This window comes from Wolffia australiana, chromosome 6 (genome assembly GCF_029677425.1).
Source record: "Wolffia australiana isolate 7733 chromosome 6, ASM2967742v1".
NCBI classification, from domain to species: domain Eukaryota; kingdom Viridiplantae; phylum Streptophyta; class Magnoliopsida; order Alismatales; family Araceae; genus Wolffia; species Wolffia australiana.
Window position 1 is genome coordinate 10716472 of NC_135840.1, and position 72089 is coordinate 10788560.

Genomic DNA, 72089 nt, shown 5'->3' on the forward strand with positions numbered 1-72089 from the left:
ATTAACTCTGACTATTTTTAAAGAAAGTCATGTTGATGTGGTCTCGTCAAGAAAAGTCTCTCATGCAATGTAATGTCTAAAGTAGCCATAGAACCTTTTGGGCGATATTCCTTTTATGTCTGACGTTATTTCATGGAAATGTCATGAAATCCTGCTTAGAGGGGGCCCAACCCCAAGAGACCATCACCGACACCCATTAGTCCTTTACTGAGTAGTATGCGATAATAGTCGACGTCGGTGGACTTTCTCAAAATATCACTGAGATTGCCCTGAGTTTCTTGAAAGATTAAATCCAAGCCCCATCTGACGTATTTATTGATGTATGGCATGTTATAATACATCGTCACATAAATGGACTATTTTGGGCCAAAATACAAAAAATCAGACGGGATTTTGGAAAATAAATAAAGACTCCCATTCTTGGGAAATAGAGCATCTAGTTTTGCAGTTCTAGAAAACCCGGAAACATAATTCTCAAAGGGTTACCAACATCTCATGGCGATCAATTAGATTTCAACAAATGCACGAATCCCCAGAAACCTGGACAAAACGTGCTAACATAACTCAGCCTGACCCTCCCATGCAGACATGCACGTCCAAACGGACGTCGATCAGCCACGAAGCCGCAACCTACTTGGTTCATCGAATCCGGACAATCGCATAAACGGAGGATGCGATTCTTTGTAAAGCCCTCAGGTCCATTGAATCAAGACGCATATTGCATTCTTCTGTGCGAGGGCTCCGTCCCTTAAAATCAACGGCGGCTAAGCTCCTCCGACGCCTCCTCGTCAATCCCACAGACACCTGCTCAAACCAACCTTTCAAAGAGGGCGCTGCCACTTCTCCATTTCCAAAGGTAGGAACAGAATCCACTCATATCTTACGCCCAAATTATTGAACCAAGGGTAAAACTCTTTTCGAATCAATCGCAAATCGAGCGAGTCGGAAAAAGACTACATCTTGGGTTGTAGATATTTGGGATTTTCAGTCCAGACTTCGTTTCATATCATGGAGAAAACAGGGCAACCGTCGTCTCTCGGAGAATAATTCTGTAAATGCGATTGAAGAAGCTTTTTTTTTGTCATGGTTTCCAGGGATGTGGACATCATGGGCTTATCTCGTCTTGTCTTCGCGAGTGCTATAAACGGGGAGTTCCTGCTAAAGTTAGGTCTCAGAAGATGGCGCCCATGGAGATGACGAGGAGGGCGAAGCGCGTGACGGAGCCACTGGACGATAAGGCGAAGACCCGCTTGCTCGGCGTGGAGGGCTACGTCAGCAGCGGCAGCGACCACGACGGCGGCGACCTCGCCGGGGTCGTCGACGGAATATTCTTCTCTGACGAGGAAGGCTCCGCCACCGTCGAAGATAACGGCGGCGGCGTGAATCCCTGCGAGGAGTTTCCGCCGCCGGCGGAGGCGGCGGCGGTTGTGCGGGGGATGGTGAGGGAGGCGGCGGAGGACCCGTTCGCAGCGGCGCTGGCGGCGGCGGCGGCGGCGGCGGCGGCGGAGAGAGGCGGCGTGCCTGGTCTGCAGAGAGCAGTGATGGGTCGGCTGAGAGAGGCGGGCTACAACGCTGGGCTCTGCAAGGCGAGGTGGGAGGTTCGCGGCGGCGGCTGTGGGAGCTACGAGTACGTGGACGTCTTACGGGACGACACGCGGCAGCGGTATATTGTGGACGTGGCGTTTCGAGGGCAGTTCGAGATCGCGCGGCCGACGGCGGAGTACGAGCGCGTGGCTGCGCTGCTGCCGCGAGTGTACGTGGGCCGGCCGGAGGAGCTCCGCCGGCTGCTTCGCCTCCTCGCCGACGCCGCCAAACGGTCTCTGCAGTTGAGAGAGCTCCACGTACCCCCCTGGCGCAAGAGCCAGTACATGCAGGCCAAGTGGCTCGGGCCCTACCGCCGCACCACCAATCCCGTCTCCTCCGCCGTGGCGGCGGCGGAGCCGCCGGCGGTTGCTTTCGCGCCAGGGCTGGACGTGAAATGCAGACACGTTGGGTTCGACACGGGGCCTCGTGTTAGTATTCTGCCAGCTCTTTTGAAAGCAAGATGAAGACGAAGATTGTTGAGCTCAATTCGATCTTCTTTCCGGAAGGAAGTGCTGGAAAGAGATAGAGCGAGAGAGAATGGATGGACTTCTACGAGCTGTTGCAGGGTGAACTGTGTGATGTGTGAATGAAGCTTATTGAGTTCGGACGTATTGTCCAAAGATTGATCATTTTTTTTCGAAGCGAGATGAATTCCCCAATCCAAGGTTTATCTCTGCAGAACTACTGTGCCCATCAAAGCACTTGCAGGGTCAAACGAGAATAAAGGGTCATGCAAGAGTATCTTACCCTTGGATTTGAATTGATTTTTTTGGGGGAGGAAAAACAAAGCAAAACTTGTGGAAAACTTTATTGAGTTGATTCAGGCCCATTTAGCTGGTACACCAAAGCGATTTTACGTAGAACGAGAGGCCCGAGAAAGATATTTAGACTAATTCAAAAGGTCATGCATCCTATCAGTTTTATGTTGACATTACATCGCAATTTTCCGAAGCTTTACTTATTTATCAAGTAAAATTGAGGATTGTAATAAAAAAGTCCCGAAGTTATCATTTTTATGTAATGATACATTGACTTTACAATAATCTTTATAGAATACAATTGTTACATTATCTTCTGGAATTTGATAACACCAATATTATAGATTAATGTCAAAGAATACATAAGACAGAAAAAAATAGTATAGAAGTTTCCTAAGAAGATAGACATAGGTGTGATAGATCCAACCAGGTATGCTTACAAGATGCCGATATATCAGTTATCAGCTTTTGAGTGTATGAGATAAACATTGTGGATGGGCATGATTATTCATTCACGAGTTGACACATCATAACATTTTTCTTTGTGGATTGTGTTATATTATGGGGAAAAATCAATGCCTTAAAAAAAGACCAATCAATGTGAAGCTTGTTCCTTGTGTTTGGTGATGCAGTAAAGTGCATGGATCTGAAATTAATGCCTCATCAAAGAGATTATTGTTTTTCTTTTCATTCTGAGTTGCGGGAATCGACAGTTAAAGGATAATAAATTAGGACTAATTTGTATTTTATTAAATGCAGCTATTTATTTTTCTTGATGTTTTTTTCCCGCTAGTATATAAAATTATGAACATGTTATTGTCATTTCTGCATTAGAAAAAAAGGATTTAAATGGAGAAAATTACTTTATTAATTCTAATTTGTATTTCAGTTTTGAATTTTAATGCAGTCTTATGAAAATATCTTGGGACCCTGTACAATGTTCCTAAAAACAGTAGAACGACTAGCATAAAATATAACTTAAATCATATAATCCCTTTTTAAATCATATAAATGGGTATTTAACAACTTTTGCAGGTTTTTTAAGATAGTCCACAAAATATAATTAAGAGATATCCTTAAAGATATTGTGAAGAATGGAGGAAAGATTCAAGTATGTGTGTGCTAGAAATGATGAGATGCCTTTGTTTGACATAGTTTATTTGATAATTCTGAAGCAGATAAGAGAAATGAAACACTTTTTTTTAGTCTTACTATTTGTCCTATAAGTACTCATTCATTTATTATTTAAAAGTTCTTAGATTTTCACACATAAGCAAGATCAAATCCTTTTTAAGAACAAGTAATCAGCATACAAAAATAAGGAAAAGACCATGAGAAGCCATGGAATAATCTTTCAAATAATACTAATACTCAACCCTAATAAGAGCCAATTGGAAATAATGATATTATCTGCGGTGTGAGAAATATAGTTGGCTTTGTTGAACTAAGCATTTTAACTATATTCAAATTCCGTGTGTTTACTCATTTTAGGCTTAGTAACAAGCGTATATCACTCGGAAAAGTAGATTCCATCCTTTTAGGCTTTCTGAAAAGCATATATAACTATTTTTAATCCAAAAAAAATGTTAATTTCACGCTATTAAGCTAATAATTTACATGATATAAGTAAATTATTGAAGCATTGGGTTTGGCTGACATGATCTACAATCAAACAAAAGTTTTCTAAGTCGAATAAGAAAAAAAATAAAACAAACCTGCAAAACCTAAGACTGAAGAAACATTGATCAAGTTATCATGTGGGAAATCAAACTCATTATCAGTCAAGTAATTGGAATGACCAACCATGACCATAAAATATTCACAGAATCCTCTAGAACTGTTTACATGATCATTGGAACATTAAATATCCATATCTTTTTCTTGATAAGCATAATTAGATCCAGAAATGATTGAGTTGCCTTTGCGGTGGCACTAGATAGATTAAGTCATTCAAAGAGAAAGGTTGAAGTACGAACACCCAAGAGAAACATAAATTGGTGTTTTTTGTTGGAGGCTTTATGTCCTTATAAAAACACTTATACCTTAAGTGTATAAACCTTTTTGACATCCAATCAACCTTTTGCTTGTGACCATATATGCCCCTTTACTTTTCTAGTTAACAACCCTCATGAACCAAATATAACATATTATCTACAGTAATCATATCTTATCATGGATTGATTTTATCCAATAGACAAGTCAGGTACCAAAGAGGTAAAGTGCCAAACTACACTAGAATCCTTAAAAGGTAAAAGAGAGTTCATCATTTCATTCATAAAAACTATATGCTCTTTTACTATGGAGACATAATCCATCAATTGTGTGACACTCCAAGAGTGAATTTGGGTATGGTCAATTAGCACACCCTAATAAGTCATCCTGCTTAATACTAATGCATTGTGATCTCATTAGAGAACACTCTCTCTTAAATTTATATTTTTTTACCACGAACAAATTTGCATTTTATTCCTTAAGTTGGTCTTTCTCAACATAAATGATATGATATAGTCCAATGACTTTTTTTTAGGTTCTGAAGTTGATTGAGTTATTGTAAGTTTTCAAATGGATTAGACAATACCCCATATGGAGGATAAAATTTGGGTATCACCTTACAACATGTCTCATCAAAACATAGCTCTTTGCATTTAATATCAATTATTGTTTACCCAATATTTATTATTAACAATAATAAAGTTTGTGTTTTATATTAAGTAAACTACTTAGTATGGTCATAAAATTCATCGCACAGACTGCTTACTCATATAAACCTCGTAACTTATACATACACTTAAAGAATGATTTACTATTCATTATAATCAGGTCTAGCAATGATATTCTCACTTTTTATTGGTAATATAGTTCAAATAAAAAATATTTACATATTTTCCTTAAAATGACTTTCTGATTTATTGGGTACCATTAATTCTGCCATATTGCTTATGTTTATCCTCACAAGCTCATTTTTTCAAAGGTATTTTCCCCTTAGATAGGCTTGTTATACATTTCATAACATCATAAATTACAATTAAAGTTGAAACAAGTGATATTAAAATTATGAAGAAGAGGAGTTGAATTGGAGTTCTAAGTGCACCCTAAAGAAATTCAGCACTATTTTCACTATGCATTAATGTTTTACTCTGGTTCAGGAACCAACCTACTTCATTTCTTGATCCAGCCAAAAATGTCACTAAGACTCTAAATTAAATTTAGCCAAAACTAACAGATGTTTTAAGTTACATATTAAATTTGTACCCTTCGTACTCTCATCTAACAATACATTTAAATATATCTAAAAATGAGACGTCTTGAACTCTTCACATGATTCTTCTCCACAATCACCTTTAAATGTTCCTTTCTTCCAAAGGATGGGAACATGTCTCTGAAGATTTATGTCTCTATTCCTCATCTGAGCTTATGGTGGCGACGGTGTCAACACATCGACACCAGAAGCACCACCACCGTCATCCAAAGTCAACGCCACTGCTAAGGACACGCTGCCATCGTCACCGAACCAAGTCCACATGCCGGCATCAAGCACGTCTCCACCCACGCACGCCCCTTCACGCGTCCTAACACGTCGCCAAAGGCAGATCCAGAACTTCCCCCTGACGTAACACGAAACCACGTCGCTCGTCACATCGCTCATCTTTATTTTTATTTTTATTAACTGTATTTTTTCTTTCCTCCAAGGCCTATATGTATAGGCAAATGTTCCAAGAAACAGTTAGGCAAGTCATAATTCAGGAATTGAGTTTCTTTAACTCTTCTTGGAGGACTTGCCCTAGCCTCCCCTTCTTCCTCAGGTTGCCGCCGCCGTCGCTGCCCTCGTCGCCGTCGTCGGCTACCACCTCTCTCTCTCTCTTGCCCTTCCTCTCCCTCTTCCCTTCTTCCTCTCTGCCAGCACCCATCTCTCCAGCGCAGGCCGCCCGCCCAAGGCCGCCTGCGCCAGACGCCAGCGTCGGCCGCCCGCCCATGGCTGCCCGCGCCAACGCCCAGTGCAAGCCATCCCAGCCAAGGCCACCCGCACCAGACGCCAACGCCGACTGCCCACCTAGGGCCGCCTGCGCCAACGCCCAGCATAGGCCGCCCGCGCTAGATCTCGGCCGGCCGCCAGGGCGCGCCAACACCCAGCGCAGGCCGCCCCGGCCAAGGCCGCCTGTGCCACACGCCAGTACCGGCTGCCCACCCAGGGCCGCCCGTGCCAACGCTAGCGTAGGCTGCCACGCCGGTCGCCCACGCCCAAAACGCCCTCGCCGCCACAAGTCGTCATGCATACCGTGGATCCGCGACCCCGAATCGAAGCGCCCGTCAATCGTCCCACCAAAAACGCCCCATGCCCAAGCACTCCGGCCACCGAGCAACCAGGATTAGTCCGCCCGTCCCATTGCCAAGGCCGCTCAACGCCCGGATCATCAAGCTATATCATCCAAGCGGGGCCATACAACGCCCAGATCGCCGAGCCACGTTAAAACCAGAATTTTCCACAGCCTCATCACGCACTCTAGTGCCGAGGTATGCCTGAACTCTTTTGTGTCATGTGTTCTCAGTCTAGTATTCCTCGAGAATTTGTCCACCGCCGTCGGATTTGCTTTGAATTTCTTGGAATTCTCAACAATTAGTCAATTAGGTCTCTCGTGAGTTTTCCCGCGAATGCGAATTCGAAGTATTGGATTTGGTGCTTAAGCATCGTCACGGTGGTTGAAGACAGTACTCCCGCCCTCGATGAGGAACAGGGCTGCACCACCATTATTTCATCAATTTTATGTTTTCGAAATTGATCGTGTGGATTTGTGGTCTGTTTTATCCCTCCTACCCTCAACCACTTCCTGCACCCATATCCTTGTCATCCACCCTACCTCCTTTAGTCATCTGCATCCATTCATCTAGTTGTCCTGCATCAGCTTATCCTAGGAAAAATCTCGACAACCTCCGTGCTTCAACCTGAAATGGTAGTACAATAGTCCCAGCTATCCTTGTTTTCTCAGTATTTCACAGACTCTTCCGAATATAGTTTTTTAGTTCAATTTACAATAAAGTCATCAATTATTTCTCAAATACATTTTTATTTCAATTCCGTAAAATATTTCAAATTGTCTCACCGTGTAGATACTTTAGTTTCAATCAAGAGCTAGTTTTAGTGGTTCCTCATAAAATTGAAGATTGAAATTCAGTCTCCACTAATGTGAGAAATTCCAGAAATAGAACTGATACTCATGCAATAGGTATTTATAAATTAAATATTGAAATGGTTGGAAGCTGGATTTATTTATTCAATTTCTGGTAGTTTGGATCTCTTCCCCTTGCCCATTATTGGTTACGGTTATTCCTATTTTCTTAGGAACTACATACAGCAGACTAACCCAAGGACTACCAGAAATTGAATAAATAAATCCATCTTCCAACCATTTCAATATTTAATTTATAAATACCTATTGCATGATAGGATTTAATTTCCTTTGGCACTATCTAGTAGGCTTGGCATTTTTGTTAGTAAAGATTCTATGAACACATTTATATGCACTAAATCCCTAAAAAATCAGAAATGCAACCAATAACATATTTATAATTTCTAAGCATTGTTAGAAATTTACCTTCCTGATGCAATGGCAATGATGATAATATGATAATAGGAAAGTCATTTTTCTCTCCTAGGAATGCATATTTCAATGTGGATGGCAGTGGTTTCAAGTCGGTCTTTGAATCAATAGAACAAACATTATACTTGAACATGAAGACATCTTAAGAATCATGAGATGAGGAACACACAATATCATAATAAAAACCATCATTAGAATCAACCAAGAAAATATCATCGCAAGCTTTTTCTGGATATTTCATTAACCTAGACATATTGATCTATTATCTCTTTTCTAACTTTCAATTCAACAATCCACTTACACCAACTGTGTTTATCCTAGCTGTGGCTAAAAAAGGTCAGTGTAAGATGATAGGGGCATTCCTAAGATCCTTAGTGACCCTCATATCAGCCACCATAAACGCTACCAAAAGATGACAATGTTCAATCTTATTTACAACATCTTCCAACAATCCATAGGGTTGCCTAATAGATTCATCCTGATGTAACACAATGTGCTGGGATCGATGGCTTGTGTTACACCCCAAGGAGGGGCAGCGGTTCAAGTACGAAGTGATGCAAAATGTGATGCAAGCGAAGTAAAATCAATGAAAATATATGACAAACACCGTGGATCTTGGAAGTAAGACCAGAGTAACAACATGAGGGTTCTAGGGAAGAGGCTGGCTCCCAATGATCCGAGTGCTCAGCTCGAAGGTTGACGGGGAGGGGGACAATCACTTTCCGTGAGCATCCACAACCATTACCGAGAGCGATACAAATCCAACACTAAGAATAAGATTCCCTAACACGAGCTCGATGGCTAGTCCTACAACTCAAAAATTCTGGCAGCGGAGCAGACGAGGACAACACTAATGAAGATAATAAAATTGAAAATAGAGGGGAAGAGCTGTGCGACCAGCGGGCCAAGACCCAGATGTTCGAGGCGAGCATAACCATGGATGGCGAAGAGGAACACATGATCAGTCAATGACGTCGCGATCGACTGGTTAGTGATTGTATGGGATGATGAGAATTTCCAGGCGGTAGATGAATGGCCGTTGGTGACGATGCATGCGGGATGAAGGTCGGTGGTGTCAGGTACTGTGGCAGTGTTGAAGTTTGTGTGACAACGATGGAGTGGCAGCCATATGCATGCAAGCTGTGGGTGAGGTGAGTGACAGCTACCGGCATTGGCCACAGACAGGGCCGTAGCTAGCGGCTGCTAGGGTGGCGGCTGCGCCTAGTGTCCGCAGGTGTGGCCCCTGGTGGCGGGCATTACTGCTTCAGCCGCAGGCAAGGCCACAGCTAGAGGCCACTAGGGTTGTGCCTGCAGGCATTGCCATGGCTAGCAGCCACTAGGGCAATGGCCATAGTCGTGGCCATGGCTGGTGGCCGTAAGGACTGCGGCCACGGACGTGGCTACGGTTGGCGGCCACTAAGGGTGCGGCCGCGACAAGAGCGCTAGTAGCTATGGGAGATTGGATCTGCGGTAAATGTAGTGGGGGTCTTCAGGCACACGACAACAAAAAGGTGGTCGCTGTTCTTCTGGCAGTGGCAGCTACTACGGCGGCGGTGAATCTTGCAGCATCGCGAGCGACGACATCATTGACTTCTAGTGACTAATGAAGGCACACAACGACGGTGATCGACACTTCCAGCGGCAATAATGGCTTCATGGTGGTGAACTGGCAGCGACGGGTTGTCGAACATTGTTGTTGTCGAGACTACTCTAGAAGGTAGTAAGATAAATCTCCATGACAGAGGGGGGAAACTAGAGAGAAAAACCACTCAACTTCAAATTCATCAAATGGAATTTTGAGTGTTTCTTTGGTCGAAAATAACCAAAAGAAACACAAAAAAATTTTAATATCGCAAAACTTGGGGAACCTCAATAAAATCCATAAAGAAAATAAATGTGCAGAAAATAAATGAACTCTTGGAGGCATGTTGCCAAGCTGGATACTCGAAGCTCAAGTCCTTCACATCGGCTTGGGCTCCAGGATGCGGCTCCTAATGAGCTCAGGCTTGATCTTCCAGATGGTCCTCCATCACATCCACTATTGAAGTTCTAGTAAGACTATTTCTAAATCTAAAATTTTAAATTTATCATTTAAGGCCTTAGGCGAACTGTTAACACATGCTGGTCAATCAAGCAGAGGTTTGGAGAAAACTATTCCCCTATCTTGCACTTGATCAAAGGAGCTCAGGGATACTTACCTTTTTTAGGAATGTTTTGTAGAATAGAACTCGCAGTTTCAGATAATTTAATTATTTTCTGCTTCCCACTAGGTGTACACAACATTTTTCAAACTGAAAATATTATTTCCGGCTTAGAAATTAGCGTACAAGGTAATATGTTGATGTCCTTCAATCAAAGGAATCATAATTGTAACTTGCATAAAATTTCAAGAACATGTTCATTATTAGCTCATGGTTCAGCCTTATAGATTTTGAAGGCATCGGGAAATGGAATGGTTGGCAAATAATTTTAGGGTCAGTTTCTTTCATGTTCTCGTTCATATCCTCATGAGATTCTTCTAATTTGTCTACCTTTTTTGATGAATCTCAAGGAAGAACTTTAACATTTCTCAACTTAGAAATAGCATGCATGGTTTCATGATGATTTTCAGTAGATATATGACTATCAATTGAATCTAAATTTCTAGGCTTAATTTCAGGTTAGTTGGGAATCGACGTTGTTCATGGTTGTGGGAACCATTTTCGTCCAATTTACTTTTTTTATAGTCTATCCTCACCAATTGCTCTTTTCTCATCCACTCTATCTCCTTCTTGGACTCTTCCATCATCCCCAAAATTTGAGCTTACATTTTTTCCATCCTGTCTTGTTTTTCTTGCACATTCCTATACAACTCGTTATAAGATGGGTTAGTGTTGGGCAAAAAAGAGCTCTGTAAACCCCACATGTAGAAATTATTTTGTTCTTACTGCTGAAAAAAAGAGTTAGATGGATGAGATGTCATTTTCATGTTAGGCCAAATGTATGTATTATCTCTAGAATTCCAAGAATTTTGACCCATAGGTTTATTTATTCTTGACATATCAATAGCTATAATCTGTTCTTTTAAAGGGCAATCTACCTGTACATGACATATCAATAACAACATATCCAGTTGAGATAGCCGAGGTGCCTCATGTGTGAGCATCTTATCTAATCGATTAGTTAAATTAGGAACTGTTTTAGTAAATTGATCAATGAGTATATCTAGTTCAAATGCACTTACCTGAATCATTCCACCTCGTCTAGCATTTGTGTTTCTTCAATGTCAGTTGAGGGTGACATAATAGGTCTCATTCTCTACAAGGGTTTCTAGAATCTTGATGGCTTCATCTTAGAATTTATGCATAATTGTACCTCCACTACCCGCATCGATCATATTGCAATCTTGATCTCTTAACCTTCAATAAAATGATTGTATGATTTCCCATTCTTCTATGACATGACGTGGAAAAATGGTTTATACCCAGAATGTGGAATATTCATTTAATCTTTGTATTCTATTTATCGATCCTACATTCTCATTTATCACATAATCTTCAACAGCGTAGTTCATATTTCTGTCATCCCACTGTGCAATTTCATTTCCTAAGTCATGGTGTATATTTGTGTTTCCATCACGATTTCACATAGAGTTTATCAATATTTTTAAATCTCAAAATAAATGACACATTTAGAAAAGTGTGTGTTATAGTCTGATGTAAAAGGAATTTAATGTACTAATTTTAATCTTAAAAGTGGTTAGTTAAACAAAAGATAATTACCAAACAACAGAGTAAAATCCAAATGGCAACCATTACCCGGCAATGGCACTAATTGATAAACTCAAAGTTAGAGTTAAATTTCCGTTGTTGTGAATTTGAGTTTAATCAGTATGATTTATACACCTATACACATAAAATAATTAGATTAGTTAGAGATAAGTAAGACTCATCTCCAAAGGGAATGGATATTAGGGAAAGAGCTCCCTCGATGCAGTGAGCTCGAAGAAGGGGAGAAGGAATAAGTGTAATGTAATAAAAAGTAAATGGGCGAAGATAGTAATAAAAATAGAGGTCGTAGTAATTTGAGAAGATGGGACGACTATGTTAGTAGTAATGGATCATTATCAAGTGAGTAGGACTAGAGGGTAAGAAGGTGTGAAGCGGTGATGGTGGGAGGAAATGGGACGAGGATGATAATGTAAGACGTGGTGATGGAGGTAGTGAAATGAAGTAGAGTGAGGATTGAAATAAGAGTAGATAGAACTTTAGGTTTTCTTTGATGAAGCAAGTGGGGGACCCATGACGAGATCGTGACAGTGAACCTGACACGTGAGATAGATGGTAGGTGATGACATATAGGGATGATGATGGATGAGAATGATAGACGGATGAGAGTGATAGATGGAAGTGATAGTGCAACCACCGAAATGTGTTGAAGAATAATCAAGGTAAGACAAGAGGTTAATCTTAGATCCCTATGTTTTTCCCAGATCAAGGCATCTTCTTACTAGAGATCAGACTTCCCACTTCTCTATTGACCCTCTCCAAGCACAAGAGATACATAAAATAACCTTGATGGGCCTTCAAAGCTCTCTTTCTTTCAATCAGGCTCTCTAGGAGGAATTGAGCTTAAATATATTTTTTACAAAGATTGAGAATCTCAATTCATATGTACAACAATATGAATGTATAGAGGACATAAAGATGAGCTACCCTTAAATTTCAGCTCATTTGAAGTTCTGGAGTGTCTAATATCAAGCTTGGAAGTTGGATGATTTGTAGCCTTTGATTTAATCTAAATATTTCTCTCTCCTCACCTGTGTCATTGTCGTCATGTCGTTCTGTTAGGGTTTTATCTCGTCATGGCATTTAATGTGATGATTGGCTCAGATTCTTCCTCATCATTCGTGATCAATGGCTCTTGTCGCGCCACATGCCGCCACTAGAAGAAGATAAATTTAATAGTTAGCAGTTTAATATTAAAATATATTATTGAATAAGTATGTCACATCTGATGTGGCAGGGCATTCCCTTTTAAAAGCAAATGATAGGATGAGACATGCCCACGAGGTGTAGACTTGTGCAACGTGTGTACATGTCCATGCCTCGTGTACACGTGCCGCCATGTGTCTCATGACGTGTGGCTGCAGCCAAATTTGTTCACCAGTTAGATAAAAATAAAATTGTATTCCTTCAAGTTTTTCTCCTTGGTCTCAAGCAGTATTTATTGCAAACAATGCATTCTTGTTTGTAATGAGTCACTCCATCCAGGCCTAAAAAGCTAAAAGCAAAACAGTTGGTCATTAAAAGAAAAAAGCTAGTCTTGATGCCATAAAGGTTTGCTAATAATGACTCGCTAAAGCCAATCATTGGCAATAACCGTTGAATTGTTAAATTTAATGATTGGCTGTCACCGATCATTAACAATAACCGTTGGTTGCTCGCTGTTTGACGAATCGAATGGCAACATGTGGCACAACGGAAAGAACTTAAAATAATATTTCAAAATTCATATTTAATTAAATAAAGGCCCAAATTAAATATAAATGTATATATTGACTCAAACTATCATATCTTTATGAATATCATGTCTAACAATTCTGGAAAATCATACTTCGACCATAAAATTGTTTTCTTTCACAATATGTTGTCAGAAAAATGTGTAAAGATGCAAAAAATTAGAAATGTCATTCTAAAAATACATGTTAAGCTTGATAAGGCATATTTATAATCGGTTTAAGGCAAAAAAGTGTAAATAATGTCAGATTAACCTACTAAAACATACATGTAAATAGTATCAGCTCCCCCCTAAATTCATGCTCCTCCTAAGTCCATGCCCCCTTTAAAGACAACCACCTAGAATTAGAATGAAATTCACTCGAAGATCACTAGAAACTGGAAAATCTTAGTATGTGAGATGTTTGAGAAAGTGATATGGGGTCATTAAAAAACAAAAAAGTGGTAAAGTGCTGGCGAAAAAATAATGGGCCCCACAAAGACTTAGAACCATAGGGCAGCCCAAATCTCAGTCCAATCGATTGGACTTCCCAATGTCTCAAATTATTATGATCTTTTCCAGAAATTAAGTTCATCAAGAAATGATGTGTAACTCCTGACAGATATAACTCCTGACAGCTAAATGTATAAATCACATTTCAAAAAAATGTATAAATATTCTCTTGTTTAGTAAAGAAATCTGCAATCTGTTGCTTGGTTTGCACAGATTGCACAGATATGTTGCTTGATGAAGTGGTTTTTCACTATGATCTGCTTCGTCCTTGGGTACTTGACCGGATTCATAGCCAAATTTAAGGTACTGCGGTCATCACATAGAATAGCAATATTCCTAATGAGATGATATAATCCTCTTCTAAACGAATTTCAAAAAATATTTAAGTTGAATGATGTTGTATGCTTCAGAAAATTATTCAGAGTATACTTCTATAAAATATCTGTGGAAATATAGTTAAATTTCAGATAATATTTAAGATAAATGTTTTTTAGTATTCAGAAAATGACTTTAATTTTATTTCTGTATTGTGTTTCACAAAGCTAGGCAATAATTGATATTGTTGAAGTTTGTAGGAAAAGATTTAATCACTGTCGATGCATTAGTAGATTTCTGATCAGTTTTCCATTTCAGACAACATTTTCAAATTAATTAAATCTTCAAGGGAATCCAACGTTATGGAGGGATTAAGTTTTTTTTAAATCAATCTACAAAACTAAGAGTTGTTGAATCTTGATGATTTGAATGCTGCCAACTACAAATGTTGGTTATATATTATAAGTGTCACACAGATAATAATTCTTAAGGAATTAAAATTTAAATACCGTACCCCGATGAAGATAATAAATGATGAAATTATGTAACACAGTTTAACTTTATTATTATATAAATAATAAATGATACAATATTATTTAAAAGAGTGTGAGTAAACAATCTGTGCTCAGCAGAAATTGAAGAAATCATCAGCAGGAAAGGCAGTGACTTTTTAAGAAATAACCAGCAAGAGAGACAGCAATATTTCAGGAGAACATGAATGAGAACATTGGAGAGTCAGGACGTGAAAGCTAGAAAATGAAAGAGCTTGAACGTAGAGCCAGAACATGGAAGAGTCTTATCGTGGAGTTATTGAACTTGAAGAGCCAGCGCATGATGAGCCAGGACACATGACACTTCTCTTTACAGATCAAAACAAGAAACAAAACATACAGCTCAAAAACTTAATCTCTCATTCGTTCACCAAAGTCCCATATGTCACCTTTCTGATTTTGTTTGTCTTAATGGACCTTAAAACCCGTTGGGTTATTCAGCTCAAAATAAATAATAATTCAAAATTATTTCTCATTTTATAAATAACCATTTGATTTATAAATTCAAATCATCCATTAATCATAAAAAAGTTTAAATACCTAGCACAAAATTTATTATACTCTAAGATTTTTCTTTAAAAATATACTTTGAAACCTTCCCAAAAAATACATGTAATAAAAATAATCAAGATGGTGCATTAATAAACTAATATGATATCATAAAAAACTAAAGAATATGATGTTTAATAATTAATATTATCATGATCATTTATTTAAAAGTACTTTTAATGTACCTTATAAAATAATCCTTTAATGGAACAAAGACTCAAGACTTCATTAGAAAACTAATTTTTTGTATTATTACATAATTTTGAAAAACTTGAGCTGGGTTCACTATAATGATATTGAATAAATATGATTCTAGAGATAAAAATGAAGCTGATCATGAGGCTATCTCAAGAGAAAATAAATTCACATAGTTCCTCCATGTCATGTGAAGGAATTCAATGATTTTTCTTTCAACACCTATACGGGTTCGGACTTATCATCTACACATTATACAAAGAAATCACAAATTTTAGATCTATGCTTTACAATGTCATTGAAACTTGAGTTTTGTGTTTCAGATAAGTGAATGGATAAAAAATTTCAAATAACATACATGATTTGTTTCATTTTATTTTTATGCCAATTGTGGATCCCTTAACTCCCACAATTGAAGAAGAAATGATGGGTTTTAGAAAATTTGACACTTCTACCCTTAGGAGTTGCACTTGGTAATTCAATAAATAGGGATTGGCGTAGGGCCTGACGAACACAAATACCTTCAAACCCCATGGATCAGTAAGTTTTTGCTAAAGATGTGGTTAGAGCCTTTCTTGGAACTAACTGTTGGATACATTGACTCTTTTAAACCTTATATTATTTATCAGTATGATTTATGATTTCTCCTATCCCATACAAAACCAGGGCTGACCCGCTTTCTAGTCGATGCCCCCACCTTAGTACCCTAGTTCTCCACCAAATCCCACAGTTTTCCCACAGCTTTTCATTTGAATCCCCCAATTTTCTCTCAAATCTCCAGAATTTATCTGAATCTTGTCATGTTCCCGTAAATCCCTTGGCTCTCTTTGAACCCAATGATTTCCCCTTCAACCCCCCCCCCCCCAACCCCACCCTGAATGATATTGACTATGTGCTATGTTTTAAATATTTAACTAATTATGTTCACAAAGCTTGATGGGCATAGGACCCAACCTAAATTTGAAGCTGGGACGAAGTCCGGGCTAGGGGTGGTCCCATGTTCAGGTTAGGTTTTCGGAGAAAATGGAGAGAGAACTGAGAATGCAGATCCCAAGATACCATTTCATATTAATTATAAATGGTTCTATTAGGATATCAATTTATGCATTGGGTTAATTACTTCATGAAGAAACACCAAGTCCATACTTCTACAATGACAGTGGCATGTAGTTAAATAGGCATGACTCAGTTTCATAGTAATAGAATGGTCAGTTTGTTCCACTAAACTGGTGAGATGGTCATCCACAATTTTTCCCAAGCTTATCATGTAGCATGACATAATGTGACTTAAAAATATGATATGGTTAATATTTGGATTAGTGAAGGAATCAGAGTAGTTTTCTTGTGCCAAACGGATACCCAACATTTTGCTTTGAAGCGATTTATACTACCAAGTCAATAGGATCATCGATATCCTAAAACATGTCGACAGTTTTAGATACATGAGGATATTTTCTAAAACGGTATGGTTGTCGAACAAAAAACAGTCTATGTTGTCATCCTGATAAAAGAGAGAGTACACTTCTCATCGAGAAATTGCCCTTGGAATTCACATTACGGATGGGGAGTGATTATAACTCATATTTCTCTTCACTCATTCAGCAATATTCAAGCAAAATTTTAAAGTAAGAAAGAATAAGTCGAATCGTGGCCAGACGATGATGGATGTTTAGTATTAAATTATTAAATTATTGAACAATTAGATATTACAATGTCTATATTTACCCAAAGGCAGTAACCTGAAATACATTAGGTATACATTCTTTAAGTAGTACTGACGTTTTTTATTTGTGGACCTTGAACAATAACTCAGCACTCGAAAATCTTCAAGTTTTATCAGTTCCTCCACTGGTTCTAAAATAGTTCATACGTCTACAGCCATTTACTTCTTTGAACAAAGAACTTGGTACTGTTTCGACTAGAGCTCCGAGACAAGGATGAAAGTAGGGGACCTGACAAGTCTGCTTCAATCAACGTCCTGGACTTCTAATCATGTTCAGATCTCCATAATTGGCCATCCATGTTTATCCCACCTCAGGATTTCATCTTATCCTGGTTCATCCCAGCTATCACTGTCGTACTTTAAACTTATAACTCTGCTTCTTTATTTCTTCGTCCAGCGTCAATTTCTTTTTATTCGGTCTCGTTGCCTCTCGTTTTTCATCTCAACGTTTCGATCTGTCTCGATTTCGACCTGGTTTTTCGTCGATCCGTGGGCACTCCATCTGAATAATGTGTCATTATCCGTTGCGAAAACATGTGTTGCATCTTCAACTTTGTTGTCTTCTTAATTTTCAATTTATTCGTCTTCCCCTTGAAGCTCTTCTTCTAGCATATGTTTTATCCCCTTGTTTTTCCTAACTTCTTTCGTTATCTCTTAGTAGAGTCTGAATATACTGACATGTTTTCTCTATCTCCCTCTCTCTCTCTAAATATTCCTCATCTCATTTCTCTCTGCCTCATGAATTTTCCTCTCTCTCGGTGGCTGTTCTTGTCGTCTCTCCTCTGTTTACCTCTCTCTAGTACGTAACTCCCTATGATACACCTCCCCCAGAGTCCCTCTTCTCTCATTATCCAATCTCTCTCTGGCTCTATCTTCTGTATCAGATGAGAACATTGTCACGGCACGTGTCAAAATTTCTACTAGCAACGTGTCCTGCAGCGCTGACAGCTTCAACCTGGCAACGAGAGGCTTCGTCGCATACTCTCCCACGTCAACATCTGTACAAGACAACGAAGCCGCCATTTATTCCGTCCTCCTGACGCCCAAGGCAAAGCACATTATCGCTTCCAATTTTCACCCCAGCACCACAATTCTTTCTTACCGTAGTCTCTCAATATTTATGCCAAAGAAGCGGTATATTACATAGACGGAAGGCGGGTCCCTCACCCCTTATCCTCTTCAACTACCCACTTATCTATTTTCCGCATCCCCTAACGGATTAAAACATTTTTTCTGGAAATTACGGAGAACGGATAAGTAGGCTCCTCCTGCCACGTCCGACGTAAAAATTACCTTGAACGTGATGGGCGGCATATTCCGCCGCACCAGGAAGGTTCCTTCTTTAATGCAGAATGGAGATAGCATATTCGTGGAGACTGAACCCAAAGGCCAAGCCTTTTAATACCCCCCAATCTCTCCCAAGAAGAGTTGAGATCAGAACTCTGCAGGAGATGGCTAGGACTCGGCGCGGGGCAGGCCTTCTCGCCGACGATCGCCGCGCGCGGCTCCTCGGCGGTCACGTCAGCAGCGGCAGCGACCACGGCGGCGACCTCGCCGGCGTAGTCGACGGTATATTCTTCTCCGACGAGGAGGACGGCGCTCCCCGCGAAGACGACGGCGAGACTCTCGAATTCTCGCCGCCGCCGGCGGAGGCGGCGGCGGTCGTGCGCGCGCTAGTCAGGGCGGCGGCGGCGGACCCCTTCGCGGCGGCGCTGGCGGCGGCGGCGGCGAAGGTGGCCGCGGCAGAGAGGGCCGGCGGGCCTGGGCTGCAGAGAGCAGTAATGGGTCGGCTGAGAGAGGCCGGCTACAACGCTGGGCTCTGCAAGGCGAGGTGGGAGGTCCGCGGCGGCGGCTGCGGGAGCTACGAGTACGTGGACGTCCTACGGGACGACACGCGGCAGCGGTACGTGGTGGAGCTGGACTTTCAAGGGCAGTTCGAGATCGCGCGGCCGACTGCGGAGTACGAGCGCGTGACGGCGCTGCTGCCGCGAGTGTACGTGGGCCGGCCGGAGGAGCTCCGGCGGCTGCTCCGCCTCCTCGCTGACGCCGCCAAACGATCTCTGCAGTTGAGGGAGCTCCACGTACCCCCCTGGCGCAAGAGCCACTACATGCTGGCCAAGTGGCTCGGCCCCTACCGCCGCACCACCAACCCCGTCTCCTCCGCCGTGGCGGTGGCGGAGCCGACGCCGGCGATGGTTTTCACGGCCGGCCGGGACGTGAAATGGAGACATGTGGGGTTCGACACGGGGGCCCGTCTTAGTCTTCTGCCAGCTCTCACTAAGGCGAGATGAAGACGAAGATTGCTCCTTTCCGGATGAGGATTCCTTTCCTGTGAGAGATCTAGAGAGGAAAGATAGAGCTGCTCCGAGCTGGAACTGTTTGAACAGTGTAATATGAAAAATGGACTTTTGTCTGGAGATTATTATTTTAGGACGTATTGTCCAGAGATTGATAGTCTTTTAATAGACTCACTATGAAAGTGAATCATCCTTTCAACATTTCAATGTTCTTCTCAGCAGAACAAGTGAGTCGATAGAAGCACTCAAGGGCGACAAATAGAAATAAAAGCAGACGCAAGAAAAATACAAGAGACCTCGCGGAAAGAAAGTTATGAATTGATTGATGCATTTTTAAGTGGTTCCCCAAGCTTCCTGGCATTCTTAATCCGAAGGCTCGATTCCTTGAGCAAAATGCCAATTTAATGAACTTGGGGAGGGGAAAGACATCTGGACTAATTCGACATGATATGCATCGTATCAGGTTTTATGTTGATATTGCATGGCCTTCTTCCAAAGCATTACTATGTTGCGTTGCAGAGAATTAATTTGTATACTTAGATATAACATATAAAGTAAACTAGATGCTGTGGTCTTGTATTTTATGGAATCTGGCGAAACAAGTACTCCATTATGATGTCCAAGAATACAGACAACAAATACTTTCGGTGTAGAAGTACACTATTATGGTATCCAAGGGTTTCATGCCAGATATACCTAGTTGTCACATGGTTGAATCCGGGGCTAAGAACAATGCTCAGATCGAACAAGTACCGGTTACAGACAACAAATACTTTCAGTGTAGAAGTACACTATTATGGTATCCTAAGGTTTCATGCCAGATATACCTAGTTGTCACATGGTCAAATCATGGGCTAAGAACAATGCTCGGATCGAACAAGTACCGGCCTCAACACTTGGGCAGGAACATTGAGCAGCCTTTGTTTGTGCAGCGGAAGTCCCTTTGGACAGCTTTAGATTGCATAGAGGTTGAGGAGAGAAGGCAGGGCTAGGCCCTTTGCATCAAAGAGACATTTTACTCTAATGAATATGATTACATAAGAAGCAGTAGTCATTAAATCGGGGAATACCAGCGATGATACCGAATCAATGAGACGGAGCCCAACACATGTCGTTGGGTATTGGCACTCTTGCGCCTTGAGTCTGCATTGGAGCTGCCGTGCTCGGCTCCCCAAGCCTTGTTGCTGTGTGCCGCAGCAATACCCCTAGGGGTTCTTGTCCTGCACCCTACACGTGCAGCATTTGTGGCCTGCACACACAGTCTATGAGCCCCAGGGGTCTGTGCATCCAATCTCCCCAGCCTGCGTGTGCAGGTTTTGAGTGTATGAGATAAAATAGTACATGAAATCAGCCAATAATAATCCATAAAAAATACATTTGTTGAAATAAAAAAATATCATGTGACCGTCCACATGCGCAGCTTAAAATGAAATAATAATACTTTTAATGGTTAAATTATTCTGGACTTTATGGTATAGGTTTGTCCTAATTCTCCTCAAATTTTATCTTTCCTGATCTTTTTCTCCCCGAGAATATAAAATGCACACAGACTATTTTCCCTCATGTTTTATCAAAAAAATTAATTGAAAAACTAATTCATCAATCAAAATATGACTTTCAGTTCTAAATTTCGACACAATAGAATCACAATACGGTGGGACACATATTTTCATGAGGATGGTGGTGCGTCTAGCAGCAAATGATTGAATCCATGCTGTCTAATTCATTTTCATTTAGTCTTCTAAATGTGTATTTAGTAACATTAATCTAGTTCTTAAGTGCTCCCAAATATTAGTTCTTAGAGATCCTCGAAGATATAGTGGAGAGTGGGAGGAAAGAAACAAATATGTGTGCTCTAGAAATGATGAGGTGGTTCCCCTTTTCATTCGGGGAAATTTTGTGGCATTGAAGAGCATGAACCAATTCTATTTAGTCTTATTATAAATAAATGAAGATTGAGTGGGTGTTTATTCATTTGCTATCTCAAATAAAACCCTTCAGCCATGTGAGATCAAATCCATTGTGAGTACTAAGAATCATCCTAAGACATAGTCAAAAAGACAATCCATGCGCATGGAATGATTTATTAGTCAATATTGAGCCTCAACTCTGATAACAGCCACTGGATCACAGAGGTATTATTTTCCATGTGAGAAAAATAATTAATTTAACTGAACTGAATCACATAACTACATGTACATGATGTGCCTTTAATGGGCCTAGCACCTTTTGTGAAATCCCTAAATATGAGTTACATGTGCCGCTATGGTGCTAATGTGTACCACGTGAATAGTGGCATATGATTTCTTTTTTTCGTACTAAAACAACAAAAAAAAATCATAATATGATGTTAATAATTATATTTTTATCAACTCAAGTTACATAAAAAAAAATAGGCGACATCCAGATGAAAGTTTAAATATTATCTGAAATTATGTTGAAATCCAAACTTCTTGATTCTAGTTATTTTCAGTTATATTATAATCTAAAATTCTTGATTCATTATATTCCAATAATGAGTGTGTTATAACATGATAAATGTTTTGAATTTTAAAATCATATAAGGAATAGAGAATCCAAAAAAATGACATGGATAACTTCTAGTGAAAGCAACAATAAAACTAGGATGTACAATTGTATATCTAATGTGATGTAATGTATAATAAATTTTAAAGATCTGTATTAAAGCCTTGTGTTTTGTGGAAATGATCAATGTCTGAATAAATTTAATGAAAAGAATAAATTGATAGCCAAAAAATGTGTTGATTGAGGCACCTTGTGTGTAATTGAACCCTATATCCTTTTAGTTCCTTGAATGAGTCTTCACGAGCCACAAAAATTTTCTCATATGGATGTCCACTGCACCTAAGTAAAGAGGGGGAACAAGGGCCCGAAAGAGAAACTCACATGAGTCTTTTGTTCAGGGCTTTATATCCTCTTCATACTCTATTAGAATTTTTCATTAAAACCTCTTCACTTTTAAATATATCATCCAATAGTAAAATAAACCTTGAGTGTGCGCCTCTAGGCCCATTTACAATTCAGTTTAACAAATCCATCAGCCAAAAAACTATTTACTAACACAATTGGTCTTTTATACATATCATAAGTGAAATGTTCGTAGATAAAATATTCATGGATTAATTTTACTCAATTGAAAGGTTGAGTCACCATTACATAAAGTTCCAGGTTACTCCACACACTAGAGTTATTAATGGATTCATCAACTCTTTCATGAAAGATATATGTCATCTGCTACCATGAAATATAAATCCTGGTCCATATACGACCATTCAACTAACAATTTATCTCATATGTCTACTCCCTTGATCATGCATTTCTTCGCAGCATCTTCCTTCAGTAATTATCTTATCATTTCGGGGGTAGAAAATCTCATTTTCAACACATAACCACCTTTAACGACTCGTTACTACATCTAATCCAAAACTGCTTAGAATCCTTAGACCAATGTCTAGCTGGTCATTGTCAAAACATAAAAATCAATCAACAAGATGTATTTGGTGTCATTCATCTAAGGATCACTTACCCAACATAACTTTAGCTAACTATTGGGTTCGAGAGGCCTAGGTCTGGATGAATAAATCAAAATGATATGTAGCGGAGGACTTTTGGGAATCGAACAACATCAATAAAAACATTGAAACGAGGTACCCTTGCCTGAATCTCATTTGTGATTTCTTCAATCCTGGAGCGAGACGAGTCAAGCTGCTCAAGTGTGCAGCCTCTAGATGTATGCATGCGGTCTTCGGCACATCGGATCTCCTCCTTCTCATTGACAAGCCCTATTCTTTCTCCGTCGGTGTCGTTACGTCATCTCGATCACATCAGGGATGGAGAGGGGGTGTGGGGGGAGTGGAGAAGAAGGGGAAGGTCCCTGAACAATTCTGGCGTCGGTGAATTTCGTTCAGGGCCTTCCCCTATTTATACTAAGTGGGTATTTTTCATAAAAGCCCTCAAAACTTAAGCATATCTTCCGACGTCCAAAAGATCATTTGCGTGTGACCCTCTAGGCCCATGTATCAGTCTAGTTAATGACTCCAGTGGCCCAATAACCTTTATTGGCCTTCCAAATTAATTAACTATATCATCATATAGATTAATTAATGTCGAATCGATTTAACCCAATCGATAGGTCGAGTCTCGACACGTGGTGCCAAGCTATACCTCGTGTCCTATAAGATTCAAAGGAGTGTGTATCGACTCACTCATGGAACATGTTCGTCATCAGTTACCGTGTATGTATAATCCCTCATCCACTTGACGCTCCTTGGACGACTTAGGGTATGGTCAACTGTCAAACCCTAATCGGTCATCTGAGTTAGTACTGATGCATTCAGAAATCATCGGAGAACTCTTCTCCGATATTTCATTGCCCTGGCCAATGACTTGATCGCATCATCTTCCTTGAGCTGTCACCTCTTATACGAAGGGTGGACGATCCCATTTTGACCACTCAATCGTCTTCGTGAACTTCTTGATGTACCCGAACTAAGACCATTTAGAATCCCATGATTATAGACTCATTGGCCATCGCCAAAGTACAACTGTCCATCCACAAGACGTCTTTGGTGTATCAGGTCTAAGGACCACTTACACAATCGTGACTTGAATCGACCTGATTGACAGTTCATTATAATACCATTCAGGGATTCGTACGGATTAATTTTGTGAACTCTTTCCACTAAAGAGCACCCACTATCTATCCTTACTATCTCCACACTAATGGCTAAGGGACTGGCCATACTCATTATATGAGTGAGGCTAGATAGTGCTATTCTATCCGGATACTTCAATGTCCTTCTCGTGTAACCTTCAAATAGGAATGTTTAGAACACATGCTTAAAGACTAATCTCCGTATTACGATCTCATTATAATTCACTAAGTCCGATCATGTATTTACGGACTTCATTATAAGCATCACACGTGCACTATAATGAATATGCTATATTAATAAACATGGAACGAGATGTGGAATGTGTGATTGGCTTGCTGGCCACATATATTTGTATCACTAACCTGATGGATTCTTTGGAATGAAATCTATGGAACCATACAGATCCCCTCGGCAAATGTTTTTCCTTAAGACCACTCCTTATAAATCCATAAGACCGTCATCATATGATCTGAATTAGATATGGTGATTCTTTCATGATGTTGATGTCCTTATCTATAATATCCTATGAGTAGGAATGTTTTGGATATGTGATTAAAGTTAATTCATGAGTCACTTACCATTGCACATATTTTTGGACTTCATTACATGCATAGGAATAAGGGTTGCTCTTAGGAGAGCATCACGCCCAAAGAGAGAGGGACAAGGAGGGCATCACGCATAAATTCACATGATTTTGTTTTGAGGAAATAATATCCTCTTTATACTTGATAAAATATTTTGATTAAAACCTCTTCACTAATGAATTTATCCTTCTATGTACAATAAACCTTGAATGTGTGCCTTTATGTCATGTACCACTCGTGTCAACAACTTCATAAGCTTAAGAAATAGTTAATATCAAACCTAATTAATTTACTATATGTAGTATATAGAAAAACTCTTCATGGATTGATTTTACTCTGTCAGAAAGTGGGGTCCCCACCACAAAGTGCCACATAATACTGTGTGTTCCAGGACATACAAGGGGACTTATTAAATCTTTCATGAAAGATATATTTCATCAGTTACCATGAATATGTAAATCTTCATCCATATATAACCCCTAAGATAACTCTTTATATGATATTTCTACTCCTTTTTAAAGTATTTCTATGTAGTATCTTCATTGAATCATTATCTTCTCATTCCAAGGGCAGATAATCCCATCTTCAATGCACAATCACAATCTTGGACTTTATTACTGCATCTAATATAAGACTTTTTAGGATCCTTTGACAAAAGATTTGTTGGTCATAGTTAAAATACAACATTATATCCACAGGATCTATTTGGCATCTCTGGTTTAAGGATTTCTTACACAAGCATGACATGAATCAACTTGGTTAACACTTGGGTATAAACATGGATTCATAAGATCCACTTGGTGAACGTTTACCCTAAATATCACCCATTATCTATCCTAATATTGTCCAAATGATTCTATAATAAAACATCATTATATGATAATTATTATATAATTTCATTCTATCATGATATGGTGATGTACTTCTCTTTAATATCCTTCAAGTATGTGTGTTTCAGATATGTGATTACAGTTAATTCATAGTATGGGACTTTCCTTCGCCTTCCTTGAACAATAATATATAAAAAATGACATCAGTATGAAGAAGACCCCTTTACGTATCTTACAAACTTCTTTTACAATATTAAATTCTATATGAATTTGAAACTCACCCAAATACCTTTGAGGATTTCATCTCCAAGAATACCCTTCATTCTGGAGAGCCATTGGTGTACACTTGCCTTATTATTTAGTGATACATATGAGTATGACTTTCCATTTATGAAGCTGAAGAATATCTCTAAATCCAAGCTGAATACATTAATAATATCCCATGAGAAAAATAAAGTTTCTAGGAGGAACTTCATGCAAACACAAGAAAAAAACATTACTTTTGACAAGTGCCAACATCAAAACTCAATTAAAATATATTTTATATTTCTAAAGTATTATTTTTTTATTTAATTATATTAAAGACTCCAAAAAATTATTTTTTAGTTGGAAAATTTTTGTGGAAATGACTCTTATGGACTTAAGGGATTTGGAAATTTTGGATGGCTTAAACATACATTTGAACACCATTAAGTTCAACATAAAATGTCCTATGAGGAATAGCTTGACTTTTTTCCTATTTTACATCAATATTAAAGAGGCATGTGCATATAATAGTAACTCACATTAATTTAAAAATATTATAGGTCCACTTGTTTTGTACAAACTTGAAATTTTAATAAGCCTTTATTTTTGTTATACCTGAACTCGTCGGCAACAAATATAATCTTTGGTTCTATAAATTTGACTGATTGTCTGAAATCAATGTATACATCAGACAATGATAGAAAATGAGAGATGATCAGATAACAATAATTGAATTGGATTCATGTACAAACTTGATTCATGTCTATAAATAATTGAATTGGATTCATGTATAAAAATGAGAAATGATCAGATAACATTTTTTGGAACTCATTCAAATCTCAATTTTTTCCCAGCCTCTATAAGTATCCACTCAACCTTTGTAAGATGGATCTCTTCTTGAACTTTTTTTAATCCTCCTTCAAGATCTAGTTATCTTCTCACATTCCAGTCACACTTGAGGTAGAAAGGTTTTGAGACAGGGATAAGACAGGGGGTTGCCCAGATCTGGGTGAAAACTAATTTAAGGTAAAATTAGATAAAATACCTTTGGTTTTGTTAGGTTTGGTATGGTTTGGTCTGTAACGTACAATATAGATCATGGGGGCTATCTTTTGATCTGCGAGTGGCAGTACGTATGAGAAGAAATCTGCGAGATGCAGAAGCTATCATGCTGCAGATACCACAACAGCACATGATACACTAAATCTCATGCATTACCTGATGGTTTTTGGGATTACTATATCTAGACTTGGTTATCTTGTATGACTTGGTTATCTTTTATAATCGTTGGTAGACTGAAAATTTGGAGAACTGAGTCGAAAAAGAGGTAATCAACAAGGGAAAGTCTAATTAACATCGGCGTCACTCCTCTTAAACTTTTCTGTTGGGCGTAGTGTCCAACTTTGTTATCCCACATCTTATTATTTTTAATCCACACTCTTGAGGAACCAGGACACTCTTGAGGAACAAGGAAATGTCACGATGTGTTGAAAATGTCAAACCCCCCAACCCTAAGTTTCAGGATTGTGGGGGTTGACTTGGTACATCCTAGAAAGTAGGATGACCTAGAAATCCTTGAAAATAGGATTGGGCCTACTTTCTAGGATCGTGCCTAGTTTTTAGGGGGTGTTAGGCCTTGGGTAACGCCTATAAAAGGCCCCCTATCTCCCCTATTTTCTTCATCCCCCAAAACATCCCTTGATGTATTCTCTTTTCTCCCTTTGAGTTGAGTAGAGTTTCTTGAAAGTTCTTTTGAACTAGAAGTCTCTTCCTCCTTCCCTCTCTGATGGGGGACCATCGCGACGACGCCAACGCCGACACGGGACGCACCCGACCGCTCTGAGCCGCTCGTGCCGACGTACGTGATCTCGCATTCAAGTATTCCAAGTAAGTTCTTTATTACTCGTCTGATTGTAATACCGGATCGGGTCGAGTATCGAACAGATCCCGTCTTTTATGTTTGTTTTCCGTTTGAAATGCCGTGTAAAGAGGAGGGTCACATCACGTGACGAACCCCTCCTCTAGTCTTAGTCTCTTGGCACCCTCCCCCCTCCCTCCTATATAAAGGGGAGGCATGCCCAAGGACAGAGTTAGTGAGCCTTTTGAAAAACTGATCTTTGCTGTAGTACATTTCTTTCTCGTTTATCCTTTTTTTTAGTATCAAAATTAGCAAGGGGATCGTCCCCTACCTCTCGCCAGTCATAGGACTGTTCGTCTTCCCCATCCTCTCTGTGTGAAGCAGATCGTCGGGGGAGTCTGCCGCCCGAATCGCCGCGTCTGAGCTCGCCCCTCCACCGGTCAGACAACCCCGCCGGCCCCAAGAGTGCTCCTCCCGCCGCAGCTGCCACCCGTCACCGTCCCACGTTCCTCAATCGGAACTGCTACAGCTGCCGCTGGGCGCCCGACCGCCCGCATGCGCGAGTCCCTGAGGCCAAACATCGCGGCCATCCCTCGCGTTCGTGGTCACGCGCGCGCGCGGACGCCACCGTGCGCCTCGCGCCCCGCAGAGACCGCACTCCGCGCCAGCCAACGCGCGGCCTACCACCCTGCCGTCGCACCCCCCCTGCATTTCTCCGGACGAACGATGCCCTCCCGCTCCGCCGACGCCCTCACCCCGTTGCCGCGCGCGCCTCCGCGTGCTCTGCCACCAGCCACCGTGCGCCTGTGTGGCTCGTCCGCCGCCGCGCGCCGCATCTTGTGATCTCGCGCGCCTGTGACCATTGAGGAGAGCGCCTCCTGCGCCCCACCACTCGTGACCAATCACGTTACGATCGATCGACATCGTCTAACCGACCGCGGGACATTCCGACTTCAGAGGTCTTCTCTGACGCACTGCTGGATGATTGTTCGACGTTGACGGAGCGAAACCAGGTTCCACCTCGTCCACTCCGTTTAACAGTATTATTACTCCTTAACAGTGCTGTCTTTCTCTATCGGTTTCCTCTGCCGCTTGTTATCGTTGAGAGTCCGGTTAGGTTAGCCACCGTCATCGAGTAATAGGGTTTTCTTTGAGATTGACGAACAGATTATAGTCGTCGAGGGAGAACTCAAGTGGGCAGTCAGACGCCCCTCTCGTCGTGCTCGATCGTGAGGTTCTGCTTAGGATTGGAGTCGACCCGGACCTAGTCGTCATCTTAGGATTTACTGAATCGTCGCCCCATCATCGGCCCGTCCTCTCCGCTCTTGATGATTTTAAACGCGCATTCATTGACATATTGAACATCCATCGAGCATCCGTGTGATGTGATATGACCCGTCGATCCCGGTGTTACTATATTACATCACTCTCTCTTGGAGTTGGTGCTCTCTTGATGGTGACGACGGGGGGACGTGACGAGGCTAACGACTACGCCTCGGTGTTTCTCCTTGTATCGTCTTGGGATCTTGACATCTTCTGCATTGGTTCACGTCCAAGTACGCTTCCGCGAGAGTTTGCGCCCAACACGATTGCATACAAAGCTAGGGGAAGAGAAGTTTAAAGGCAGGGAATAATGGGCTTATATGGCTTGAAATCCAGCTTTCATCCACATTTTCATGTAATGTCAAATAGGAACGCATTTCCAAATTTGAATTGAGGAGTTAGTTTGCAAAGCATGCCTCCCTTTGGCATGGTTTTTATTGAGGTTAAATTGGGATGTTCTCCTCCTCATTGAATTTTGGGCATTTTTTATGATACAGATTGAGAACCCGATTGCGTTCTTTTCCAATTTACATTTAAAAAATAAAAATTCTTGTGTCCAAGTCTTGTATTTTCAATCAAATGCAAATATTCATCCAATTGACACATAAGGGTCCAGTGGGATTAGCCGCAAAACTCATTGATAGGTTTATTAAATAAAATGAATCCGGATTTAGAGAATATTTATGATTTACCTAATTTAAGCATAATTAGTGCTCATTGTGTGTAAAACTAACCTAAGGTCTGATTCGTACAACTAGGAAATGGGGCCATGGGCCCCCAAAACTTGGAAAAATCAGAGGGCGGCCCCATTTTTAGCTTCCCCACAAAGTAAGACTGGCCCCTTTCACATCAATTTGCCCTCTCGAATTCCTAATTTCCTCCCATATCACCCAGTTTTCCCCTTCCTCCCCCGATTTTACTTTGAATCCCACAATTTCCTTCCTATCTCCTTGTCCCCAATTTTCTCATTACGCCACATTTTGTAGGGTGTTGCATTCATCTTTGATAATTTGAAAGATACATAAGAACAAAACATAAGTTTAGATGTTTTGGCGTAGACTTTAAAGGCTTTCGGTGCCCTTTCTATATTTTATGGTCTTTTAAAATTATTGGTTTCCTGACAATTCATCCCCACGGAACCAAAGACCTAGGTTTACGTTTTGATGTTGGGACCGGATCATTACTAGTGTAATGGTCATATTGTTTCCCTAAAGTGGTGTAGCGGTGATCCGGATTTTTTTCCCAAATGTATCATAAAATTCCTTTTTACTTTGGACGTCATCCATTCATTAAGTATGACTTAACTTGACTTAATAATATGATACGTCTAATAATTGGATAAGTGAAGGATTCGGAAAATTTTCATGTGCCAAAAAGATACGCAACATTTTGCATTGATAATATTTCTACTATCAAGTGAATTTGACAATTAACCTGTATATTATTGGCATGAAATTTACAGCTGTTTAGTCAACGCAAGGAAACAATTGATCGCAGCTCCCATCAAGCGACTTTCATTCAGAAAAGGCTTTATTGACGAGCATTTTACCTGGCAATCTCAAATACAAATTACAGCTCGAGATTGCTTCTGAGTGAGATAATCTTTGGTGTTCCGTGTTCAGTATTTAGTAAGAATACTGTGTCATAATCCATAGGAAAAACATACTTCTCCGGTTGGCTGGTATCATGCGTTGTATCTGTAACTTATCTTCATATTCTCCAATTTATTATTCTCTGAAACATCTTATTCTAGCATCTCTTTGTCTCCTCTTCTTCCTCTCCATGTCTAGATCTCTCTCTAGAGTATGGGTATACCTCCACCAGTTATCTCTCTCTCTCTCTATAGATCCCTCTATCCCCCCTAGATATACTTCCTCTCATTTCTGTGTACCTACTCATGGGTCACCCTCTCCTTTTCTCATTCACTATCCATCACTATCTCTTCTCCTTGTCTGTCTGTCACTTCTACAATGCACCTCCCCAAGAGTCTCCCTACTCTCATTATCCTCATCTTTCTATCTCTGCCTTCATGATGATCACTGTCACGGCAGAAGTCAGATGCTCCTATTTTTGTTCCTATTATTTTTTCTTGTGCGGCTAGAAATTTTTTAGTTATTCTTTCTTTTTTCTTCTCTCTTTAATTCTTGTTTATTTTCTTTCTCTACCTTTTATTCTCTCCTTTTCTCCTCTTCTTTTATTTCTTCTCTTCTTTTTTCTCTTCTTCTTCTTCTTTATTTTCTTCCTCCACTTTTTTCTTCTCTTCTTTTTTCTCTTCTTCTTCTTCTTTATTTTCTTCCTCCACCTTTTTCTTCTCTTCTTTTTTCCCTTCTTCTTCTTCTATTTTATTTTCTTCCTCTACCTTTTTCTTCTCTTCTTTTTTCCTTTCTTCCTCTTCTCTCTATTCCTCTTCTTCTTGTATCTTCTCTTAGGCCTATTAATTTTATTCTTCTTGTCTTCTTTATCTTCTTCATTTTCTTTTTTCTTACATTTTTTCCTCTCTCCTTCATTCTTTTTTCTGTTCCTATTATTTTTTCTTGTGCGGCTTGAAATTTTTTAGTTATTCTTTCTTTTTTGGTAATAAAATTTGTACAAAGCCACGTGTCGGGCTTATCCTGTGGATTAGAGGCCTCCTCTCCCACGTCAACCTCGGTACGATACTACGAAGTACCATCCCACAATTTATTCGGCGGCCATGACGCCGATCCCTGGCACACTATCACTTCAATTTCCACCCCAACACCGGAATTATTTTATCCCTACTTTCTCGATATTTTGCCAAATTGCCATTTTATTACTCCCAAGATAAGCGGGTCCCCCGGTCCTTATCCTCTTCAACCACTCTCTTGTCTATTTTCCGCATCCCCAAACAGATTTAAAACATCTATTTTCCGGAAATTATATGGATAGTTTTTACGTCCGACGTGCCGCCCGCCTTCATTGACATTCATCACTCCCACAGGAAATTTTTCTTTAAAAAAACTAAAAATAAGCATATTCTTCGCGGACCCGGAAGGATCCTTATTTAGGGCAGAGCAGATACAAGATATCCTTGGCGCATAAACCCAAAGACCAAGCCTTTTATACCCCCGCTCTCTCTCTCGAGAAGAGTTGAGATCAAAAGTTTGAAGGAGATGGCGAGGTCTCGGCGCGGGGCGGACCTTCTCGCGGACGATCACCGCGCGCGGCTCCTCGGCGGTCACATCAGCAGCGGCAGCGACCACGGCGGCGACCTCGCCGGCGTAGTCGACGGTATATTCTTCTCCGACGAGGACGGCGATCCCCGCGAAGACGACGACGGCGAGACTCTCGAATTCTCGCCGCCGCCGGCGGAGGCGGCGGCGGTCGTGCGCGCGCTAGTCCGGGAGGCGGCGGCGGATCCCTTCGCGGCGGCGCTGGCGGCGGCGGCGGCGAAGGCTGCGGCGGAGATGGCCAGCGGGCCTGGGCTGCAGAGAGCAGTAATGGGCCGGCTGAGAGAGGCCGGCTACAACGCTGGGCTCTGCAAGGCGAGGTGGGAGGTCCGCGGCGGCGGCGGCGGCAGCTACGAGTACGTGGACGTCTTACGGGATGACACGCGGCAGCGATACGTGGTGGAGGTAGAGTTTCGAGGGCAGTTCGAGATTGCGCGGCCGACGGCGGAGTACGAGCGCGTGGCGGCGCTGTTGCCGCGGGTGTACGTGGCGCGGCCGGAGGAGCTCCGGCGGCTGCTCCGCCTCCTCGCCGACGCCGCCAAACGGTCTCTGCAGTTGAGAGAGCTCCACGTACCCCCCTGGCGCAAGAGCCATTACATGCAAGCCAAGTGGTTCGGCCCCTACCGCCGCACCACCAACCTCGTCTCGTCCGCCGCGGCGGCGCCGCCGCCGCCGCCGCTGGTCTGCGCGGCGGGACGGGACGTGGAATGCCGGATGACGGGGTTTTACTGGGCGGCGCCGCCGCTTGCGGCCACCGCGTCGGCGAGGAGGAGATGATGATAGATAACTATTTTTTTGGATACGGCTCACCTGCTGATTACTCGCGGCGTCTTGTAATTGGGCCACGTTTGATGAGGGAAGGTTTTGTTCACGTGAGTTAAGTTGTGTTGGCGCTTTTCAATTCGACACGTCTCGTGGCGGCGTCGGGCCGTCACTTAGTAACGGCAAGTGGACTTTGAGGCCCCATTACGCGTCTCTCTCTCTCTTACGTGTCTTTCTGTGTCTCACATATAAACGCGTCTCTCAAGTATTTTTTACTCTCACATGAATATTTATCTCTCCCACAAACGCACAAACACGTCTTTCTCTTTCTCTCCCAAACAAATCATTCGCTCTCTCAGCCTCAAACGCTTATTTCTCCCTCTCTCACATTCTTGCGCATATTTTACTCTCTCAAACACACAAACACGTCGTTCTCTTTCTCTCTCAGACAAATCTTACGCTCTCTCAGCCTCAAACGCTTATTTCTCCCTCCCTCAGATTCTTGCGCATATTTTTCTCTCTCAAACTCACAAACAGGACTTTCTCTTTCTCTCTCTCAATCTCAAACTCTTATTTCTCCCTCTCTCACATTCTTGCGCATATTTTTCTCTCTCTCAAACACACAAACACGACTTTCTCTTTCTCTCTCAAACAAACCATTCGCTCTCTCAGCCTCAAACGCTTATTTCTCCCTCTCTCACATTCTTGCGAATATTTTACTCTCTCAAACACACAAACACGTCGTTCTCTTTCTCTCTCAAACAAATCTTTCTCTCTCTCAACCTCAAACGCTTATTTCTGCCTCTCTCAGATTCTTGCGCATATATTTCTCTCTCAGACACACAAACACATCTTTCTCTTTCTCTCTCAAACAAATCTCTCTCTCTCAACCTCAAACGCTTATTTCTGCCTCTCTCAGATTCTTGCGCATATTTTTCTCTCTCAAACACACAAACACGACTTTCTCTTTCTCTCTCGAACAAATCTTTCTCTCTCACCCTCAAACGCTTATTTCTCCCTCTTTCATATTCTTGTGCACATTTCTCTCTCTGTCATATTAATACGTCGCATATTTCTATTTCTCTCTCAAACATATATTTCACTCTCTCATGCTCTCACCCACTAAATATATTTCTCCCTCTCTTTCTCTCTCTTACTCTCAAACACATTACTCTCTATCTGTCTTTCCCTCTCTTTCTCATTCACTAGCGCATTTTTCTATGGCTCGCTTGCTCGCCCTCCTAAATTGGCTAATCTATACGTCAATGTCATCCTGCACATTCCCTTAATCCCTTGATTTTCATCTCAATCTCTCTCTCGCTCTCTCTCCCACCATTATGATTATACGATATGTTCGTCTCTCTCTCCGATACGGTTCCTACTTCCTACGTCTCTCTCTCTATACCTTCTGTATCCCTTATTTGAATTTTTTTTCTCTCCATGTATACATACAGGCGCAAACACACACACTCATTCTCTATCTTCCACAAAACTGATAATTGTACCAAAGATGAAGACCCATCATGGCCTATTGCCCTTCTTTAAGAGGCTCTCTGTTTTAAGACTCTCCCTCTCTCTCCTCTCTCCTCTCTCCTCTGGCACTCGCACAATAGACACTAGCATACACACTCTCACACGCGCGCATAGACAGACAGGCACAAGCCCATATATAGATAGGCACAAACACACACATACACTTACACACTCTATTTATCTATTCTCTATCTTGCACAAAATCGATAATTGTGCCAAAGAAGAAGACCTATCATGATTTTTTCAGACCAACCTTAGCTGTTGGATAAGGGCAGCCCTTATGGGCATTATCCCAATAACAAAACTGCTACGAACTTCAAGCAATTCTCTGAACGGTCAACTAAGAAGTGTCGACATTCCCTCACAAGTGAAGTTTTAAAATAACTTATTTCCATATTTCCAGATAAAAATAAAGACAATTATTCATACCCTGAAAGTGATGGAAAAATAATTTGTACCTCTCGTTCGGACACTGGAAGCGGTGACAGTAGCGTGGAAAATTCTCAAGAGCAGTGAACATATTCACCAAAATGCTAACTGGAGGTGACAACAGCATGGAATATACGTGGAATATTCTGCAAGATGCTTCTGGCGTTTACTGCCGCGAGTCACGACAAATAAAATTTATACTTATTTTCTTATACTAACTAGGAATTAAAATAATGACCCTACTTTTAAGACGCAAACCATCCAACGACAAGGATGACGCCACGTAGAAATAAATTATTATTATTTTAATTTTATATTGGCTGCCTAGAATATATCGGCACGCGGCGTAAGTTAACGTTGTCTGACGTTTCTCTGCTGACGTGGTTTGCAGTGATTTCAAAAGAATTGTATGGCTTTTGTACCCCTATTTTATTGTTCTGTAGGTATTATATATGTTATTGTTGATATATCCTGTGCAGCTCGCACGCGCGGCTCGCGTCCGCTTTCCTTGCAGCACGTGTGGCGGTTTGAGGGGAATAAACAATCAACGACGCAGATGAAGCCACGTCGTACGCTTTGTTTGTAATCTACTTGGATAAGATCTGCGACGCGGCGTAGGGCACAAGTTTGACCGTAACGGTTGAAATAATTATTACAATTTGTTCATACTTTTGTTGCAGATGTACCGTCGTTTTTAACTTTTGTCGCTTCTGCCATACTTAATTGTTTATATTCTGATGCCATCTCGATGCACAAGTGGGCGCCGCGTGTCTGCTGTCTCCCTGCTGTCTTCTTCTTCTCTGAGATTTAATCCCAGATGTGGAGCTTCCGGATAAGGACACGTTGATGAATAGACATGTGAGAAAAAAATACCTTACGAAATTATGGTTTGGCATATCAATTAACATGAAAATAAGGCTTTTTCGATATAGAAAATATCGGTGGGGGTGGAAGCAAAACCCCTCGGATCCAGTAAATAATTTTTTCTTGGGCTTGTTGGATGGCTCAGTTGGGTCTTATGGGAGGCCCATGACAAATGATGGGTAGAGTAAACTAGTGTTTGTTATCTATGATGACGATGTATAATCCTTATTGTTATTCATCATCCATTTGTTCATCATCTCGTCATTTAGTGAACTATCTGCCCACCGACCCGCTATATGTCATCTCTCATGAAAGTCACTCAATCCCTTTTTTTTCCTTACCACTAGTTGTGCGCTTTGTCCCGTCCCACGCCTTGGTGGGAGTGGACTGGATGGATGAGGCATCATCCAACAGAGCCCACTTAGACTTCAGAAAAGATATGGACTACTTGTTACCCTCACTTAACAACAGAGTCTCCAATATGGAAGACGTGGTCATTAATGTATGACATGAGAGTTAAACATTGACATTATTGTTATTGACATGCGGCAATGGTTTTCAACATTTATGGGATCTGATTGATGCAATGGATCCGTATACTCATTACGATGTGAGTAGATGCTTTGGATGATGACAGGAAATTTTAAATACTTCCAAATGTGAAAATTACAGCAAAAAATGGAAAATTAGGGTTATAATAATGACGCTGTAAATTTAACATGCCTTGATCAAATAAATTGTTTAATTATCTAAACTCACTCAGTTATTTCTTGGGGTGACTGAGGTCATCTGATAACATGCAAATAGGAGCTAAATAAGTGCTAATTTCATCATATTTTTGGGCTTTTAATGCTTAAAAACTATAATTTTAATGCATGTTATCATGATTTTAGGTTAAAAGAATAATTTCTTCAAATTTCAAGCTAATGGTACGTTTAATAAATAATTAGGTCAATTTATACATTTAAATGGTTTTAAAATGATGATTAGAATAATTTAGATGCTTTTAATTGACCTATTTCTATAAATAAAAAGAAAGTAAAAATGAAATATATTTTAGACCACATATGGTGATAAGCCCAATCTATGACACACTCAATAAAATAAAGAGCATTTAAATAGCATTTACATTTAAATGGTGTTAAAATGAAATAAAAATGAACGAAAAAAAGAGAGTGAAATAAGCTGCATTATGACACACTCAATAAGTGGCGTCAGCCGCAAATAAGTGCTCTGCACAAAAGTCGTTAGCAGCAGTGAGGAATTAAGTGCTCTGCACATAATAAGTGGCTTAAACCGCATACGGTGATAAGCCCAATCTATTTTTACATAATTCTTGCACACGGGCACAAGATAGAAGGAGTCCAGTTTAAACCCTAGATACAAACACCAAAGGATAAGGGCAAAAAAATCATGTAAAAGGAAGAATTGTTCTATTCTGTTTTACTCTTTAGGCATTGAAAATTCAATGACTATTGTTGAGAAAAATGAGGACCCTATATGAGCTACTTAATCTTTTCCTTGTAACGTCTGTTCTTTATAAGAACAATTCGCATGGCACTTGAAGGGGAAACTTAAACTACCCGATATTATGATGCATCTAGGGAAATTTGGACTTCTCTCACCGTCGATATCTCAGTTATTGCTAAGGGACTAGCAATAAGTAAAGTGGGGGGTTATGATAACATGCAAATAGGAGCTAAATAAGTGCTAATTTCATCGTATTTTTGGGCTTTTAATGCTTAAAAACTATAATTTTAATGCATGTTATCATCATTTTAGGTTGAAAGAAGAATCTCTACAAATTTCAAGTTAAATGATACGTTTGATAAACAATTAGGTCAATTTATACATTTAAATGGTTTTAAAAGGATGATTAAAAGAAAGTAAAAATGAAATATATTTTGGAAATGAATAAATTAGTTTTTATGCATTTAGTAAAAATGAAATTTATTTAACTTTTTCTTTTGATAAGCCCTTTTTTGAAACCCACCCTTATTGGGCCGGTTTGAGCGCTAACTGTATGTTAAACGTGAAGCACGTACGAAATGGTGCACCACAAACAATGCTGCGGCGGCCTATCAAAAGGCATGTTTGCGCCTTCGGTGTGCGACACACACGTACGCGATTACATACATGTCGCGCACCAAATGGAGCCACGCAAAAGCGCGATTAACCAATCACGTCGCGTTGTACACCATGCGTACATCGTGAAGAAAATAAAAAAAATAACGGAATCGAAAGAACTTGTTGTGCTTCCGTTATTTTTTTTATTTTCTTCGCGATGTACGGAATCGAAAGAATTGTTAAGAATCCATTAAACATTGTTAAGAGTCACGTAATAAAGTTAAGAATTGATGAACTAACCCAAAATTTCCCTATTCGGGAACAATAACTATAAGTCACTGAACTTAAAGTAAATCCACCAATGCCCAAAACCTTGTGTGACCCTCTTGGCCAAAGTATTATTCTGGTTAATAACTTTAACGACACAATAATATTTATTAGGCTGAACTTATTAATTAATTATATTAGTATATATTATTAACCAATAATCCATTTAATTCAATGAATTGGTTATGTTGATGGTACGTGGGTTGCCAAGATACACATCATGCAATAAAAGGTACAAATGACTATGTCAACTCTGTGATAAAAGCTTTATTCATTAGTTATTATGAATGTGTAATCCCTCATCAGCGTGAGACTCCTGAATGACTTAGGTATGCTAAACCATCAAACCCTAATCAGTCATTGATGTGAATAATGATACATGGATAAATCATCAGAGAGCAGCTTATCTAACATTTCTACTACTCTAGTCAAGGATTTAACTACATGATATTCCTTAAGTCAATCTCCTCTTATATTGAGATACTCTTAGGTCATAGAAAGAATATAACTGTCCATCCACATAGCATTTCTAGTGTCTTAGTTCTAAGTGTTCTGTTCTAGAGGCCTTGACATGGATGAAGAAATACAAAAATATTTTGTAGCGGAAGACTTGAATGGAATCGAATGGCATCGATAAAACCATGAAATGAAGTACCTTTTCACGGATCACAACCATGATTTCTTGGATCTCGGAGTGAGAAGAGCCGAGCTGCTCAAGTGTGCAGCCTCTAGATGTATGCATGCGGTCTTCGGCACATCGGATCTCCTCCTTCTCATTGACAAGCCCTATTCTTTCTCCGTCGGTGTCGTTACGTCATCTCGATCACAGCAGGGATGGAGAGGGGGTGGGGAGTGGAGAAGAAGGGAAGGTCCCTGAACAATTCTGGCGTCGGTGAATTTCGTTCAGGGCCTTCCCCTATTTATACTAAGTGGGTATTTTTCATAAAAGCCCTCAAAACTTAAGCATATCTTCCGACGTCCAAAAGATCATTTGCGTGTGACCCTCTAGGCCCATGTATCAGTCTAGTTAATGACTCCAGTGGCCCAATAACCTTTATTGGCCTTCCAAATTAATTAACTATATCATCATATAGATTAATTAATGTCGAATCGATTTAACCCAATCGATAGGTCGAGTCTCCGACACGTGGGGTGCCAAGCTATACCTCGTGTCCTATAAGATTCAAAGGAGTGTGTATCGACTCACTCATGGAACATGTTCGTCATCAGTTACCGTGTATGTATAATCCCTCATCCACTTGACGCTCCTTGGACGACTTAGGGTATGGTCAACTGTCAAACCCTAATCGGTCATCTGAGTTAGTACTGATGCATTCAGAAATCATCGGAGAACTCTTCTCCGATATTTCATTGCCCTGGCCAATGACTTGATCGCATCATCTTCCTTGAGCTGTCACCTCTTATACGAAGGGTGGACGATCCCATTTTGACCACTCAATCGTCTTCGTGAACTTCTTGATGTACCCGAACTAAGACCATTTAGAATCCCATGATTATAGACTCATTGGCCATCGCCAAAGTACAACTGTCCATCCACAAGACGTCTTTGGTGTATCAGGTCTAAGGACCACTTACACAATCGTGACTTGAATCGACCTGATTGACAGTTCATTATAATACCATTCAGGGATTAAATGCGGATTAATTTTGTGAACTCTTTTCACTAAAGAGCACCCACTATCTATTCTTAGTGTCTCCACACTACTGGTTATGGGACCGTCCATACTCATCATATGAGTGAGGCTAGATAGTGTTTAGAACACATGCTTAAAGACTAGTGATCTCCGTGTTACGATCTCATTATAATTCACTAAGTTCGATCATGTATTCATAGACTTCATTATAAGCATCACATGTGCACTATAATGAATATGTTGTATTAATAAACATGGAACGAGATGTGGAATGTATGATTGGATTGCCAGCATATATTTCCATCACTAAGGACGGTTTATAATTTGTAAATGAATCAAAATGATAAATTTTAAGCATAATAGCATTCCCAGATTCATACAGATAAGTTTAATGAATGCTTTTGAATAGTTTCCACCATTTGTCTTAGTATCTCAACACAAATGGCCTACGTATCCACCATACTTATCATTAAAGTGAGATTACATTTCTATTCTGTCTGGTAATTTTGATGTGCTTCTTGAGTATCCTCCACATAGGAATGTTGAGAACATGTTTAAATTCTAGTCATCCTCATCATAATTCACATAGTCATTGTACGTATTCATATAATTGAATTATAAGTTTCACATGTGCAATATAATGAAGATACTAATGTATTAGTGAATATGGAACAAGATGTAGAATGTGGGTTTGGCGTGTGGGACATATGTATTTCCAATAAAATTTTATTATTCAAATCCATTAAACATTGTTAAGAGTCACGTAATAAAGTTAAGAATTGATGAACTAACTCAAAATTTGGTGATGCACATTCTGTTTTTAAATTTGAAGCATTAAAGTATTGTATAAACGCATGAAATAAAGCTATTCAAGCCCTTAAAATCCTGGGAAGTAAATTCAAAGGCACGGGGAATTAGAGCACTTTAATTGGGGCACTTTTATTTGAATTTTTTTTATTTTTTTGGAATCTCCTAACCAATTTTTGATCCAAATATATTTTTGGAAGCCTAATGCATTAGTTGTCTTTGATCCACCATTTTGACACAACAGTGTGTGAGATATAATTCAAGGTAGGTAGAGGTTTGTGGTGAAAAAGCTCAACTTCACCTTAGGGAGAAGTGATAATGAGGTTTTGTGCTTCCCTATCATTTCTGTTTTATTTTCTTTATGATTTTCTCTCTACAAGCAATCCAAAGAATACCCTTAAAAATAAGCATTCCAGTAACCACCTTCAAAAAATCCATATCTCGCTCATTCTTAATCAATTTTAAACCATACATTTAAGATACCTAATATAACTTGTGGATGTATGCTTATGTCTGGACTATGATGTACAAGTGAACTATCTGCCCACCGACCCGCTATATGTCATCTCTCATGAAAGTCACTCAATCCCTTTTTTTTCCTTACCACTAGTTGTGCGCTTTGTCCCGTCCCACGCCTTGGTGGGAGTGGACTGGATGGATGAGGCATCATCCAACAGAGCCCACTTAGACTTCAGAAAAGATATGGACTACTTGTTACCCTCACTTAACAACAGAGTCTCCAATATGGAAGACATGGTCATTAATGTATGACATGAGAGTTAAACATTGACATTATTGTTATTGACATGCGGCAATGGTTTTCAACATTTATGGGATCTGATTGATGCAATGGATCCGTATACTCATTACGATGTGAGTAGATGCTTTGGATGATGACAGGAAATTTTAAATACTTCCAAATGTGAAAATTACAGCAAAAAATGGAAAATTAGGGTTATAATAATGACGCTGTAAATTTAACATGCCTTGATCAAATAAATTGTTTAATTATCTAAACTCACTCAGTTATTTCTTGGGGTGACTGAGGTCATCTGATAACATGCAAATAGGAGCTAAATAAGTGCTAATTTCATCATATTTTTGGGCTTTTAATGCTTAAAAACTATAATTTTAATGCATGTTATCATGATTTTAGGTTAAAAGAATAATTTCTTCAAATTTCAAGCTAATGGTACGTTTAATAAATAATTAGGTCAATTTATACATTTAAATGGTTTTAAAATGATGATTAGAATAATTTAGATGCTTTTAATTGACCTATTTCTATAAATAAAAAGAAAGTAAAAATGAAATATATTTTAGACCACATATGGTGATAAGCCCAATCTATGACACACTCAATAAAATAAAGAGCATTTAAATAGCATTTACATTTAAATGGTGTTAAAATGAAATAAAAATGAACGAAAAAAAGAGAGTGAAATAAGCTGCATTATGACACACTCAATAAGTGGCGTCAGCCGCAAATAAGTGCTCTGCACAAAAGTCGTTAGCAGCAGTGAGGAATTAAGTGCTCTGCACATAATAAGTGGCTTAAACCGCATACGGTGATAAGCCCAATCTATTTTTACATAATTCTTGCACACGGGCACAAGATAGAAGGAGTCCAGTTTAAACCCTAGATACAAACACCAAAGGATAAGGGCAAAAAAATCATGTAAAAGGAAGAATTGTTCTATTCTGTTTTACTCTTTAGGCATTGAAAATTCAATGACTATTGTTGAGAAAAATGAGGACCCTATATGAGCTACTTAATCTTTTCCTTGTAACGTCTGTTCTTTATAAGAACAATTCGCATGGCACTTGAAGGGGAAACTTAAACTACCCGATATTATGATGCATCTAGGGAAATTTGGACTTCTCTCACCGTCGATATCTCAGTTATTGCTAAGGGACTAGCAATAAGTAAAGTGGGGGGTTATGATAACATGCAAATAGGAGCTAAATAAGTGCTAATTTCATCGTATTTTTGGGCTTTTAATGCTTAAAAACTATAATTTTAATGCATGTTATCATCATTTTAGGTTGAAAGAAGAATCTCTACAAATTTCAAGTTAAATGATACGTTTGATAAACAATTAGGTCAATTTATACATTTAAATGGTTTTAAAAGGATGATTAAAAGAAAGTAAAAATGAAATATATTTTGGAAATGAATAAATTAGTTTTTATGCATTTAGTAAAAATGAAATTTATTTAACTGTTTCTTTTAATAAGCCCTTTTTTATTGAAACCCACCCTTATTGGGCCGGTTTGAGCGCTAACTGTATGTTAAACGTGAAGCACGTACGAAATGGTGCACCACAAACAATGCTGCGGCGGCCTATCAAAAGGCATGTTTGCGCCTTCGGTGTGCGACACACACGTACGCGATTACATACATGTCGCGCACCAAATGGAGCCACGCAAAAGCGCGATTAACCAATCACGTCGCGTTGTACACCATGCGTACATCGTGAAGAAAATAAAAAAAATAACGGAATCGAAAGAACTTGTTGTGCTTCCGTTATTTTTTTTATTTTCTTCGCGATGTACGGAATCGAAAGAATTGTTAAGAATCCATTAAACATTGTTAAGAGTCACGTAATAAAGTTAAGAATTGATGAACTAACCCAAAATTTCCCTATTCGGGAACAATAACTATAAGTCACTGAACTTAAAGTAAATCCACCAATGCCCAAAACCTTGTGCGTGTGACCCTCTTGGCCAAAGTATTATTCTGGTTAATAACTTTAACGACACAATAATATTTATTAGGCTGAACTTATTAATTAATTATATTAGTATATATTATTAACCAATAATCCATTTAATTCAATGAATTGGTTATGTTGATGGTACGTGGGTTGCCAAGATACACATCATGCAATAAAAGGTACAAATGACTATGTCAACTCTGTGATAAAAGCTTTATTCATTAGTTATTATGAATGTGTAATCCCTCATCAGCGTGAGACTCCTGAATGACTTAGGTATGCTAAACCATCAAACCCTAATCAGTCATTGATGTGAATAATGATACATGGATAAATCATCAGAGAGCAGCTTATCTAACATTTCTACTACTCTAGTCAAGGATTTAACTACATGATATTCCTTAAGTCAATCTCCTCTTATATTGAGATACTCTTAGGTCATAGAAAGAATATAACTGTCCATCCACATAGCATTTCTAGTGTCTTAGTTCTAAGTGTTCTGTTCTAGAGGCCTTGACATGGATGAAGAAATACAAAAATATTTTGTAGCGGAAGACTTGAATGGAATCGAATGGCATCGATAAAACCATGAAATGAAGTACCTTTTCACGGATCACAACCATGATTTCTTGGATCTCGGAGTGAGAAGAGCCGAGCTGCTCAAGTGTGCAGCCTCTAGATGTATGCATGCGGTCTTCGGCACATCGGATCTCCTCCTTCTCATTGACAAGCCCTATTCTTTCTCCGTCGGTGTCGTTACGTCATCTCGATCACATCAGGGATGGAGAGGGGGTGTGGGGGGAGTGGAGAAGAAGGGGAAGGTCCCTGAACAATTCTGGCGTCGGTGAATTTCGTTCAGGGCCTTCCCCTATTTATACTAAGTGGGTATTTTTCATAAAAGCCCTCAAAACTTAAGCATATCTTCCGACGTCCAAAAGATCATTTGCGTGTGACCCTCTAGGCCCATGTATCAGTCTAGTTAATGACTCCAGTGGCCCAATAACCTTTATTGGCCTTCCAAATTAATTAACTATATCATCATATAGATTAATTAATGTCGAATCGATTTAACCCAATCGATAGGTCGAGTCTCCGACACGTGGGGTGCCAAGCTATACCTCGTGTCCTATAAGATTCAAAGGAGTGTGTATCGACTCACTCATGGAACATGTTCGTCATCAGTTACCGTGTATGTATAATCCCTCATCCACTTGACGCTCCTTGGATGACTTAGGGTATGGTCAACTGTCAAACCCTAATCGGTCATCTGAGTTAGTACTGATGCATTCGGAAATCATCGGAGAACTCTTCTCCGATATTTCATTGCCCTGGCCAATGACTTGATCGCATCATCTTCCTTGAGCTGTCACCTCTTATACGAAGGGTGGACGATCCCATTTTGACCACTCAATCGTCTTCGTGAACTTCTTGATGTACCCGAACTAAGACCATTTAGAATCCCATGATTATAGACTCATTGGCCATCGCCAAAGTACAACTGTCCATCCACAAGACGTCTTTGGTGTATCAGGTCTAAGGACCACTTACACAATCGTGACTTGAATCGACCTGATTGACAGTTCATTATAATACCATTCAGGGATTCGTACGGATTAATTTTGTGAACTGTTTTCACTAAAGAGCACCTACTATCTATTCTTAGTGTCTCCACACTACTGGTTATGGGACCGTCCATACTCATCATATGAGTGAGGCTAGATAGTGTTTAGAACACATGCTTAAAGACTAGTGATCTCCGTGTTACGATCTCATTATAATTCACTAAGTTCGATCATGTATTCATAGACTTCATTATAAGCATCACATGTGCACTATAATGAATATGTTGTATTAATAAACATGGAACGAGATGTGGAATGTATGATTGGCTTGCCAGCCGCATATATTTCCATCACTAAGGACGGTTTATAATTTGTAAATGAATCAAAATGATAAATTTTAAGCATAATAGCATTCCCAGATTCATACAGATAAGTTTAATGAATGCTTTTCGAATAGTTTCCACCATTTGTCTTAGTATCTCAACACAAATGGCCTACGTATCCACCATACTTATCATTAAAGTGAGATTACATTTCTATTCTGTCTGGTAATTTTGATGTGCTTCTTGAGTATCCTCCACATAGGAATGTTGAGAACATGTTTAAATTCTAGTCATCCTCATCATAATTCACATAGTCATTGTACGTATTCATATAATTGAATTATAAGTTTCACATGTGCAATATAATGAAGATACTAATGTATTAGTGAATATGGAACAAGATGTAGAATGTGGGTTTGGCGTGTGGGACATATGTATTTCCAATAAAATTTTATTATTCAAATCCATTAAACATTGTTAAGAGTCACGTAATAAAGTTAAGAATTGATGAACTAACTCAAAATTTGGTGATGCACATTCTGTTTTTAAATTTGAAGCATTAAAGTATTGTATAAACGCATGAAATAAAGCTATTCAAGCCCTTAAAATCCTGGGAAGTAAATTCAAAGGCACGGGGAATTAGAGCACTTTAATTGGGGCACTGTTATTTGAATTTTTATTTTTTGGAATCTCCTAACCAATTTTTGATCCAAATATATTTTTGGAAGCCTAATGCATTAGTTGTCTTTGATCCACCATTTTGACACAACAGTGTGTGAGATATAATTCAAGGTAGGTAGAGGTTTGTGGTGAAAAAGCTCAACTTCACCTTAGGGAGAAGTGATAATGAGGTTTTGTGCTTCCCTATCATTTCTGTTTTATTTTCTTTATGATTTTCTCTCTACAAGCAATCCAAAGAATACCCTTAAAAATAAGCATTCCAGTAACCACCTTCAAAAAATCCATATCTCGCTCATTCTTAATCAATTTTAAACCATACATTTAAGATACCTAATATAACTTGTGGATGTATGCTTATGTCTGGACTATGATGTACAAGTCTCTAATAAGGGGGTTCCAAAATATCTTTTCTGGGATGCAGAAGAAAGTCTCTAAAAGTCATTGTGTTGTAAAACAGTATTGGAAAATGATGGTGAATGTTTCATGGGAAAGTTAGCATCCTTTTTATCTTCTAGGTTATGAGGTGTAGCGAGGCACCCCATGCTCCAACAACTTAACTAATAAAATAAGTTAACTCGATGCCTGATTAATTAATCTATATGGGATATAATTAATTCATAACGTCAACTCAATGAACATTATTGAGCCATTGAAGTTATTGACTTGATTGATATATGAGCCTAGAGGGCCTCATACATGAGACTAGATGGAGAGGAAATTAGATTTCCAACAATATAGTTTGTGGAAAGAAGAAAATATCCGACATTCTGAAGATCATATGGATACATCTAGAGGCTGAACCTTTGAGTGGTTTGAAGATGCTCCCTTGAGGGTCCAAGAACTTATAGATGTGATCCATGCAAAGGTAATGTTTTTGAGTTTTCTATATATTTTTTTTCAGATCTGTCTTTGATTCAACATTCCAGTTTACAATAAAGTTTGTATCACGCTGATAGATACCTGAAATTCCCAGCAGATTCTACATACATGGTAAGTAAATAAATTATGAATCCATGAAAGAATTTAGATACACCTTTGTACGTTCTAGAGAATGTAGTTTAACTAAGCATCTCACAGGCTAGTAGCTCAACTCATTGCTTGGCCTAAAAAGTGATGTATCATTAAGTGTCACACGGTCAAATCCCGAGCCAGGTCTCTTGCTCGAATTTGGCGTGTGCCAGCCTCAACATTCAGGGCAAAACACTGAGCAGCCTTGATCTCTTGGAACAGAAGCTTTGTAGATTGCTTAAGATCGCATAGAAGGGGTGAGAGGAGATGGTGGTGCACAGCACCGTCAGGGAATAGGGTTGTTGTATTAATATCATCAAAAGTGCATCATCTTTACATGAGGGAAGACGAGGGGTGATACAAGGAACGAGACGAGGCGCCTTGCGCCAAGGTTGTGTCGCCACACCGCCTCAGGGCGGTCGCTCTGAGCGCGCGCACGCCCGCTCTGCCGCTACACAAGTGCACCAGGCCGAACGCCACGCGCCCGCGGGCGTGGCGATCACACACGCCACCCCTGCCTTGACGATCACACACGAAACTGGAACCCGTATCAACACTCTAGCGCACAGTCTGCACGACACCGCCACATTCGGCGCCCCCGAGCTGGGCGCTGCGCGCCAGCACTACTCGCTGGAGCGCTACGTGCCTGTTGTGCCGTCTCGGCGCTCTCAGCGCGCCACATGCCTTAGTCTCCTGGCAGGATGTCTCCTGGCCCCGCGCCCCGCACACGCAATGCGCGCGCTGCTCGCGCGGCCGCTGCACGACAGCCCGCACAACTCCGCGCGCTGCAACCGCGGCACACCGCTTGACCTGCGCATCCCGCATCTGCATGCAGTGCTCAACGTTGGCGCATTGCGTTGGTGCCCGCGCGTGGCACTTGGCGTTGGCGCTTGGCGTTGGCACGCGGCGCTTGGCGCACGCGCACACACAGATCAGCCCGCGCGCCTAGCATGCGCGGACCGTACTTGATCCGTCCCACCTTGGGCGTGGAGGGGCAGGTGCACCGTTTGCCGTGAATCACCATGGACAGTGGCAATGGCCTGAAAGATCGGGTATTTGGGCATCGCTACCCATTATGACTCAGTCCTTTAATGTTGTGAGCCGAATTACACGGACACTCCTTCCCAATAAGCACGCAGGCCTCTGGGCAAGGAATGCCGCCTAGTTAGGGGCTTAACATTAAGTTATATGTTAGACATAGTCAAATAATAAAGTTTATATAGTATAAATGTTATCAGCCATCTCGAGTTAATAATGAAAATGGTGCATTAGATTAGAGGGTTAAGAGAAAAATATCTATTAGATGTCAAAATATATACTTTAAGTTCATATTTTTATTAAAATTCAACCATTGAAGAAATTTAACTGAACCAATATGTACTAGTACGAGAGCCCAAAAAAGAATTCAACCATTGAAGAAGTCTAGGTGACCATCTTTCTCACCTGTCTTGTAAAGTGCTGTCCTCCCATCTCCATATGACTCAAATCTTAGAAGACTTTCATACATCTCTAGTGGTGTTTTTTGATAAGCAATGATGAGATTTAGCATGTCGAGGACTTCATGGATACATATAGAGGCTGAATATTTAAATGTCTCAAAGAATCTCAATCAATGAATTTTTTGATTGTGGATTCCACTCCACGCAAAGTGATCATATCATCAAATTCTTTTCGGTATAAATCTGTTTTGTCTCATATAAATTGTCACTTTGGGAATCATTACCGATCATCAGCTATGACACTATACCTACATGCCTTGTAAATGATATGTCCATGGTAATGATGCGAATACAAGATCCTCATGGATATCGTACAAAAATGTGCACCAATACTACCTGGGCCTGGCAGACAAACCCATGGTTTGGCTCATATAACTTAAAAATAGGGCCACTGCGCCTCCAAAATTGGGGAAACCAAATGTTGACCCACTTTTTAGCTTTTCCCACAAACCAAAGGGCCAGCCCACTTTCCCTTTGACCCCCAAAATCCCCTAGCTTTCTCTTAGATCCCCTATTTTCCCCTTGAATCCCTGGTTTTCATTCAAATATCCAATATCTTGTTTTTCCCTGGGTTCCCTAATTCCCTCTTAGATCCCCTAATTTTTCTCCCAAATTTCCTTATTTATTCCAGAATCTCGTAATCTTTCCCTGAATCTCCTAATTTCCCCCTTAATTTCCCCGATGTCTCTCCAAATTTTTTAACTTGGCCCAAATCCTCAAAATGATCCCAAAACACTTGCCCTTTCAATATTTTTTCTTTGATTCTCCGATCAATGTGTCATTATATTACATTTTTCAGGCTTGTGCATTGATATTTTGAAATTAGAATGGTACATACACCACTTTTAAAAGAGCTGATAAATGTAGATAATTTGATGTTCACTTTCAAGGCTGTTTGATGCATTTCGACCTCTATAAAATTTTTTCATCTTATATTGATTTTAAACTAGTTAGTTTCACAACTAAGACATGCCCATGAGGTCTGAGGACTTATGTTTAGGTTTTGAAGTTGGGAAGAGACCAAGGCTGTTGCATGTTGCTAAAAACACATGGCTTAGTTTATTAAAGGGCTAATAATAATTCTGTCCCACTAACTTGATTTGGTGATTGTTTCAGGTTTTTGAAATTGGGACATGATGAAGGCAAGTGCATGTAGCTTAATATACATGACCCTTTTAAAATTCAGGTTATGATAATTTTTTACACTAAGGTTGTATGGTGGTCATCCATATTTTCCCCAAATTCATCATAAAATTTATGGTAGCTTCATTTATCATCCATTTGTTACGTAGTACACAGCTTGACTTAATAATATGATTTGACTGATATGTAGAGTACTGAAAGATTAAAAATATGTTTTTGTGTGAAACTTCTGACCAACAGTTTTCCATTAAAAGGTTTATATTCGAAATGTAATATGGCCATCAATACTTGTTCTAAAGTATGTAAAGTTACTTTTATAGCACATTTTAAAATTGTATGTCAAATTACATGAAGATAAAATTTAAAACTGTATGGTATTTTCATAAACAATATAGCACATTTTTCTCATAGAAAAAAATATGAGTAAAATTCTCAATAAAACATTTTACATTTCGAAAATAATAACTGAACTCGAGCATCTTACTTTCTAAATTACACTATTAATTCAAATGCAACTTGGGATTGGGTAAAACATATGTGAGTTTTTCATATTTCGTGATCAGTATTCAATATGACTATTATGTTGTAACCTCTTTGTCTTCATATTAATCACTTTACTATTCTTCTCTTTAAATTTTATTTGTAGAACTTCTTTTTCTATCCACGCCTCTCTCTCTGTTTAGAGTCTATAGATATCTCCACCTTGTCTCTCTCTCTCCCTCTACATCTGTATATCTATCTTATTCTTTCTGTCTATCTTACTACATATACCACCATCTGTTATCTTTCTCCATACCTCTAGATATACCTCCATCTGTTATCTCTCCCATTCTATCTCTATCCCTCTAGATATACCACCATCTGCTAAAAAATCTAAAACTCATGTTTATATAAAAAATGATATCCCCACGGCAAACACTTACAAAAGGATCACTTATATCCGTCTAGATATACCTCCACCTGTAATGTCGTCTATTATATCTCTATCCCTCTAGATATACAACCATCTGTTCTCACTCTATCACCCTAGATTTACCTCCACCTGTTCTCTGTGTCATTCTCTCTGTCACCCTAGATCTACCTCAACCTGATCCCTCTACTATTCTCTTTCTATCGCCCTAGATTTACCTGCACCTTTTCTCACTATCATTCTCTCTCTATCCCTCTAGACTTACCTCCACCAGTCTTCTCTCTCATTCACTCTATCGTTCAAGATATACCTCTGACCAATCCAATTTGGCGCATGCATTTATGGACCCTTTATGGCTTATTTTTGGCATCATTATGTCCTTATTATTTTCATCATTTCCATGTTTGAAATCACATTTAATTTATTATTCGGGTCATTGTGTTAACTTAACCTTTTTTATTAATAACTTTACATGATTTATAGGCCCCATATTTTGACATTGTGATTTGAATTGGGGAGTAGGTTTTGGGATAAATTGTTCTTTATAGACAATCTTTTAGGGTTTAAGTGAAACATATGGATCTAACAAGATGAGGGTGCACTGGAATATAAGGATCCATGTCCGTGCTTTAATCACAGCTGTTGAACTCTTCATTCAAGAGATCAGATGGTTGAGGGTAAAACATCCTTCTCTACCAAAGGTTGTTGCTCCCATTGCCTGCTAGTGAAATTGGGCAACGCAAAGCCTCCAAGATGATCAAATGCATATGTGGGATCATGAGTATGCTGCCAAATGCATATGTCAGCCCTTAGAAGGGTCCATTTTTGTGTTATTACAGCACCTTCTGACTAAGAATGAGAATGACAGTGGTTTGTTTAGTCAACCCAGAGCCATCACAGCTCCAAGATGACTCAGTCAGCATGGAGGATGACAGCTGGATAAACATGCCAATTTTAGGGGCTGATGAGTGGTTCCCCTTTCTCTTGCTCTTCAAAATCAGGTTGATTCTGGTGAACGCTGAACTATTCTATAACTGATTTCTACCATTTATCTTTGGTTATTGAATTAAGCTCAAACAGTTATCAGTACAAACTCTCACTCTGATTCGAATTCAGTTAAGTAGCCTCTTTGAGGCATTTCGGCAAACACTTATGTACCCATTTGTGTTTCTGTCAGTTTTCTCTCATTTGTTATCTTCAATTTTATATTCTAAAAGTGAAATAAATTTAGAATTAAACATATTAACCAATATCCCTCTTATTCTAATAATTTGTCTACTCTCTACCATATTATTTTAATACATACAAAAACCTTAACTACCTCTCCTTATTCCCTATTATCATCTTTCTCTCTCTCCCTACCTAATTTCCTATTTTATCCTATAAATTTGAAAATATTTTCTCATTATCTTAGTAGATCTACTACTCCCATCAGTTATATAGTCTACCTTCTCCTCAGCAATCTATTTATATTTGATTTATCTTGCCTTATTATGTATCCCATTTTTATTCTTTTTTTCTTCATTAATCCTCTTATATATTATAAAAATACATATACTCACTATCTTCCTAAATCCTAATATACCTATGATAAGCCAAAAATAGGGGTAAATTTTATGCAATTTTAAACCCTTCTCGTTGTCAATTTCAGCTTATACAATAAAATTTATAAAAACTCTACTTAAGATGTGTAGTCGTAAGTACGAGTATCGTCCAAGGGAAGCAAGCAAGGAATCCAATTGATGTTCTTCTTGAATAACTTGAACCCAATTCGAGTTAATTTAATCTTCAACAGAGATCAAATTACCCTAATTAGAGGAGAAATTTAGAAAGGGAGGTAGAATAAATGAGAGGAATAGAAGAAATAAGGGGCTCCAAATTGAATTAATGGATCCAATTGAAAGGGTAAAAAAATTCAATTATAGAAATTAAGAAGAAATTTTTTATTTGTTTTGGTTGGTTCTGTAAGTTTGATAATGCAGGAATAACTACTCTATTGGATAATAAAATGGGAAACCTAATCTCCTAGAAAGTTAACCCTTTTTATAGGCTTTTTAAATAGTTTTCTTGATATGCACTTGGAATAGCTAGGTAAATCTTTTAATTTCTCCTCTTAATCCTATTCAGGGCTTGTACATGCCGCTCAAGCCAAGAAATTTAGAAGCTCAGACAAGGATCGAGAAGAACGATTAAGAAATTCAACTAACAACATCCAAAATACACCAAAAGTTCAAATACAAAGAAGGAAAAAATACCAAACAAGTTGATCCAAGCTGGAGCTCCTCTCTGTCTTACAGCTATGATAGAGCATCATTAAGAATGACCCCCTCCTTTCGAAATTTGGCTTTTATACTTAGGTTAAATGGTAAAAATTACCATTTTACCCCTAATTAGTAATTAATTTTTATCCATCAATGTAGGCCTGATCTAAATAATCCAATGACACAGATAGAAAGAGGGATCAAGACGAGCAAATCCATAAAAAAGTTATCTCAATCAAACTTCAGGATCAAAAGTTATAAATAAATGAATTTAAAGCAATTTTAGCCATTGGATTTAAATCCATTTATTTATTAATATAATTCTTCGACACGCCATGATGTGTCAAATGGGGATTGGGTGGCGCAATTTGAATCTATTTTTTGGGTTAAATATCTGAGCGCCACGTACCCCTTGTCCTGGAATCAAAATTAAAGAAAAACAATAAAAACAACATGATCTGAGGCGATTTGCATGTCCCGTACGCACTTCATAATTGAAACCATTCAAACGATGCCACATCACCTCCTATGCATGCGCTTTGCATGCATAGCACGGGAGGTGAGCTTACCTGCCAGAGAGAGACTGGCCTGGATTTTTGCAATAAAGTCCCTAATAAAAAGGTGGCATGCAAATGACGCCGCTCAAAAAAATTTGTGTATACATCCATTTCGCTTTCTCTCTCCTCCTTTTTTCATAAAAACCATTAAACAATTGCTGATTAATTGCAATTAAACCTTGTAACTATTTTAACTGCTTACAGCCTCGATTGAGAGCTGTTTTAAGGGCATAATTGCAACGAAACTTTAAGAAAAACCCCTTTTACTTTTGAAATTGATTAAATACTCATATTTTCCATATAAATATATCATTTTCCTAGTTAAAAATTCATTTTTCCTTGAATAAATTCCCAAAAATTCCAATAAAATTTCATAAAATTCTAGAAAATTTAGTTATTTGTCCCCACATTAATTAACATCAAAATTAAATTTTAAACATGCCATTTTCATTTATAAATAATTACTTCAAGCTTAAATAAATCTCAGAAATGTTATAAAATTAACAGAAAATTAGGAAAAATCAGAAATCACTTGGAAACATTAAATATACATAAATATATGATAACAACTCCATTATAAGCTCTTTAATTGCATAAAATTGAGCTAATAGCATGAAACAAAGACCGAATTTAGGGTGTTATCAACCTAGTTCTCCTATGATACAAAGAAATCACCTATCAACCAAGATAAATAATATTATTATACATATTACCTACGAAGAATATTATCTATAGTAATCTTTCTTTTTCTCTTCTTATTCACTAGTAAAATACATAAAAACACATTTTCCACTACCTATCCTAAAATCTTCCAGTATTAAAATAAAAATATTTCATCACGTTACTCATCTTTAAAAATAATAATCATAATAAAATATAAAATATTATATCTTATAGATATATTTCCACACTGGTTATTATTCATCATTAAATCATCTTAATTTTTAACTAATTAAAATTAGCTATTTCTAACTACAACCTATCCTCTCACTTTTTATTATCCCCTTTATTATTAGTTTATCCCTTCTTTTATGTTATTATATCATTAATTTATCTTATTATCCAAATTATCATCTTATTTATCCCAATCTTAACCTGAGCATTAGATCCATATCTAAAGACAAGTCCGTCTGGTGATAGCCCTATCACCACTAGATAATTACAAATTTGACTTCATCAAGGCAAGTTAAATTGAAAATGACATTAAGATAAACACCCTGATTTACCTTCGTCAACCTCCACCACTTCTGTTTCTCAACCTACTTATCCCTCCATTATATCTTAATCTGTTTTCTATCTCTCCCACTCTCTCACTATCTTTCTATATATACCTCCCACCTGTTCTCTCTCTCTCATTCCCTCTCTATCCCTCCAGATATACCTCCCACCTGTTCTCTCTCTCATTCTCTCTCTTTATCTTTCTAGATATATCTCTCACCTGTTCCCTCCCCCATTCTCTATCTCTATCCCTCTAGATATACCTCCAGCTTTTCTCATTATTTCCTCTAATTCTATGTGTACGTATGGATCACCCTCTCTCCTGCTCTTTACCTCTTGTCATGTCCCTCTCTTGTATGTAGGGTTTGATTGTCCTGGTGTGCTCTCAAACTTTCATGATGACCTAAACCTTACCTAAAGTTTTGCCTGGTTCTAGTCCAGTCGTATCCATTCCCGTTCTAGTCCCGGTCTAGACATGTTGAGTAGTGCATGTCAAAGTCAAAGAAAATATTTGGTATCATAAAATGGGTAAATATATTGCAAAGTTATTAATGAAGTCCATCTGGGAAAATGAAAAGAAGAATGAAATAAGAGAAGAAGAAGAAAATAAAGCATAATAAAAAAGAAGAACAGAATTAATTACAATAATGAGAAGAAAGGAAGATGAAGGAAAATAATTACAATAAGAAATAAGGAAACCAATAATTAAAGTAAGAGAAAAAGGAAGAAGAAAAAGAATAGGAGGAACAAGGACTCGAAAAAGAAAAAAAAAACAGAAGAAAGAAGAGAAGAACAAATGAAGATGAAAATAAGAAAAAATGAAGAATAATAGAACTAAAAAGAAGAAAAGAAAAAATATAAATGAAGAAGAAAAGAAAATAGGAGAACGAGAAAAGACGGGATAAAAAAAGAAAAATAAAATAAAAGGAAAAGAAGAAGAATAAAAGAACATGACTTGAAGAACGGGAGATGGATAGAGGAATAACAGAAAAGGAATAGAAGAAGAACAGAAGAGGAATAGAATCATGGAAGATGAAAACAATAATATGAGAAGGGGAATAGAAGAACGTAAAAGGAAGATAGAAGGATGAATAACAGGAGGAATAAAAGAACGAGCGATGAAAGAAGAATAACGGAAGAGAAAAAGAAGAATGAAATATGAAAAGAACTATAACATAAGAGGAATAGAAGAACGAAAGATGATGAGAAGAATAAAAGATAAAAGAGAAGAAGAAGAAAAGAAAAAGTGAAGAAGAAGAAAAGAAAAAGAGAAAAATAGAAGAAGAGGAAACGGACGGACGAATAAAAGAAAAAAAAAACAAATGAAGAGGACAGAGGGAAAGGTGGAACGGGGTTGACTAACAAAATAGTAATTATTATTCATGAATTAATACTCAGTCCTGATCTGGTTACAATAGGACTGGATCCGGCTCGACGGGGCGGTCCACCATTAAATGGCCGACCCATGGTCCCGTTTAGCTCCGTTCTGGCTGGTCCCAATAAAAAATGTTGAACCCTCCGAGTTGTTCTCTACCGTCCAAATATTGAACCACCATGGTGGGTGCACTGTCACGGCATTTGTCGGCGGAAGTAAAATTTCAACTCGACCACGTGTAGGCCTACTCCTGCAGTACTGACGGTTTCAAACTTCGAACAAGAGGCATTGTTGCACGTCAACATCTGATAAGAGACTGCGAACCCGCAGTTTATTCGGGAGGAAGCCTCGCACACAACCAATACCGCAGTTAATTCATATCCGAACTCTCTCAATAATCATTTATGGCAGAGTGGATACAGCCATACAGGATATCCGGCGCGCATAAACCCAAAGACTGAGTCTTCTATCCCCTCCCCCTCCTGGCTCCTCCTCTCTCTCTCTCTCTCTCTCCCGAGAAGAGTTGAGACTAGAAGTCTGCAGGAGATGGCGAGGTCTCGGCGGGGGGCAGACCTTCTCCCCGACGATCACCGCGCGCGGCTCCTCGGCGGTCACGCCAGTAGCGGAAGCGACCACGGCAGCTATGTCAGCGGCAGCGACCATGGCAGCCACTTCAGTAGCGGCAGCGACCACGACGGCGGCGACCTAGTCGGAGCAGTCGACGGAATATTCTTCTCCGACGAGGAGGACGGCGTTCCCCGAGAAGGCGACGACGGCGAGACTCTCGAATTCTCGCCGCCGGCTGCGCTCGTGCGAGAAATGGTGAGAGCGGCGGCGGAGGACCCGTTCGCGGCGGCGCTGGCGGCGGCGGCGAAGGCGGCGGCGGAGATGGCCGGCGGGCCTGGGCTGCAGAGAGCTGTAATGGGCCGGCTGAGAGAGGCCGGCTACAACGCTGGGCTCTGCAAGGCGAGGTGGGAGGTCCGCGGCGGCGGCAGCGGCAGCGGCAGCTACGAGTACGTGGATGTCTTACGGGACGACACGCGGCAGCGATACGTGGTGGAGGTAGAGTTTCGAGGGCAGTTCGAGATCGCGCGGCCGACGGCGGAGTACGAGCGCGTGGCGGCGCTGTTGCCGCGGGTGTACGTGGCGCGGCCGGAGGAGCTCCGGCGGCTGCTCTGCCTCCTCGCCGACGCCGCCAAACGGTCTCTGCAGTTGAGAGAGCTCCACGTACCCCCCTGGCGCGAGAGCGAGTACATGCAGGCCAAGTGGCTCGGGCCCTACCGCCGCACCACCAACCCCGTCTCCTCCGCCTGGGCGGCGGCGGCCCCGCCGATGGCTTTCGCGGCGGGACGGGACGTGAAATGCCGGCTTATGGGATTTTACTGGACGCCACGGCCGCTCGGTAGCAACGCGTCGGCCAGGACGAGATGAAGATGCAGTAACGATATTGGATGTGTCTCACAAGAAGGTCTTATTTACGTCCAAGTTAGCTATGTTGGCGATCCACAATCGAACATGTTGCAGCGGCGGCACCGGGCCGTCTCTTAAATAACGGGGAATGAATCAACGCACTTACCTGCTGGGTCCCGACGTGGTCTCTTTTATAAGTCTTATCGAAATCCGTCTCTCGCCTTCTCGCACACAAACGCCTCTCTCACACACTCGCACAAATACGTCGCTCTCAAACACATCCAGTCTCTCTCCCTTTCAGGAACACGTGTGTCTCCTTCTGTTTCGAGCACGTCTTTCTCTTCCTCTCTCATACATATCTTCCTCTATCTCTATCTCAATCTCTATTTCCTTCTCTCGCAAGCACCGTCAAACACATACTTATCTCTCTTGCTCACATCGTCAAACGCACTTTTCTTACTCTCAAACAAATATTTTTCTTTCTTACTCTCGAACACGAATATGTTTAAATATCACTTTCTTTTTTTCTCTCTCTCTCAAAAATATCTCTATCGTTCTATCTTCCCTCCTCACTCCGTCTCTCTCTATCGCTCGCTTGCTCGCCCTCCTAAACTGGCTTATCTCAATTCCGATGATAATGCTGCACATTCCGTTAATCTTGATCTCTATCTCCCTCGCTCGTTAAACATGTGTATCTGACTCATTTATAATACCCATCACTTTCTCACCACGCATCCCTCTCATTTAAATTATCCAAAATCCTCATCCCCCTCTCTCTCCGATACGGTTCCTACTTTCTAGACTCTCTCTCTTGCCCACCTATTGTCTCTCATTTGAAGCTATTTGCCAATGTATCTTTTTCTGTCTGCGCAATGTATCCATTTCTTTCTAGCGTCATCTCTTTCTAGTTACCTTTCATGGTCGCTCTCTCTTCTTCCCTTTCTATGCGTTTCTCTCAGTGAAACAAACCCCATATTGGAATATAGCAAGAACGGTGCCGTTATTTCATGTGAACGAAGAGGAAAACCTATCATGCCTTTGGCAGACCTGCGTTCGAAAGCGAGTCTTACTGGCCACCAGACTTGCCTGTCAAAGAAGAGTAACCCCTCTGGGCATTATTGTCTGAACCAAACTGTACGGGGGTTTTTGCAATTTTCTGGACGGTTTACCCTGGTTTTTGCCCAAATGTCGACACCCTTTCCGTGGAACGTGTCCTGTTCTCCCAGACGTGTGGCCCTGCAAGAGGAGCAACCAACCAACCAACAAAGGACGGAGATTTAGCCGTCTGACAGTGTATTTTTATCTCAAATGGTTTTATATTCCACTTACCGTGGTGTCTCCCATTACGTGTTGCTTCGCAAGGGTAGCGACTAAGATGAAGCCGCTGTTCTCCCACCACGTGGACCCTAGCAACAGGAACGACCAACGGCGGGGATAAACCAGCGTGATATTTGCACTCTGTCACTACCTACTCGACCTCCTTTCGCTGAAATCCGGTGTGATCTCTACTACTCGGTTTGTTACACGTCGCATGGCCTCTGGTCCGAGACTCATCTCCGATACAAACCTTTTGGATAAGGATCCGAAGATCCATAAACAAATAAATAATGTGCACCATCCGTCAATGAATCGATGTTTCAAAACAACGATCTTTATTGATAACAAATATCGGCGGGGGAATGAGGCAAAACCCGTCGGGCCCATAGACGTTAGGTATTTATGATGACGATGTTAAATCCTCATCCATTTGCTGATGAGTTATGCATCATCGTCATTGAACTGGTATTCATGGACGGATGGGGTTGGAATTCAGATCTGTGTGTATTGTACACTTCGTCCTGTTCCACGTCATAGAGTGAGTGGACTGCACGGATGACGCCTCATCACAATGCCCAACTATTAATAATAGGGTTTGATGGTCTTGTTGTGGTCTTGGTTTTTGGCAAACACCTTAACCTTACCTTAAGTTTGGTAAGTTTCACGTCTGTTTTTCTGATCAGAGTGACTATTCAATGTCAAAGTCAAAATGGAAAATTTATGTTGATGGTTTTGACTATCAACATAACCAGCTTTAGAACCACTGGTAATGAATGCCCCATAATCTCTCTTCATTTCTTTTCCCACTCTCCCCCTATCTCCTTCTCTGAGTCTTTCTCCCTCCACCCTTGCTTTCTTCATGGGTAATTGTTGGAATGAATAGAGGAGAAACACTCAATTGAAGAACAGGTTTTGACAGTTTCTTGTAGCCTGCCTTTGAAGAACTCCTCCTTATTAAGTGGGTGATCCCTGAGCTCAACATAAACCTCTCCGAAAAGTTGAATTTAATATTTTCTACAAAGTTACTGAGAAGTATTAAATAAATAATTAAGAATTAACTTCTGCTTGAGGTCTTGATTGACCCTTAAATCTAAACCTGCATGACGTATTAGTCTGCCTGAAAATGGAGATCCTAGGGTCCCAGTTCAGTCTGGTCTCACCGGTCCTCGGTCCTAAATACCCAACCCTAATTATACATAAGAAAATACACTTTCCTTCTCCTTTAAAAATATTCCTCCCGATTGAGAACAACATTTCCATTAGAGTGATCTAGTGATGATGGATGATAGGGTGCTCTAGACATGCGGCAATGTGACAAGCGGCCTTGGATGACATCATCACAGATGAGGTTAAAAAATTAAAAATAGGAAAATTCAGAAAATGATTTTTTATGGGTATCATTAAGAGTCTTAATGATTTTCCCATTTAAGATAGCAGATGGTATAGCACAAAATATTTTCCCATGATGTGTTTTTTCCATATATTGGCAACCTCTTGGTGTTGGGTTGCATACAAACCTGTCAGTACCTGAAACTGCTGTTGTTCTGTCCTCCTTACTAATAACACACAAATTAATGGGTTATTTCATTTTATATATACATATTTTTATGCATAGATATAAATATAAATGTGAGCGATCATACTCTACATGATTAAACCAATTTTAATAATGCTATTCTGATTTCTGATGATTTAATGATATTTTAAGGATTTTTTCAACATCATACTATAAAATAAATTAGTTACTTAATTCATAATGTATTGTTTATGAATTTGTTGACATTATATTCATGGAGACATTAATTTTCTAAGTCAAAAATCATATTGTTATAGTTTTACGACTTATGATTCATTTTATTATGATTTTAAATACATTTCTGCCTTAAAATTTCACCCAGCCACGTGTTGCCATTTGTTTTAATCCAATGGCGGCTAATTAAAAGCTTTGGCCATGATTAGCTATGCTAATAATTGCGAATGGTGCAAATAGGGCATTGTGAATCATGATGTCATAATGCCCCAATCATTGACTGACATTTTCCATTTATTTTATTCTCAGGGTTGAGGTGGACCAATAGCAAAAGAAGCGTAATTTAAATTGCACTAAATGTGATGCAATAATTAAGGAATAAAATAATCATAAATCATTGTGATCAAGCCTTAGAATAATTTATTATTTTTTCCTAATGCACTTCAGCTTTTTCTTGATTAGATGCTACTTTTTAAAAAATAATACTATATTAATTAAGAGAATATTTTATAAATCATAAAAGAATATATTTATGATTTCTCAATATTTATTAATAAAATAAATAAAGTTATGAATTAAATTACTTTAATATTTTAATGGGTTTATTAATGATGAAAGTCTACTATTTACCACTCGTAGAATTTGTATGGAATTGTCTGAAATTAAATTTACAAAAAGCAAAGAATTTAATAGGTCTTAGAGAATAATAATTGGGAATGGAGAGTGGTGTAAATAAGGGAGGAGAAGGGGAATGCCCTTGAAAAATAATGGCATGCGTGAATTTCACGCAGGGCCTTCCCCTATTTATAGTAAGCGGGGTTTCTCATAAAAACCCCCAAAAACTTTAGTAAATCTTCTGATGTCCAACGACCATTTGCATGTAACCGTATTGGCCCATATATCAATCTAGTTAATGATTCAAGTGGCCCAATAACCTTTATTAGCCTTACAAATTGATTAACTATATCATCATATAGATTAATTAATTTCAGATCAATTTTAACCAATCGATAGGTTGAGTCTCCAACACATGGGGTACCAACCTTCACCTCGTGCTCTAGAAGATACAAATGAGTATGTATTAACTCACTCGTGGAACAGGTTTGCCATTGGTTACCATGTATGTATAATCTCTCATCCACTTGACACTCCAATGATCACTTAGGGTATGGTCAGTTTTCAAACGCTTATCGATCCTCTGAGTTAATACTGATGCGTTCGAAAATCATTGGAGAACTCTTCTTTGATATTTCATTGCCTTGGCCGAGGACTTCATCGCATCATGTTCCTTGAGCTGCCACCTTTTATGATGAGGGTGGATGATCACTTCTTACTACTCAGTCATCTTCATGAACTTCTTGATGCACCAGAATTAAGACTATTTAGAATCCCATGATTAATGATCGGGTGAAATCGCTCAATTTATCGCGTTTTGTTTTTCGTCGTTCTTTCTCATGTTTTATGTTTTCTCGTCTCATCGTGTATTTTTGTCGCGTTTGCGACACATTCCGTACTTCCTTCGTCATCATCACGGGGAGGGATCCTTAGCCAATTTGGAACCCCTCCCTTGTGCCCGAGTATTCCTTTTTCTTTTCTTCTTTTTATTTCTTTATTTCCCCTTCTATTTTGTAATGAGAGGGTCCATTATATAAGGGCCCCCTTAATGGACCCTTCTTCCCTTCCCTTTGACCCAATTTGGGGGCCCATTGACCTCTCCCTTTTACAAGGGAAGAGAGGGCGCCATAGACAGTCAGACGAGGAATAAGAGGAAAATTTTGCTGTTGAATTCTCTCTTGGTCTCCCTCCCTCGTTCAGAGAAGAAAACAGAGGGGGAGGAGAGGGGAACAGTGAAGCAACCAGGGAAGAAGTAGCTGGAAGGGAGCAGGGGGGGAAGGAATCTTCAAGAACTTCACTGCATCCCTTTCTTCTTCTCAGTATCCCTACAGATTCGTCCACTGTGAAAGGAAAGGAACAAGGAGAATCCACGTTGTCCACGGCATTCGGTCGTGGATTCTTGTCTCATTCCGGCACCGGCCCGGTCAGTCGGGACCTTTCAATGCGCCACTGAAGAATCAAGAGCCCTGCGAATAGGTCATGGAAGAAAAAGAAGGGGAAGCCAATTTCTAGGGCTGCTCAGGACCCTGATCGAACAAGGGAAGAGACAAAGAAATTGGCGCTGCCACCAACGCTCACCTCCGACGTGAATTGGATCTTTTCTTTCCCCCCCCTTCTCTGACGGCTGCTCATGAACTCAATCTGCTCCATCGGATTCCTCACAGGGCCTCGACTGATCAGAGAAGGGACCAAGAAATTGGCGCTGCCGCCAACGCTCACCTTCGACGGGAATTGGATCTTTTCTTTACCCCCCACTCCCCCCCCCCCCCCCCGCTCTTTGACAGCCGCTTGGGAACTCAATCTGCTCCTCCAGATTCCTCTCAGGGCATCGACCAATCAGAGACGGGACAAAGAAATTGGCGCTGTCGCCAACACCCACCTTTGACGAGAATTGGGTCTTCCGGAATACTTCCGGGACGCGGACGGGACGAAGATTTCGTCCCGTCCATGGGTGCGGACGAAATAATGGACGAAAAATAGTCCGACGTACCCCGGACGGGACGAATCTCGTCCCATCGGACGGAAAGTTCGTTCGTCCGGGGTACCCGGACGGTGGTCGTCCGAAGTGGACGATAATTTATAATTATTTTTTCTATTCTTTAAATATTTTTTCTTTTCCCTCTATATATTTTTTCTTCTTTTTGATTCTGAGACAGATAGAAGGACAGATCGATCGAAGGATAGATCGATAGACAAATAGAAGGACAGATCGATAGAAGGATAGATTGATAGATAGATAGCTATGTAGATAGAAAGATCGATAGATAGAATGATCGATAGATAGCTACATAGAAAGATCGATAGATAGCTAGATAGATAGCTAGATAGATAGATAGATAGAAAGATAGATAGATAGAAAGATCTATAGATAGGTAGATAGATAGATGGATAAAGGGAGATAGATATATAGAAAGGTAGATAGATAGAAGAATAGATAGGTAGAAAACATACCTTGCCGCCGGTGGAACACCTTCGCGACGGTGAATCATCGCTATCACTAGCAGAGATGGAGGAAGACAAAGGTGGGTTTCAGAAGGCAACCCGATGGCTCTGCAAGGTACTGGGTACGACTCGTGCTTCCCAATGCCGAATTCCTTTCGAAGGACAATACTAGGGCTGGCGGCGTGAAATTCTCACTATTTTCGTCAGGACGGGACGAAAATTCGTCCAGGAGAGTTGGGACGGTCCGAACCTTCGTCCAAGAGAGGAAGGACGGGACGGTCCCGGACGAAATACCATCCCGTCCTTCGTCCCAGGGGAAATGATGGACGTCAGCCGGGACGAATTTCGTCCCGTCTCGTCCATCGTCCTCGTCCAGGACGATCCGGAAGTATAGTCTACCCTAGCTCTCGCCGCCGTTTCATTTCGGACCAAGAAGTGACAACCCATACCAGTCTGCCAACGGTGTGTCGTAGTGATCGTTTGATTGGGATCTATTGAACTAGGTCGCAGACCTGTGGGACGAGTGAGCTGCTATTTGCTGGTGAATGACCCTTGCTGCTCAAACTTGCTGAACGATCACTTGGGCCAACAACTGTAGGTTGACCCGACAGGTTTGGCAGAGCTACTCGAGCCGCGACGCCACCGTTGGTCACCCCCCATCCCCTCTCCTCTGACCTTTATCGCCGCTCAAGCTTGGAGCTCGGCGCCTCCCTCGAGTCGGAGCCTGCACGTACGACATAGGACATCCATTTATCAAGTCATAGTTACATAACCCATTAGGGCTGAATCCGTCAGACGACGGCACTGTCGACGTTCGATACCACCATCCCTTATCAATACCGAGCCATCATACTCAGTGCCAACCGAACGACGTCCTAGATGACGTCTGACATCACGATTACCAATCAACCGTTCATAGAGAGGATCTTATTATTACAGCCAAAATATGGTCGATGTGGGAAACTCCCTGTAGGAATTAAAATGCAAGCTGACTTTGCATGCTTATCTTTTAGGTGCCTCAATTTTCTTTTCAAATATTTACCAAAAATCTAACAGTCGTTAAAACTATATTATCTAATTTATTTAACAACAATTTGATACGAAATTCCTACGCTTCCTTGATAAATGAGTTACCATATTTTTCATAGTGAGCATTTTAGTGTAAAATTATAATAAATACTGCTTGAATTTTGTGAATTAAAAAATTAAAACATCCCAAATATGGAGTCATCAATGATCCAATGGTTTGACTTTAATCTTTCATAGAGTTTTGTAACCCATTTTGACGCATATAATTTAATTCGTGTAAATATTGTTTGGATATAAGTAGGAACTATTCAGCAGTAGAAAAAATATTATCTTGATATAACTATAGTGTAATAAAAATTATTAATTAGTGATATTAAATAAGAATATTTAAACCTACTGAACCATGATTTCATGATTTAATATGCAAATTCATGATTTCCAGATCCACAAAATGTTGACGAAATGTGAAGAACCTAACCTTTAATTAGGGGATGCATTTTTATGGATCAGAAGGATTTCTTGTGTCCATGACACACATTGAATCAGTAACACTAAATCAAAGAACACTGTCCAAACGAAGGGGGATGGCAAAATTTTAGATTTGTAATTGAAATTTTAGAGCGCCTTGTTCCCCTCCGAGATCTTTTTTCCTCTCCTTCATCATCTAAGAATTTAAAACTATGACATCAGTGATTTAACCTAGAGTAAAAAAGTAAGTAAAATTAATAGAGATTACAAAACACCATGAAATATGTTGAAAATAGATTCCGAAAACATGTGGGATTACGGTGTTCATTCATGGGAGTATTTCAGAAAATGATAAAACATAAATTTGTGCTAATTATTTTGTACAAAAAGTTGAGTTCATGCAACAATAATTATTGTTTTCACCACAACTACTTAAGGGTGGAATATCTAGAGAGCAGTTATTTTAAAAGTAATTTTTCAGTAATTTTATCTTCTTTAGGATTTTAATAATTTTCAAATATGATTTAAAAAATAAAATAGTGAAAAAATAGTTCCAAAAAACTCTATTAATGTGAGAAAAATATTTATGGCATTTACTTAAATTTATCAAAATATTTGGGAATTTTAAGCTGAGATATAGTAATTAGTTCTATTTCCCAACATTTCTCTACCTATTCTCCTTGGATACCAAATTGAGTGTTCTACAATTCTATTCCCATTATATACTATATTTTCTTAATTTTTTAAATATTATATGTCATTTACCTTTCCTCTCTGGACTTGGCAGGAAATTTGGCATAAACTGCAATAAAAAATCAAATAAAATTATGAAAAATATAAAAACTAGATGTGTAATTGTTTATGTAAAAAATAAAAACATAATATATTGACTGATTGATAAATTGAAAAGGTTCCTATATATATATATAATTTGTTGATTTCCATTAATAGAAAATTCAATATTTTTCCTTTGGTAAATACCATTTTTTGTACCAACCCCTCTCTTATCCTATATAGTTTTTCAAATATTTAAGGTAAATTTAACTATATAATTCACAAGTCAAAACTCTAATGTCTTATTTTATCAATATTGAATCATCCATTTATATAGTTACCAAACACATACTAGGGAATAATTGGACAACCTTACCATGGTACACACATAAAGTTAATTATGTTGCAAGTTGTTAAGACTAACTGATTATTTGAATCACAATGACAATGTTTTATTGATGGCGAGGATGCCAACATCTCATCGGGAGTCAACCGAAGTCAACCGAAGTCAACCCACCACGGTCAACTGGAGTCAACCCTAAAGCCGACACGCCACAACCGCCAACTTGCACGTCTCCACCACAAGACGCCTCACGCGTCATGACACGACGCCAAAGGCAGATCCACAACTGCCCTTTGGCGTGACACGGCGCACGTCTTTATTTTCTCATCTTTACTTTCTCGTCAATTTCTCTTTCCTCCAAGGCCTATATAAAGGCCATTGTTTTCAAGAAACTCTTAGGCAGTCATTAATTCAAGAATTGAGTTTTGTTAACTCTTCTTGGAGGACTGCCCAACCTCCCCTATCCTTCTTAACCCTAGCCGCCGTCGCCGCTGCCGCCGCCACTACCGCCGTCGCCGCCGCCTCGCGACGTCGGCCTCACATCTCTATTCTCTCTCTCTTTCTCTCTCTTGTCCGTCAGCCTTGGCTGCCCAAGCAGCCCTGCCAGGGCCGCTCAGGCAGCCCCAACCAGGCCGCCCAGACTGCCCAGCTAGAGCCGCCCAGGCAGCCCCGCCAAGGCCGCCCAGGCAGCCCCGACCAGGCCGCCCAGCTAGAGCCGCCCTGGCAGCCCCGCCAAGACCGCCCAGGCAGCCCCGACCAGGCCGCCCAGGCAGCCCCGTTTAGGCCGCCCAGGCGGCCCAGCCAGAGCTGCCCAGGCAGCCCCGCTAAGGCCGCCCAGGCAGCCCCGCTAAGGCTGCCCAGGCAGCCCCGACCAGGCCGCCTAGGCCGCCCAGCCAGAGCCGCCTAGGCAGCCCCGCTAAGGCCGCCCAGGCAGCCCCGACCAGGCTGCATAGGCAGCCCCGACCAGGCCGCCCTAGGCAACCCTCGCTAGGGCTGCCCAAGAGTGCCCAAGATTGCCCAAACCGGGCCGCCCGAGGCCGCGCTCAGAAGGCCCCTGTCCAGGCGTCGTCTGCGCTTCGAACTGCGTGTGCTGCGAGCGCTCGGGTGCACCCTTCGCGCGCTTCGCGCACGCAGGTGTTCGCCCACGCTTGACTCCGCGCCCATGACAAGTGCACTCAACAAGGGCCGTTCAACGCCTGGAACGTCCAGCCTCGTCCTCATCCAGTGGGCCGCTCAACGCCCGGATTCACCCAACTTCGTCACGATCAGAATTTCCCGCGACCTCTTCACGCACTACGGTGCTGAGGTACTCCTGAACTCTTTGGTGTCGACGTGTTATCCGTGTAGTGTCTTCTCGAGAAGTTTCCACCGCTGTCAGATTTAGATTTGGTTTGGATCTTCTACTCATCCTCCCTCATTCTTGAGAGTTTCCTCGCAACGCGAATTCGGGTATTGATTTCTGTGCTTAGGCATCGCCGCGGTGGGGGAAGACAGTACTCCCGCCCTCGAAAGGGTCGGAGCTGCACCACCAGATTTTCATTGATTTTAAATCCGAATCCGGCCGTGAATTTCTGTGGATTGTTTTATCCCTCACACATCCATCCTACCCTTAGTCCGTTTATCCTGTCGTCATGCCCTTCCTCACCTTCCCCGTAGTCGTCCTACATCATTTATTCACATTTACTCTATATTTATGCAAAATATGGATTTTTTATTAAGTAGTCAACCATATCTTCAAGAATTCTATAAAATATGAAGAGCAATGGAATACTTCAGAATCTCGTCATTCTTCTTCTTTTGGGCTCATTATTTACCTGATATCACTACAGACAATGCCTTGCAATTTGTACTATTTTGGCTTAACTTATTTGGTGCATTTAGTGAATATTTTAAAAAATGTTTTTGTATCAACCGGTAGTGAACATTAAGTTGAGATATCACATGCGGCCTATTGATAACTTGCAAACTATCATGTTTAATCGATGAATATTACATTATATTTATGTGTTTTCATGGCCATATTTGCATGTTATCATATATAAATGGAGATAAATGACTTACACTTTGATTTTATTATTGTTTCTAACTTTTTATTATTATTTACATGGTATTTAATCTCATTTCATTGAAGAAATATTTTTTACAGGGCCTTAAATACTTGGCTAAAGGTTGGTAAGGGCTTTCCGAATTTTTTGGAAGTTTTCCATATTTTTTTATAATTTTCGGACCATTATTTAGTCAAAAATGAATTTAGAATTAAAATAATTGATATTTATTAATTTATTTAATATTTAAATACGATTTTGTATTAAATAGGTGGCGTCCATGTCATTCGCCTGAAAATTTGGGCGAATGATTGGAAGCGCTAAATTTATCAATGATAGGCTCATTATGGCATCACGCATCGCAATGCCATAATAAGCGAATCATGTACGTGTGGCGCAGTGGGCAAAAATAAGAAAAAGGTACATTTTTTAATGATTCTTTTTGTGCAATAAATGCACACAGAGAATTGATCTCCGCGTGCATTTATTGAAATAGAATCCTCGTACAGTTGAGTAGCCGCGTGCATTGATTCCATGTGGCTACCGACAAATGTGCTTTAATTAAAAGGGAATTTTTCGCGCCGTATTTAATACACGTCCGCAGTCGATTCACCGCGTGCATTTAATGCACGCAGAAATTGACTGCATACTATTAATTTTAATGAAAAGTAAAAGGAATCTTTTGTCTTTTATGTTTTTTTATATTAAAACAGGGCAACGTGGCGTTCTCTTGTCCATTCAAATGAAGACATAATTTTCCAATGATTGCGCACTGTAGACGCGCACAACGAAGTGCCAGAATGCGTTCTGAGAAGGGGGAAAACAAGAAAAAATGTAGCAACCAATCAGAAAAGACCAGTTTATGAGATATTTTGAAAACAATCAACATTGTGAAGAAGATCTCAAAAAATTTTGTTACGTACTTCTTCTTACATTATCTCAAAACAATCAACATTGTGAATAAGATCTCTTCCTCTTTCATGATCTTAAGTACATATTTTTCAATATCAATGTCCATATCCATTAGAAATTTCCCAACATAACTTACAGATGTCATATTGAAAAGCAAACTTAATTTTTTAGAATTATTTGCATCTACTTCCTGAAGAGACCTAGTAGATAGATGCCCAATTTTTAAAGTGATAGGTGTTGGTCAGATTTTCCATTTCTCAAGCCAAAAAATATATCTCCTTCGTGAATTGACATCTAATAAGGTAAATGGCCTCTAGAAAATCCCTAGAATTATAAATTTAAGAATTCATTCATCTCCTCCTATTGGACAAAAACTCCACTGGCTTCTTCACGGCCACGAGGGGTCTACGGCAAGGTGATCCCATCTCACCCACCCTTTTCATATTGATGGATGAGGTCTTCAGCCAACTCACACGAACGATCACCCGTGGTCTCATCCAACCATATTTTACGAATAGGGGATGCCCGATCCTCTCGCACTTTTGATTTGCAGATGATACCATCATTTTTCTTAACGGATCTAAAAAACCAATTAAGGAACTCATGAGTTTTCTCACTACGTACAAGTGGGCTTCTGACCAGCTCTTTAATGTCTCAAAGAGCAGCTTTATGGTTGGTCTAGTCACCACTGTAAAGCGCTCTCAGATTATCCAACACAATATCCGATACACACGAGGATGCCTCCTTTTCGATTATCTTGGATGCCCTATCTTTCTCGGACAAGCTAGGTATCATTATTTTGATACCTTGTTGGCCAAAATGAGAAAGAAACTAGAGGGATGCAAACTTCGTTTTCTAGCCCCTGGAGGACGCATCCAACTTATTAGACATTCCCTGAGGAGTATCTCGCTGCATACCCTAGCAGTTCATTCACTATCACTCACAGTCCTCCGCTCTATGGAGCGAATTTGTGCACGTGTCTTATGGTCAGGTCACCTCGAGGGAGAGAGTTGCCACCACTGGGTTTCTCGGGAGAAAGCTTGTCGACCGATGAAAGAGGGGGGGTCTGAGGATCAAGCACCTTCAAGACATCCAAAACATGCTTCAGAAGAAGCTCGTGTGGCGTATGCGTACCACACACTCCCTATTGGGGATTCTCATCTCAGCCAAGTATGGTGAGTGTGATGGCTAATTCCCTCAGGTTATCTAGATTTTTTTTCCTAGGTTTAGGTTAAAATTTCATGTTTTAGTTAGGGTTTCCCTTATACTTCATGGGGCCTATATATAGGACCCCTAGGTTTTTTTTTTGGGCAAAAATCACGGTGCCGGGTACGTCCAACCCTAGGGTTGTGCCCGTAGTCCGATCCATCCGTGCCCTGGATGCCACCTAGGGGGTTTTTATTTATAAAGTGTAGTGTTTTTCAATGTTTGTGGGCGTGGATCGAGTATATATATCCCAATTACACTCGGATCCCACTCGTCCACGCCCATAGTTAGGGAAAAGAAAAGATACATGAGTGATACCTCGTGGACGCTTGAGGAAGTGTGTTCGTCGTCGTTTCCCCAGAGCGATTCCACGAGGTCATTGTAGCGCTTGGTGGCGCTCTAGTCGGGGTGGTTCTTCGTCGTCGTCATGTGTGCTCGGAGTGGGCGGAGTGACACTCTAGTCGAGGTGTGAGCGGTCCACGCCTCGTACGCCAGCGCTCCAGGCGATCCTCCAATCCCGCGGGCCTGGCATCGCGAGGAGGCGGCGTGTGTGGAGGGAGGGCAGGCCAAGACGATCGAGCCGATCACATCCTCGGGCCATGGGCGGAAGCTCCTGCCAAGAATAGAAAAGAGTGGAGTGGGTGCGAGAGTGTACCGCCTGGTTGGCGAGGGCATCAGCTGTCTGGTTTCCCTCTTTCAGCTGATGACGAAAGCACGCGATACGCAAGCGGCACCGCATGATGTCATTCCACGCTCGATGTAGTCGCCACTAGGAGCATGTGCCTGTACGAAACATATCAACTAATATCTGTGAGTCTGATTCCACGACGATATTATGAAGGTTCCGTTTCTCACAGAGGAGGAGACCATCACGTATCGCCATAGCCTCGGCTACTGTATTAGTTTGTACGCCATAAAAAGAAGAGAAGGCAAGAAGGAGGCTCCCTGTGTGATCGCGGAGGACGCCTCCACCCCCTGCTGGCCCTGGGTTCCCTTTCGCCGCACCATCCACATTCAATTTGAGAAAGCCTACTAGCGGTGGGATCCAATAAACTACTCGATATTGAATGCGGGTGGCGAGGGGGGTCACCGGGATGCCAATAGAGTGAAGGAGGTCGCATGCAAGTGGGGATCGGCTGTCTCGCGGTGTGAGGAGAGGCTGAATGCGTCGAAGCCACAGTTGAACTCGACGCCTGATGTCCACAGCTCACATAGGTGTACCTGCAAAATGAGACGAATTTTGCCCTTTCCAAATCTCCCATAGAAGATAAGCTATGGTGATGGGGAGGATGGGGCTCCGTGTAGAGCCAGTCGGCGAGAGGATAAACTTGCCGAAACACTCGGACGGTGTCAAAGGACGAAGACAGTCAGTGATGAGACGCCAGCAGGCCACTGCCATCTCGCTATGGAAGAAAAGATGATCTATTGTCTCTGTGTGCGGGAGAGTGGGGCAGTAGTGGCAGCGCGAACTAAGAGCACAGCCTATCAGAGCCACTCGGTCGTCAGTCGGGAGGCCTCGGTGGAGGAGTCTCCAAAGGAAAAAGGAGACACGTGTATGGATCACCGGATGCCAAATGCGCTAACCCCATTGTTGTGGGGGAGATTTCACACGAAAATGCTCCCACGAGGAACGACATGTGTATGCTCCATGGGGTGTGAGTGTCCAGATGGCAAATCAGGACTAAGGTCAAGAGGGGTAGTTTGGACCTCGGATAGAGTGGTCAAGGGAAGGCCGTGCTGTTCCCATAGGTGTGGTGTGATGCTTCTAAGCAACTAGGCAACTGTGAGGTGCACACGATGTGGTACGAACTGAGG

The 72089-nt window shown here is 40.4% G+C and overlaps 3 protein-coding genes and 1 long non-coding RNA gene across 4 annotated transcripts; 3 read left to right on the forward strand and 1 right to left on the reverse strand.

Annotated features, from left to right (window-relative positions):
• Window positions 1-792: 792 nt before the first annotated feature.
• Window positions 793-2084, forward strand: LOC144704675 (uncharacterized). Its single transcript, XM_078577176.1, has 2 exons — window positions 793-856; window positions 1095-2084. The coding sequence occupies exon 2, from the start codon at window positions 1179-1181 to the stop codon at window positions 2046-2048; it is 870 nt and encodes a 289-aa protein (XP_078433302.1). The 5' UTR covers window positions 793-856; window positions 1095-1178; the 3' UTR covers window positions 2049-2084.
• A 16585-nt stretch (window positions 2085-18669) lies between these two features.
• Window positions 18670-19761, forward strand: LOC144704704 (uncharacterized). The gene has a single exon (XM_078577220.1). It carries the CDS (start codon window positions 18715-18717, stop codon window positions 19552-19554), a length of 840 nt encoding a protein of 279 aa, XP_078433346.1. The 5' UTR covers window positions 18670-18714; the 3' UTR covers window positions 19555-19761.
• A 12329-nt stretch (window positions 19762-32090) lies between these two features.
• LOC144704307 (uncharacterized) lies at window positions 32091-33141 on the forward strand. The gene has a single exon (XM_078576687.1). It carries the CDS (start codon window positions 32209-32211, stop codon window positions 33040-33042), a length of 834 nt encoding a protein of 277 aa, XP_078432813.1. The 5' UTR covers window positions 32091-32208; the 3' UTR covers window positions 33043-33141.
• A 29061-nt stretch (window positions 33142-62202) lies between these two features.
• On the reverse strand, window positions 62203-62804 carry LOC144704389 (uncharacterized). Its single transcript, XR_013581808.1, has 2 exons — window positions 62634-62804; window positions 62203-62521 (listed from the first exon to the last, which is right to left on the reverse strand). It is a non-coding gene; the product is annotated as an uncharacterized LOC144704389 (long non-coding RNA).
• Between the last annotated feature and the right edge of the window lie 9285 nt (window positions 62805-72089).

Excerpts from the sequence above, each read along its gene's own strand:
- LOC144704307 (XM_078576687.1), top strand. The coding sequence starts at position 32,209 with ATGGCGAGGTCTCGGCGCGGGGCGGACCTTCTCGCGGACGATCACCGC.
- LOC144704704 (XM_078577220.1), top strand. The coding sequence starts at position 18,715 with ATGGCTAGGACTCGGCGCGGGGCAGGCCTTCTCGCCGACGATCGCCGC.
- LOC144704675 (XM_078577176.1), top strand. The coding sequence starts at position 1,179 with ATGGCGCCCATGGAGATGACGAGGAGGGCGAAGCGCGTGACGGAGCCA.